This window comes from Syzygium oleosum, unplaced genomic scaffold, assembly GCF_021117445.2.
Source record: "Syzygium oleosum isolate NSW1041296 unplaced genomic scaffold, Sole_v2.1 Sole_v2.50, whole genome shotgun sequence".
Lineage (NCBI taxonomy): Eukaryota > Viridiplantae > Streptophyta > Magnoliopsida > Myrtales > Myrtaceae > Syzygium > Syzygium oleosum.
Window position 1 is genome coordinate 929419 of NW_026607534.1, and position 72089 is coordinate 1001507.

Consider the following 72089-nt stretch of genomic DNA (forward strand, 5'->3'; position numbering starts at 1 on the left):
ATATGGGGCATTGATATGATTGGTCCAATCAAACCCAAGGCCTCAAATGGACACCGATTTATCCTGATCGCTATTGACTATTTCACTAAATGAATTGACGCAAACTCCTACACGAATGTTACTGCCAAGAATGTTGCAAGATTCATTAGGCGAGACATCATTGCTAGGTATGGAGTTCCAGAAGCAATAATTACGGACAATGGCTCAAATCTAAACAACAAGATTGTAGATGACTTACTTGAACACTTTCACGTCCGACATTTGAACTTATCTCCATATCGTCCACAAATGAATGGAGCAGTTGAAGCGGCAAATAAGAATATCAAGAAGATACTGGCCAAGACAGCCGAAAATTATCATGATTGGCATGAAAGGTTACCGTATGCTCTGATGGCATACCGAACATCAATTCGAACATCAACTGGAGCAACCCCATTTTCCTTGGTTTATGGAATGGAAGCAGTGCTACCTGTTGAGGCAGAAATTCCTTCATTAAGGATACTATCCCAATTGAAGCTTTCAAAAACTGAGTGGATTCAACAAAGATATGAACAACTCAACATGATCGATGAAAAGAGATTAAGAGCTATATGCCATGGACAAGCCTATCAAAGACGAGTGGCTAAATCCTTTAACCGAAAAGTGAAACCAAGGCATTTCAAAACAAAGAATTTAGTAGTGAAGCAAGTCATCTTCAACAATTTAGATCCTCGTGGCAAATTCACTTCGAATTATAAGGGTCAATACATTGTCAAAAAAAGTTCTTCCTAGAGGAGCATTGATTCTTGTAGATATGGCAGGAACAGAACTGGCCTATTTTGTAAATGCAGATACTGTCAAGATTTTCTATCCATGAAATGAAGACGAACATTCAAGAAAAGATTCGGGTCACTTAAGAACATGTGCATATCACGCATATCATGCATACCATGCATTTCATGAACATGTTTATCTATTTTGCAGAAGAAAGCAAAAAGAATCCGAACCAGTCGGTGGTTTCAGAATTCCCAAAGAAGTCAGATAACAGAGGGAAGTATCACTTCCAATTCTATTTTCCAATTGATATTCCCTAATATGCTTTTCTTTTTATCATCCTTAGGGAGATAAAGAAAAAGGAGCAACAAAAGAAAAATCCCCAGTGGAATCAAAGAAAAACGTGCAAACAAGAGGGATCTTGATAAGATTGATCAAACAAGTATCCCTAAGTCATGAGTGCATGTGTTAAAGAAGTTGCCTTTCTAAGAGAAAATTGAACTTTTTCTTCCCTAAGCGGAATGACACTAAAATTGAACAAAACAAAACACATTGTTTTGAAAAGAAAATATCTCAGAAATGTTTCAAATCAAAAGTTTTGAAACACACTTTCTTTGAAAATGCACTAAGCATCAAAATTTCCTAAAAGGGATAATTTGACAAAAGGCGTTGAAAAATTTCGTAGAAAAAGTTTGGATCAAATCGAATGGAAAGACCTTCAAATGATGAAAGGTAAACCATATCCACACACATCCCCTATACACTCAAAGTCAAAATGGAGAAGTGAGTGAGAAAAACTCATCCGAAGGAAATAGGGGATGTTCGCAATGATTACATGGATTGAAATGATGAAAGGCAGTCATTTCATTATCCCAAACACATGCTTACCCCTTGCAAACCAAATTGGAGCCGAAACACTGGAGAAGTTTTTTTCCAAGATAACCCTATTAAGAACCACCCCACATTGGGGCAAATCAGGAGGTTTGTGATTGACAACTATGGAGAATAGGATCAAGAAAGATTCTATTGCATACTCTCGCATCAATCTTTCCGTGATAACTTCAGATAAAGTCATATGGAAGCTCAAGACATCCCAAAAGGAAAAAGAGCACTTCATTTCTTATACCCAAATACATTACCTTTGGCAAAACCCAATTGAGTCTAAATATTCATTTCAGAATCCTAAATTGGTGATCATCTCTTCACACTGGAGCATGAGCATACGATCCACTTTAATAGATAAGAAACAAAAGGGCATGACATAGAGTCCTTAGAATTCAAAAAGATAAAAGGCAAAAGGATCTGGGGCATGAAAAAGCAGTGTGCCTGGTGAAAGCAAGGCCAAATGCCCAAGGAAAATGAGAAAGAAAAAGAGAGTTCAAAAGAAAGCTCAAAATGACAAAAAAGTCATGACAAAGCAAAGTAAAGACCAAGAGAGATAATAGATCACAACAAGTGAGAATGAGCAAAAGAGAAGAAATTGTAATGAATGTTTAGGGGACTCTGATGTTCATAAAAGAAAGACCCCTAATGAGCAAAAAAAGAAAAAGGTGGTGATGCCAAGAAGATCACCAATTTAATAAAAACCCTGAATTCAAACAAATGAGCCTTTTGAGCCTACCTAATACCAACAATACAACCTCTCCCCAAAGACTCTTCAGATTGAGATGTTGAGAGTAGAAACATGACTTTATGACAAGAAGTCATCACTCAAAGAAGTGTATGCAATAATATCTTGTCTTGTTCTCGAGGTTCTTAACTTGAAGACCCGAAGTCAGATATAATGAAATCCTTTTTCTTGGCCTCAGAATGCCTATCCTTTGAATAGCCATTAACCAAACTAACATTACAACCTTTTTAAAGACCTTATCGGATCAATTGGATTGTATACATTGCGAACATCTCCGAACACCTAAGGATTGGTTAAGAGAGATAAAATTGAGGGATATCAGACCAGTCCCCTTTCAATCAAATAAAGAAAAGACCAAATTCATAGATTGAAACAAATTCTTTCTAATGAAGGTCTTCCAAACGATCATCTCAAGCATTTCTTGAAAGATTGCAAGCATTTTGTTCAAATAATTCCTTGAAAAAGAAATTTGATTGTCTGAAATGCGTTAATGCAAAGAATGCATATTTCAAAATTACTTTTCAAAAGTTTTTGGTCCACTTAAAACCAAGTTTTCAAACAGTTTGTGGTAAGCTAAGAAAAAAAACCACGCTTCAAACAGTTTTGATTAATTTCAAAACTACTTTTCAAAATAGTTTTTGGTCAACTAAAAAACCATACAAAGGTTAGTGAAACCTCAAAATCATGTAACTCACGGTCAAGACGTTCATTGTTTGAAGTCTTTCCAAAGTCCTACAGGCGAGGAGCCCCTAGGCAAATTCAAGTTCTACTGGTGAGGAACCACTAGGCAAATTCAAGTCCTACAGGCGAGGAGCCCCTAGGCAAATCCAAAGTCCTACGGGCGAGGAGCCCCTAGGCAAATTCAAATCCTACTGGTGAAGAACCACTACGAAAATTCAAGTCCTACAGGCGAGGAACCCCTAGGCAAATTCAAAGTCCTACTGGTGATGAACCACTAGGCAAATTCAAGTCTTACAGGCGAGGAGCCCCTAGGCAAATCCAAAATCCTACAGGCGAGGAGCCCCTGGCCAAATTCCAAGTCCTACAGACAAGGAGCCCCTAGGCAAATTCAAGTTCTCTTGGTGAGGAACCACTAGGCAAATTCAAAGTCCTACGGGCGAGAGCCCTTGAGCAAATTCAAGTCTCCGGGCGGAGAGCCCTTAGGCAAATTCAAGTCCTACGTGCGAGGAGCCCCTAGGCAAATTCAAAGTCCTACATGCGAGCCCCTAGGCAAATTCAAGTCCTACGGTGAGGAGCCCTTAGGCAAATTCAAAGTCCTACGTGCGAGCAAATTCAAGTCCTACTGCAATGAGCCCCTAGGCAAATCCAAGTCCTGCGATGAGGAACCACTAGGCAAATCCAAAGTCACTACAGGCGAGAGCCCTAGGCAAATCAAAGTCCTTGGTGAGGAACCACTAGGCAAATTTCCAAATCCTCGGGCGAGGAGCCTCAGGTGTTCATAGTTTGTGGATTCGTCCTTAAACCACGAAATCAGAATAACTATCATAATCATCACCACCATCAATTCATGCCCTTGGATAAGCAATAAAGAGACGCTCACAAACAGGTAAGTTTCTCTCCCTCAATTATTAAGAACCTTTCAAAATACATCTTGAAAAGAAAACCTTTGGATTAGATCATGAATTTCAAAAGCAAGATCCCTAATCAGTTGTTGTGAAATTTCCATCTTATCCTGTTCATTGAGTCGACTGAAAACTCAGGTGTCACATTGTCTTTGAGATCAACCTCTAACGAGCTCAATCTCAAAGAGGGGCAGCTGTTGATACTTGATTTTTAGCTCAATTTTTTTTTTTCATATTTTCAAAAATCTCAAAATTAGGACTAGGAATCTTGGCCAAGCCTAGAAACCTACTTCTAAACCAAAAAATAATTTTTTTGGCATTTGTCTACATTTTTCCTTAATTTCTTTTAGTCAAAATAAGTGAGAAAATCAAGAAAAATAGCAAATGGAATTAGAAAATTCCATAAAAATAGTCATTAGTCTTATTTTAAATCCAATTTCATGAATATATCATCAATTTTGAAAAATCTCAATCGGGTATATGTTTTTCCCAAAATTGGGCCAAATTAAACCCGAATTGAATAAAAAATGCAATTAAATTTTTTCTAGTCATTTTTAAGTCATAGTGTCTTTACAACAAATGATTCTGGGACCTTGAATTACATAATGGTCGGTCCAATTGCACAATTTGACATAAAAATAAAAAATTCCCAAAATTTAATTGAAAATTAAGAATTTTGAGCCCAAATTGGGAATCGTGCCCAATATGAAATTGTCGAACCATGGGACCATCATTTCTAGGGTTAATCAGATGTGGGTAATTCAATTTTAGCATCAATTTTGCCTAATCAGGTCATTAGGACATCAAATTGAATAAAAACCTATTAACCCGAATACAAAAATGTGAAAATCTTGGACACAATTATAACAAAAATTGGGGAAAATCATATATTTGGGTTCGGAATATGATGGGGAATTCAATTTTGGGGTTTAATTTTGAAAATTGGGTCAAAATTGAGTTTAATTTGCGAATTTAGATCAACTCGGGTCTGCCGGGTCGACCGGGTCAACCCTACCCAACCCGGGTTGTTCATCTCCCTTACCCGACTCACCTGAGTCACAATAAAACCCAGAAAAAACTTAATTAAACCCAAGACTTCGTGAGCTTCTTTCGGTCAATCTAGCACGTTTAAATTGGCTTGGCCAGCTGGAGAATCTCCAGGTGGCACCAGTGAATCAATCCCAACCGATTATAAGTCGGTTCTAACTGAATTTGGGCAGGAATCGAGCTACAAAAAATGGAAAAAAACTGAACATTGTGAGGAGGAAGTGTTCGGTGAAATGCCAAAGAGAGAGAGGAGAGAGAAACAGGCGAAAACAAAGAGGAAAAGTTAGAGAGAGAGGGTTTGAAGTTCCCACCCGAGTGTCCGGCGCCGCCCTAGACGGCGGAGCACCGGCAAATCGGAGTTTGGCCAAAACCTCCCCTTCACTGTTCCAGTCGGATCGGCTGGTCTTGAAGGTCTGAAATCAAGGCTTTTCCGGTCAATCCAGAGCTCTTCCGGCGAGGCCAAGACCACCAGGTGGAAGTGCAAGTGTCAGGGAACAACCCTATAGGCACGGATCAGTTCGAAAATTTCTTCTGATCATCGAACGAAGAAGGTAAAAATTGATCACAATCACGATTTCACTAAATTTCCAGAAAATGAGTTGTTTTTCAAGATTACCACTTATTTAATTTCCTTTATGATTATGAGTTCTTTGATGTCTGAAACAAGTTTTCTAATCATTTTTTTGTTGATTGATTGCATTTTGGTGGATAAACTTGCATAAACCGAACCGGTTGTCCATGAACCATCTCGCCGGAGTTCATCCAACCATCACCGGAGCATTGCCGTGGCCGTAGGGCCATTCAAGTTAGCCTCCTTGACTTTGTTTGATGTTTTGTTAGTCATTAGAAGCGATCTAGACGGCTAGGGCGGGCATGATAATGGTTTGAAATCTGGTAATGTTATTTTAGGTCAGTGTTAGGTTAGGTTGTTCTAATCGATTTTTCGCCAGCCGGCGAAGGTCCGACGGCAAGGTGATTAGGTTAGTTTGATAGGGGGTGACGTGGTCTTCACATTGGATCAACCAGAATGGTAATGAACCCGTCGGAAGGTCGCCGAAAATCAATTCAAACCGGCGGCCTCGGAAACACTAAACTTGAAATTGTGCACACCAGGTGTTCGGGGAAATGCCCCAATGAAAAAAGTCTAAAACGGTGCCGTTTTAGGCACCGTATCCGCTGGAGAAGACAACCGGCGACCGGCACCGGTGATGCCTGGTTCGGCCAAGCCGAATTGGGTTGAACCGGGGCAGTCCGGTGCATTTCCCGTCGGGAAATTTAAAAATATATAATAAATAAAAAAAAATCTAAAAAAAATCTTAAAAAATTCATAAAAATCCATAAAAACATAAAAAAATTCAGAAAAAATAGAAAATTCACAGAAAAATAAAAAAATTTAGAAAATTCATAAAAATTCAAAAAATTTCAGAAAATTCATAAAAAAAATAAGAAAATTCAGAAAATACAAATAAAAAATGTGAAAAATTTAGAAAATCAATAAAAAATTGAAAAATTCATAAAAACTTTCGGAAAATCATAAAAATCAATTCTCGGTTAATGAAATTTCCGAAAAAAAAATTTAAAATTTTTTAAAATTCACAGAATGGTCTAGAAACACCGTGGCCAACCATAAAAAGTGAGATTTGAAGTTTTGGAAGTGCCCAAGTGGCATTTGTAGAAAATCCCAAATTCAAGGGTTATAACCCCTAAAAAACCCTAAAACCCAAAAAAATGTGAATCATGAATTGAATAAGCTTCTAGAGCTTCATTAGGGTTTGGATGTTTTGATTGATTTTCATTTTTAGAGACCATTTAGGATTGATTGATCTGATTGACATTGATTGTACATTTAATACCTGATTGTTTCTTCCTACGATTAGAATGGATAGAATTAGTGGGTAAGCCTCGGAAATTTGCATGACACGTTAGACATCGTATCGTTGTTAGGTACCGAAAGGGCGTTAGGGATCTTGATTCGGGATCAGTAATGTAACCAAGTCCTCGTACTCAGAATCTCTAGTTTGTAGAATCGTGGTATTTCTCCCGTACCTCGATTAGGTTTCTAGTATACCTACCAATAATGACTAGTGGTGACTCCAAAATCACAAACTTAGATTAAATAGGAAATTACCATCCGTTATCACGTGAGGTATGATCTAGGAGAGACCGTTATACGGAAATACCTCTTTAGCGCGCAAATCCCGAAAGTCCCAAAAAAAGCGCGGCGCGGCAGGTTATAACCCTTCTTGATGTGTTTTACGCGAGACGATGCCCGATTTATCGGATGCCTAGAGGGGCTGGATGCCAATCGCGGTGGAGGTCGGATTAATGCTCCTCATGGAATGCCGTCTTGATGCATGTGGCGCGGGACGATGCCGTCGCCGACGTAGCGGGACGATGCCCGGTTACGCCGGAAGCCCGACAACCTGATGCATTTTACGCGGGTTCGGGGGAGCCCGACAACCTGATGCGTCTTTACGCGGGTTCGGCCGTTAATAATCTGGACTTCGTGAGTATGATCCGCATTATGGAATGTCATGTTTGAGATAATGTTGGGCATGTCTGGACTATTAAGTGTGCTATGCATGTGCTTGTCTCGATTCGGGCTATTATGTTTCGATGAATGGTTGCCATGATGTGGCAGTTTGCTAACGTGCAGGGTGTGTGCATGTGCCAAGGCTAGGTAAGGACGTCTATGTTTGATGTGGCATGTTGATTGATTGAATTGTATGCTCCGAATTGTCCTGCTGTACGCGTTAGCCTAAGCGAGGCTTAGGTAGTGACTTAACCTTTCAGAACCTTTCAAAACCTTTCAAAACCCCGACCATGATGTGGCTTAGGTATTGAGATTTATTCTCATTGTTGTATCCCAAAACCTTTCAGAACCCCGACCATGAACCTGAATGATCCTCCTAGACATTTTGGGATATCCATGGATGTGGACCAGTGGATCCGGAGACGCCGCCATGGTACCACGGAGACTTGTGATAGGCCTAGTTACCCCGTCTTTTGAGTACTTCTTTTGGTAGAGAAGCTAGGCTAACCAACCACCGATTCTTTTTGTGATACGTGGTTCTTGTATAGTAACCTCTAGTAAGGCTTGTAATTATGCATTTGTATTTGACGATGTGTTTATAAAAGTGCTTTGTTGATGTGTTTCCGTTGTCTCCTTACTACCCATTTAATTGTTTGTTGTATAGAGAGTTCGATATTGCTTCCGCGTGTGCTGCTCTTTAGTTTGTTAGTTTGGGTTGGCGACAAATCCTGGGATGTCGCATTCTTAACGACCGTGATGGGATGACGCGTGCCCATGGGGATCGGGGCGTGACATTCTTTGTATATAGCAGTTGAAGAATTTCAGTTTATAATTGGAAACGAAAGGACAATCCACCCTAACTTAAGTTCTGAAGGCGAGTCAGGAATCAAACTTTATCAAGACTTTATCGCTTACTCAGAATGAATGCAATGGCTAGTAATCTGGCTCGAATTTCACAAATAGAAAGTATTGATTGATTCCATCTTAAAAGGCTATTTTGCAAGGAATATAAATATTGCGAGATATCCTTAATTGATCGACAATCAACCCCACGACAAGTTTATTTCTAATGGAAAAGCTCTGCTTATGGAAACCAAAATTATGGTTGTATGGGCGACCAGAATCAGCAGGATTCAGACTTTGTTACTCAACGGCTACTCAATCTCAAGGAGCTAATTGTGGAATAATATGAGCTTTTTCATAAGAAGAATAATTTCATATTCTCTCTATGCATATGACAAATTTGCTTCCAGTGATAAAACTAAAGTATGAGTTGCTCCCTGTTTGCGCATGTATTCTTTTAACCTTTTCCACGATGCCTCATCGACTTCTGCATCTATTGAGGTTTTGAGATTGCAATAGGAAAAGTCGTACTTTTCATTCCGTAAAATTTCATGATTATTTCTAATCAGATCCTCATAATTTTAACTTATCTGATTAAGTCCTATTTTCACAAATTTCATAATCAAGTCTCCTTGATACCAAATCTAGCCAAATCCAGCTAGCTTGGCTATCGGGCAAAATCGTACTGTGATGTCGAAATTTTTTTCCCCAATGTGTACGTCCATAAATGGATAAAATGTCCACATTGGCTAGAATTTATTAATTTATTCTGACGTTGCTTAGAATGGCTAAATTTCTCCAAACACGTCCATGTGGGCATTAGTATATTTTATCCGCATCATACTTTGGCATCATCCGATGGTTATGTCAATTGAATTTGGTTGACTTCAATGTTGGATAGACTTGATTATAAAATTTGTGGAAATAGAAGGTTTTAATTGGATAAATTTATAGTACATTAGTTAGAAAAAGCATGAGGATAAAAAGTACCACATTTCTTACGTGAAGTATCAGTATACTTCAGTCGAAAGTCTCTTCCATTAAAGGAGTCGAAAAATGATTTTGCAATGGAAAACTACACATGAATGGCATCTGTTGTTTAATACAAAGTTCGTATCCATCTTCATCATCATTACTCTCTACGGAGCTCACTCCCTCTGCCAATTCTCCATCTCAGTTCAGTCTCCTCCTCTCCCGCAAAGAAAACGTAATGTAACTCCACAAGAATGGTTGAAGCCCTCCTGATCACTATCTCGCAAAGAGTTCCACAGTGGAAGCCGAAAAGCAGATTATGGGAAAGTCGAAAAGGTCTTACTTTTATGCAATCTCGAACGAAAGATTGCAGATACACAATGAATTAGGGTGCGGAAATGGATTTCATTGTTGCTTGGCATGTAAGCCTGTAAATCCAATCTGGACCTTTATTTTTCCCGACCCGACTTGGACCCGAAATTTTTCGGGAGATTGGACTGTCCTGGCTTGACCACAACATGTCAAGAAGTGCTTTGGACTAATGAAGAATAAGCAACCTTTAAGTCTTGTTAATTGAGATGTGGGTAAGATCCCAAATTATATTGAAATAAGCAAATCGATGTGGATTATGTATTACTGAAAATAACAGAATTTTTTAAAAACATGTTAGATGTGAAAAAGATGAGCTACATGATTTAACCATGGCATTAACAATTTCAGAATACCATGCTTCCTGTATCTCATGGAAAAGATTAATCTTTTTGCCATCGTTTTTTGATGAAATTTCAAAAAGAAAATTCAAAGAAATTTAAGATATTAACAATCGTATCTATCGGATTATACAAATATATTATTACTAACCAATTGAAAAATAGAGGTGAAAAATTTAACAGTTTTGCATCACTGGTGAGGTAAAGATAGAGGTTTTCGATTATTATTTCCAAATTTATTAAATATATATTATTTGAGGAGTATAAAAAATGTAAAATTGTTAAGGATAAAGGCACAAATCAAGGAATCAAGATCAAATCAAATCACACAAGTACTAAAGTCAAGGAAAAATCTCACATGAGAAGCAAGTGCTAAGATCAAGGGATTGTAAATTCAATTTGATTGACTCTAACGGCTTGTAATCTCTTGTATAAATACATATACTCAGCACATGGAAAATGTATCAGTTGTATAAAATCTTTTTCTCAGAATTCTCTCTATTCTTTAAACTTTATATGGTATCAGAGCTTTTTCGCTCAACCGAACCTTCGATCCCACTATGTCAAGTTCAACCAGTGACAACACCAACTCTTCCACAACCGGTGTCATCACCATCGACGACACTGGTCTCATCACCATCGGCAACACTGTTCAGCTTCCCGTGAAGCTCACAGTCGGCAACTTTCCTTCTTGGCGAGCACAACTTCGAGCCATTTTAATCAGGCATGATCTGCTCTGATTTGTTATCGGCACACACCCTTGTCCGTCATTTGATTCGTCTGGATCAGCTAGTCCAACATGCACATTGTGGATCTGCCAGGACCAGTTGTTGTTATCCGCCATTTTCGGCTCAGTTTCTGAATCTATTTTGCCGCTGATTGCATTCAGCGAAACCTCTCAAGAGGCACTAAAAAAGCTCACTAACCTTTAAGCCAACAAATCTCGTTCTCGGGTAATGTTTCTTAAGGACCAGTTGTCCACAATCTGGCGTCAATCGAGGTCAGTTACCGAATATCTTCAAGAATTAAAGGGTATTGCCGATGAACTCTCCATTATTGATACACCCCTTCAAGATGGTGATATTGTTATTCATGCCTTATGTGGAATTGGTCCTGAATTTAAAGAATTAGCTGCTGCAATTCACGCTAGAGAAAATCCTATTTCATTTGAGGAATTACACGACAAACTTGTCGCTTATGAAACTTACCTTAAGCATGAAGAAAAAGCTGCAGAATTCATTCCTGTCACAGCTCAGTATACTACCAAATCACGTTCTAGTTTGTCCGTTGCTTGCTGGAACGGTGTCCAAACGGATGCGGTGCTTCTCATGGTGCCCACAACAACTCTGGCAGTCAACAATCATGTAGAAACCTCACCCAGTGGGGCAGCCCATCTCAGTTTCATGACTCTCGGCCTCTATGTCAATTTTGCGATAAATACAGCCACACGGCCAAGACTTGCTACTGTATCCGAGGCTGTCCAAATACCGAACCTGTTGTGCACCACACAACCGCCACACACTCAGCCCCGCAATGGCTTGTTGATTCATGAGCGTCCCACCACGTCACCAACGACTTAGCAAACCTATCTCTCCACTCGGAGTATGAAGGACCAGAGGACATTGTGATTGGCGACGAAATAGGTTTGAGTATTTCACATGTTGGGACGACAAAACTTGTGTCTCCTGAAGACACCTTTGTTTTACCTAACACACTTTGTGCACCATCCCTTACTCAAAATTTAATTTCCGTTTCTAAATTTTGTGCCCAAAATAATACCTCTATTGAATTTTTTGCCATGTTCTTTTTGGTGAAGGATCTTCGAATGGGAGCGACGCTGTTGCGCAGCAAGCATAGGCACGGAGTTTATCGGATGCCACTCTCCCTACGGCCACACAAAGACCAACCCGTGCCGTTCATAGGAGAGAAAGCGGCTCATTGCGATTGGCATCGACATTTGGGATATCCTTATCTCTCTATTCAAAATTATGTAGTTAGGACATTTTCATTACCCATAAGTCCTACGTCCAAATCCATTTCCAAATCATATTGTGATTCGTGCCAATGCAATAAAAGTTATCGTTTGCCATTCAATGTTTCTACTCTCTCGAGTTAAATCCACTAGAACTCCTATACACCGACGTTTGGGGTCTTGCTCTGGACACCTTGGTTGATGGTTTCAAATATTACATTTCATTTGTCGACCATTTTACAAAATACATATGGCTTTATCCTATGCAAAAAAAATCAGACGTGTATGCCCTTTTTAGTGCTTTTAAACCAATTGTCGAAAAACAATTTTAACGTCCCATTATCTCTGTCTACTCCGATGGCGGAGGTGAGTATCTAAAACTCAAAACTTTTTTCACCACACACGATATTTCTCACTTCACCACTTCTCCTTACACCCCGCAACACAACGGTAGTGCTGAACGGCGACATCGCCATGTTGTAGAAACAGGCTTAACTTTACTCCACAACGCATCTCTTCTAACCTCATTTTGGTCCTATGCTTTTTAAACCACTGCATATCTCATCAATCGACTACCCACCCCAATCCTTCAGTATCAATCTCCATATAAAAAACTCTTTAATCAAAAGCCAAACTATCTCAAACTTCGAATTTTCGGATGCTTATACTATCCGTGGCTCCGCCCATATGCCCAAAACAAGCTTGATAACCGTTCCCGTCCGTGTATATTCCTTGGCTACTCACTCTCTCAAAGCGCATACAAATGTTTTGAACCCCAAACCAAACGCGTTTACACTTCTTGTCACGTTGTGTTCCACGAACGCATTTTTCCATATGTCATAACAAACTCCTCACCTCCAAACCCATTTCCACCTATAAATCCGACATGGATCCAACTCCCAATCACTGCCCAACAAACGAGTCCAGCCTCGCCTCCTGTCCCAACGCCGATCCAGTTGCAAGCTCCTATAATTGCTGTTGACCCGCTGCCTGCTCCCCACGCAACAGTTGCTTCTCCAATTCGCAGCACCGACGCCACCAACAACCATCCTCAAACCAAATCACAACCTCAGCCACCACTCAACCCACCTACAAGTGACCCCTTACCTAAAACCTAGACCAACTCAAACCAAAATAACACACCACTGTCTACCACAAACCCCACCCCATCGGATCCACCTCCCTCATCCTCTAATCCACCACCACAACCGGCCTTACCACCATCTCCACCAACAGTAACCCGCAGCCATCCAATGATTACACGATCCAGGAATAACATCTTCAAACCCAAACAAATTATCACACCACTAAACATCCTCTACCCGACACCATTGAACCAACATGCGTTACTCAAGCCTTGCAGGATGCCAAATGGCGACATGCCATGTCCGAGGAGTTTAATGCGCTGCTGCGCAATGGAACATGAGAACTCACCCCTCACACAAATTTCAGTAATGTTGTTGGTTGTAGGTAGATCTTCCAGATTAAACGCCGACCTGACAGCAGTATTGAGCGCTATAAAGCGCGTCTCATTGCCAAAGGCTTCCACTAACGCCCCGGGATTGACTACAAGGATACCTTTAGTGCCATTGTCAAACCGACCACCATTCGTGTTGTGCTTTCTATTGCATTGAACAGATGATGGTCACTTCGGCAACTTGATGTCAACAATGCGTTCCTACAAGGGGATCTCACGAATGAAGTATACATGACTCAACCTCCGGGACTTATAGATCCGACTCGACCAAACCATGTATGCAAATTGAGGAAAGCTATTTACGGATTAAAACAAACGCCAAAGGCATGGTATACTGCATTGAGTAAATTCCTACACAATCATGGCTTTCGCAGCTCCCGCTCCGATCCATCCTTGTTCATTTACACCATGGGTCCAATTACAATATTCTTTTTTGTCTACGTTGACGATCTCATCATCACATGCAATGACACCCCTTTCATCGCCAAATTTATTGAAGCACTGTCTACGCATGTCTCTGTGAAATTTTTGGGAACACTTCATTACTTCCTTGGCATTGAAGTGATCCCAACCAAGACGGGTATACTTTTCTCTCAACATAAGTATATCCGTGAGATTCTACAAAAACACAAAATGGATAAAGCCAAGGAGGTAGGCACTCCATTGGCAGTGGGAATCAACTTAGCTGCCAATGATTCAGCCGAGGCAACCAATGCAAGTGAGTATCGATGTCTTATTGGGGCCCATCAATATCTCACTATCACAAGACTCGACATCGCATTCTTCCTCAACAAATTATCTCAATTCATGCAACGTCCCACTATCACACATTGGGCTGCTGCTAAGCGACTTCTCTAGTACTTAAAAGAAAGCATATTTCATGGGTTACATCTAACACGCTCCACGACATAGGACGTCACCTTGTAATTTTTACGAATTGGCCCTCGAAAATTCCAATTTCGAAAAAGAATCGAAGAATCAGAAATTTGACGTAAGAAACGGAAGTGAGCCGAGTCGAGCCCGTTGGGCCTCGCGTCCGAGGAGATCAACCATTAAGGCCCGATAAGGTTAAGTCGGTCCATAATTCGGTACTCAGGCCAAGGACAAAATGGTAAATTGGGGGACAAAATTTTAGAAAATTTTCAAAAAGGAAATTGAAAGATTTTTGGGGGGTAATGATTAAACCCATCTCTCTCTCTCTCTCTCTTCCCTTCCCCCCCGGCTAACTTCCCGCTGATCCTCACTGACTCCACCAACTCCTCATCTTCTTTTTCTTCTTTTCTTCTTTTCCTTGTTGGCTTCTGCCCCTCGCTACTTCACTGCAGCTGCTTCTGCTTCTGCTTCACTGCTGTTGCTTCTGCTCCTACTTCGCTGCTGTTGCTTTTGCTCCTGCTTCACCGCTGCTGCTTCTACTCCTGCTTCGCCGCTGCTGCTTTTGCTCCTGCTTCGCTGCTGCTGCTTTCTGCTGCTTCTTTGTTCTGCTTCTTGTTGCTGCCGCCACCAGCCACTATTCATGCCCAAAACAGCCCCCAAACAGCCACCGAATAGCCCCGGCAGCCGCTCCCTTTTGTCGTGCTCGTTCGCCACCTTCCGCCGAGCCCAAACCGGAAACCATCGCGGACAGCCGCGCCGCCGCCGTCATTCTTGCGTCATCGCTGTAGTTAGACGAATAAGTTAACCCCTTATCTCATGTTTAGGGTGTTAAACTTGCTTAGGTTAGTTTAGATTAATTTATTAACGGCAAAGGACACTATAAGTGCCATAACTTGTGTACGAGCGCTCACTTTGGTGCCATAACTTTTTTCGGATCACTTTGGTGCCAAGTCGGAGGAAAAACGATCACTTAAGTGTCATAACTTTTTTTGGATCACTTTAGTGCTAAAATTTTTGAAAAACGATCACTTAAGTGCTAAAATTTTTGAAAAACGAACATTTAAGTGCTAAAATTTTTGAAAAACGATCACTTAAGTGTCAATCTCCGGCCAGACTCCGGCGAGCCACGTCGGCTTGAAATTAAAAAAAAATGCCACGTCAGATTTCCGGCGAAAAATTGTGTACGGCACCGGAGTTGGCACTTAAGTGATCGTTTTCAAAATTTTTAGCACTTAAGTGATCGTTTTTCAAAAATTTTAGCACTAAAGTGATCCAAAAAAAAGTTATGGCACTAAAGTGAGCGCCGTACACAAGTTATGACACTTATAGTGTTCTTTTGCCATTTATTAACTAGTTAAGTGGGATTAGGTGATAAGTTATCGTTAGATTATTAGATGATTGTTGATGATAAGTTATCGGCGGATAATAAGTTATCTTTGGATGTGGTGATACGTTATCGGTGTTTAATTGATAAGTTATCGATGAATTTTAGCGATATGTTATCGGTATGTTCAATAGGTTATGATTATTTGCGCAATAGGCTATTTTTGGGTTTTTGATAAGCTATCGCGTATTCAATGATAAGTTATCAATTATTTTTATTATTATTATTTATTTTATTAATTAAATTAATTTTCGGAATTAAATAATAATATTTTATTCTTAAAAAATAAAAATAAAATATTTATTAATAAAATATTCAAATTCCAAAAATTAAATATTAATATTTTCGAATGATTTTTTATATCGAATTGTGATTCTTTTATGCACAAATTGTGATGCCAATGTTGGATTTCGCCATATAAGTTGGCATATATGGCCAAATGATTTGAATGATTATGTTTCGAGAAAAGATTTTGAATCTTTAAAAATAAATTATTTTATAATTATGTTTGAGAAAGGAATTTGAGGCTTTGAGAACGAAAAGCGTGTTTCGAACTGATGATTTACAAATTGAGCGACGGTTTGCATATCTAATCACGTGAAAATGGTTATGTGGCATTGATTCGAACATAGTTCATGTTTGCATTGGCTAATTGAAAAGATAAGAATTGGCCTGAATGATTGAGTGTTCGTGTGGTCACATGTCGAAGCCGTCTTGCTGTAGATCGTTTGACGATACCCGATATATTGAGGTCTGCTGCAGATCGCGCTCGATTTTATCGAATGCCTGGAGATTATCTGGATAGCCGATACTTCGGATGCCGAATCGCGGCCCGATGGCGGATTCAATGCTCCTTACGGGATACCATCTTACTGTAGATCATTTCATGTTGCCGTATTGGAATGCCGTCATCCTGTAGATCGTTTGACATTGCCGTGCCCGACGGGGCGGGATGATGCCCAGTCATGTTGGAAGACTACCATCTCACTGTGTATCGCTTGATGTGTAGTGGCCCAGAGGGGTCGTGATAAATGGAACATGCATGTTGCATAGTGTTTGATTATGGGGTGAATACTGCTAGGCATGATATGGGACGTGCGTGAGTGGTTTTACCTTATAATTGAGACACGCGCGAGTATGGATGCATGATATATGGGAATTCTCTTTATGTGTTCCGAGTACGAGTTGTCCTGGATGCATTGTTGTGATATTGGTTGACTGAGGTCATGCATGACACGTGTGCCAAGGTGAGGTAAGGATGCTTGTAATTGCTATCGGCATGTGATTGATCTATATACTATGTATGGTTGCCTGACTAGGAACCCCGAGGCGAGTTGGCCTCCTAAGCGGGGCTTAAGCCGTTAACTTATTGAGACTTTCGTCTCATTTGTTGTTGTTAACTTTTTTTCGGGCCCTTAGCATGTCGATGCACCCGGTACGGTTTGGGGTAGCTTAGGACATGGAGACTGTTGTTTCCACGCACGTGTTCCCGGACCAGCTGTACGTTTTTAAGCCCCATCGGACAATAGTTTGGGTGGATGAGGGACTGACTCATTGGGTTCCCCACCGGTTCTAGGCTTGGTTTGTTTAGGATGGTGAAGATCTGTTTAGGCCTATCAGGGGGTTCGACGGTCCTCCGGAAGAGGGTCCTGGGTACGAGATATGGGATCCTATGGAGATCAACCTACCTGACAAGTCAGTAGAGGATCTTGAGCCCGAGCCCGACCCCGTTGCCGAGGACCTATCAAATTTTGAGCCGTCGGAGCACAACCCTGACTCACCCTACTTTGACTCACCGACCCTCTATATGGATAGTCCATGAGAGACCTGTCCGGAAGCTGACTTTTTGACTGACCCACTGATGGCGAAGTAGATTGACCCCAGCCTGGTATTTTTTTGTAGGTTTTTTGTGGAAGTGCCTAAAGTGGGCTTGTAAACATGTTCCCAAGGGTTAATCAAGTAATTAACTAATGTGATGTTTCGTTGTGATTTCTGTTAATGGTTTTCCTACCAATCTCTATTTGTTATTGTTGTCTAGGTGGTTGTGGTTGTCGCTTCCGCACTTGTAATAAAAAGAAAGATGAAATAAAGGGTCGGCGACGAATTCTGGGACGTCGCATCATAATGACCATAGCGGGATATCGCGGTCTTGTAGGGTTCGGGGCGTGACAACCGACCATCCACCTTTACATTTGTCATCTATCTTGGCCCTAATCCAGTGTCTTGGAGTGCGAGAACAACGCACAATTGCCCGATCTTCGACCGAAGCCGAGTACCGAGCCATTGCTACCGCCACAGCAAAACTACAATGGGTTCGAAATCTGCTATTCGAACTTGGCATCCAACCGATCACTACTCCAACTCTATACTGTGACAACATTGGTGCCACGTATGTATATGCAAATCCGGTATTTCACTCTTGAATGAAGCACATTGCCATAGATTACCATTTCGTTCGTGATCTAGCTGCAAGTGGAGCTCTCCGTGTCTCCCACATCTCAACCACAGATCAACTTGCAGATGCCCTCACAAAACCATTATCCAAACCTCGGTTAAGTTATTTGCGACCCAAGATTGGCGTCTTCGATGGAAGCGCCATCTTGCAGGGGCGTGTTAAGGATAATGGCACAAATCAAGGAATCAAGATCAAATCAAATCACACAAGTACTAAAGTCAAGGAAGAATCTCACATAACAAGCAAGTGCTAAGATCAAGGAATTGTAAATTCAATTTGATTGATTTTGTAAACTTAATTTGATTAACTCTAACGGCTTGTAATCTCTTGTATAAATACATGTACTCAGCGCATGGAAAATGTATTAGTTGTATAAAATATTTTTCTCAGAATTCTCTTGATTCTTTTAAACTTTATAAAAATGAGGTAGATAGACAATCAAAGATATGAAGAAGATGTATTTATTACGTTATTGAAAGTTAAATGTATCGCCAGAAAACAAAATAAGAGCACCAAATCTAAATGTAATTAAAAGCATCGGCCGACCGCCAAACGAGAAACTATGTTTGAGGAATTAAGAAGTCTCAACAAAACATCCCGGCACAAGAATGAGGCCAAGGTACTCTTGATTTGACGTGCTCCATGAGTATAGATTTGCAAAGACAAGAACGTCCAAAAACCAGATGATTCCTATCTTCATCAGAGAAATTACAGAGGCAGCAGAGAGAGGAGGCCTGCTTGTTCCGCTTAAGCAACCTGTCTTGTTGGTGGCCAATCGATCATGCATAGTAAGCCAAGCAAGAATGGAAGATTTCTCATTTGCGAGACATAGAGAAAGACGTTGAAATCACATTTGTATATGATACTAATTATAACGACTATTGGGTAATTAGATGACAAAAATATCAAAATAAGATTGATGACGCTTTATTACAACAAAAAGGAAGATTGATAACCCTCACTAAGATCGAATCATGACCGAATCACCTTCTTTGGAGACCAAAATCCAATGGACTTCCCTTATTGCTTTTGCTTATTATGAAAGTGAGACTCGGTTATACTTCATGAACGAGAGCACATCTAAGTGGAAGATAAAGCACAATACAAGATCTCTAATAAGGTAAAAGAAGAAGATGTATCCTTCATGGAACTACAGTACACTTTTTATTCGATTATAAGTACATTGAGCTCTTATACAATTTCTACAAGATCTCTTCCTATATGATTCTTCGTCGCAACAGGAGCACGGGTTGGCTTTATACATGATAAAGAATTTCCCTCGACCAATAATCCATTAAAGGATTTTTTTCGAACTGCGCGGGTTCAAATTCCGCCTCCCTCTGGAGTTCGATTGTGATGGGGTGTTGGACTCCAAGAACTTCGTTCCACATGGTGCAAGAATTTCTATCGTCCGCAGGCTTGAAAGTTATTTTGAAACCAGCAAGTTCAGGTTGGCGGAATGACGTCCTTTCTTATTGCAACTTATCTGAGAATGATATGCGAAGTGATGCTTTTGAAGTCACTTTTTATGGTTTACCTGGATTAGAAAAGGTACGTACAAACAAAGCAATCTGATCACATTTTATTGATTCGTGATTATAATGGATTCCAATATGGTGTCCATAGGGCACAACAAATTCGTCAAAGAAAAACATGGCGCGATAAAAACTCCTTGGTCATTTCATTAATCTTTCCTTCATGGGAAAGAGTAGTATCGAACTCCACTGCCTCTTCTTTTCATGAGAACAATAATTCAGGCGACCGATGGTTTTCCTATGCTGGAAACTCTTTTTTCGAAGTAGTCCTGGCATGCTTTTAACCGGTGGGAGAAAGAGTGAGGTTATCCTTTCGTCCTCACATTTTCCTTCTGCCCAGGGCAAAAGAAAATAGCAAATGAGAGGAGAGCCGCCATTCGGTACTTGTGTGTGTGTGAGAGATAGAGATGCTTATCGGGGATGAGGGCCTGTTCTGGTAGATCATTGATCCGATCTTTTGTGTGCATTGGGGATTCATGTGAGAGATGTGTCGAAAGTCGTTCTCCAAAATGGTTTGGGATGACATGAAATGCCTGATCCTTGGCTTCATTTTCATCACTAGGTCTCACATCCGAGAAAAAGACTCATAAAAAGGTGAAGGGAAACAATTTATTCATTTGAGGGAGGAGAGCCAATTAGTGTGACCATAAGGAGAGAGTAGAATTTGACATAGGTGAAGGTGTAAAGCACCAAAAGTTTAAGGGTGTATAAATATTCAAAATGCTGGTCATCCTCATTATTGCTGCGGATACACTTACATATTTTGCATCTATGGCAGGTTTTGTTGGGATTGGTTTACCCTACAAACTTGACTATGCATACCTTGGTTTAGTACTTACCTATTCAAGAAAACTAGAAATCTAGGCCGTTAGAATATTTTATCATGCTGATAAATGAGATCACGGACAACAATTTCGCAGCGTTGAACATGGTTACTAGATGCATCCAATTAGCACTTAAAGCACATAAACCTAACGGTTTACTATACATGAATGAAAGTTATAGATCGGTTTAAGGTGGGGTTACATTTCTTGGTTTTTGTTGTGTTTTAATGGGTAAGGTGTGAATCTCTTTCCTTTTCATTTTTTTATCATAGTAGAATTATTATAACTTGTTGCACCTTAATTAATAAAAAAAAAAAGAGTACGACCATGGTGTTGTACATAGGAGTGAGCGGTTTCAGATTCCCTACAAGTTCTATCTAGAATCTAGAACTTACCCATTGAAATAGGTTTCTAATTTTTTTGGAATCTGAAACCGACTCTGCATACCTTGGAACGGGAAACAGATTCCTACCAATCTGATTCTCAGGTTTCAAGTTTTACTCTAGAACCATGCTCACCCCTAGTTGTACATGCTAAAGCAAATTAGAAAATGGACATTCTCATTATTGTTGTGGATTCACTTGCATATTTTGCCTCTAATCGGTTCTCATACCTGAGATAGAATTAATGGTAGGTTCGTTCGGATTGATTTACTCTACAAATTTGACCATGTACATCCTTGGTTTAGTACTTACCTATTTAAGAAACTAAAATCTAGACTGTTAGATTTCCTTTATCATTTTGATAATTGAGATCGAACCGACAATTTCACTATTTTTGAACATGGTTACTAGATGTATTTGATATGTACTTGAAGCACACAAACCAAATAGTTTAATATATTCAAATGAAAACTATAGATCAGCTTACGGTAGGTTCGTTGTGTTTTAATGAACTTTACTCACTTTTCAAGGAAAAAAAGTTTTTTTTGAATTGATATATCAGACTTACATCTCTTCCCTTTTTATTTATCATAGTAGGATTATCGTATCTTATTTTACATGAATAAATCAAAAACTAATGAGTTGGACCATTTCATGCCAAACTTAATTAACATAACTTCAGTCACCAAGATTCAAGGAGCTAATTGTGAAATAATATGAGCTTCTCATCAGAACAATAATTTCATATTCCCTCTATGCATTTGATAAATTTTCTTCAAGTACCGAAATATGAGTCACTCCCTGTTTGCATATGTATTCTTTTAGCCTTTTCAATGATGCCTCATCGACTTCTGTGTCCATTGAGGTTTTGAGATTGCAATAGGAAAGTTGAACTTTTCATTCTTTACAATTTCACGTTTTTTCGAATCCAATCCTTAGAATCCTATCTTTATATTTTTAATTTGTCTGATCAAGCCCTTCTACCTTTGAAAATGTTTGTGATCAAGTCCCCCGACATCAAATCCAGCCAAATCCAGTTGACTTGGCCATCGAACAATATCGTACCATTACGTTCACAAAATCTTCCTGACGTGGACAGCCACGTTGACTAGATTTATCCATCTACTTCGACATTGCTAACTCTAATTATGTCGAGGCTAGTGAGGGCCGCAATGCCCTCGCCTAGACCAAGCAAGGGTCGTTGGCCCTTGCCTATGGCTGGCGATGGTTAGTGGCCAGCTAGAGGTGTAAAAAAAAAAGCAAATAAAAGAAAAAAAGGAAAATAAAAGAAAAAATAAATAAATAATTTGAAAAAAATTAAGATATTACTAAAAATGTTCACGTCAGCGCTAACCGTACCATGTAGGACAGCCAGCGTTTACGTCATCAATATCTAGCTAAAATTGGTCGGATGGACCCAATTGGCAAAACTTTAAAAATTTATGACTCAATTAGTAAAATTAAAAGGTTTAGGGCTGAATTAACAAAAGTTTAATTGGTTTATGACTTTTTTGACAATTTTGCCACTTTGCCTCTATAGAAAGAGAACACCACAGAAATAGAACAAGCTATTCCACAGGAAATGTATCCAAGTTTGGAAGGACCTTTATAGAAGGTAAATAAGCTGTAGGACGATGGGTCGTTAAAGTTTGGACCGATCAAAAGATGGTGAACAACTTGTAGATCATGAGGACATCAATTGAAGGAGTGGAAGCTTTTTCGTTGGTCTTTTGGCTGAAAAGAAAAAATCAAATTTGTTTGCCTTTGCTCAAAATCACATGACCCTCTTTGGCATCTCTTTCCAACGTATGCGTTTCACTTTGATGCCAAGGTCTCAACGTACAGTTTCCTTTTTTTTTTTTCCCCAATATGGTTTATTGAATTTCTTGCATAGATTTTTTACTTTATTTCAAATACAGCTTCCACGATTGTACACTGAAGAATAACTTGCCCTATAGATATTTTACGCGCTTAAGAAAAACGACATTTTAGGGTCTTTTATGTATCATTTTTAGGCCTCCTTGAATTATAATATCCTTCTAGATAACAATGATACTCAAGTCAAATTCCTTTTTCATCAAAGAAAAATTATAGAGGTGAATAATGATAATTAAGGGTTTAAAGCTAGACACAACAGTACATTTATTTCATTGACGAAGGCTGCCCAAATTACACATGAACCATGTCTCCAAATGGTACAAACAGAGACTCTTCCTTAATTCGTGAATTGCCATTGGAATCAACAGAGTGGAGGGCAACAAAAACGGCAGGGTCTGTTACTTGTAGTCGCAACTTCCTCGACTTGGATTGCCATCTTCATGCCTTTTTCGCAAAGGCCAGAGGACGGACACGTGAAGTAGATCAAGCCCGGCGTGCTCAGCGTAATGTTTGTCTTGCCTCCATCGTAGGATTTTAGCGCATTGCGTTTCCTGCAGCTCTCGTAATCTTCTCTGTTCACCATGTTCCACCTTGTGGCCTACCTCGTATTCGAACACTAAAACAATGATCATAGTCAGGTTTTTGTTTCCATTAGTGTTTAATACAAGGTTGACCCAGAAAGTCTTTCGGCATATATTCTTTGTTTCTTTTCAAATTCATCTTTATATTGATTCAAACCCTAGTCTAAACCCGAGTCTACAATGGAATAGGCGGTGCACGGATAGTTTATCAAAAATAATCGCTAGACAAAAAGAGTATCGTTCTTTTATCGACAGAAACGTGATATTAGCTTTCAATTGGTTGTTTTTGCATTAAAAATAATTGATTGAACTGACAGTAAAAAGTTTGAGAGCAGACTAATATGTCGTTTCAAGGTGACGTGTATAAGCTATTCTAGATTTCTAGCAAATGGCTGCTACATCCATATATACCATTCACAAGATGACATGGTATCATGAACAATCAATCCAATAACATGATCTCATTTAGAGACATCAGTGTGTCAGATTGTACACGTATTACGTGCACAACTCTTTCGATTGACGAGGATTATTCTGGTCACAAAATATAAAAACTTTCTTGGCAAGAATTAGATTAGGCATGAAGTTGGATGGGCGAATATATAAGTCATTACCGAGGATATCGTTGACGAGGAACTTTTCACCATCAGCCCAAACCTGATGGTCTCCCTGAGTGCACCAATCTGTGATGGTGTGTACCACACCATAGGCCACCGGAGTGACCACAAGCAGAAGAACAAGTAGAACACTTGTGGCCATCTTCATGTTTGAAGCAACTTCTTTACTATAGTAAAGAGAGAGCAGAATTAGGGAGAGATGTGCATGAGTTGCAACTAGTTCCCATTTATATAGAGATGCCATGGCCGGGGGGTAGTTTAGGAAATCTCCACTTCCGAAGGAGCAATGACTGGATCTTCATATCCCGACTTTTCAGTTTTATCAAGCGACATAAAAAAAAGGGTGAAAAAAATTTTAAGTACTCCTAGTGTAAAGGAGTTCTTCAGCTCGAGTAATAAAAACACTAGTTGTAAAGGGGAAAATGGGAAAACTTGTTGAATTGCGATTGGTGATGTGCTTGTGGAGAGAGAGAGAGAGAGAGAGAGAGAGAGAGAGAGAGAGAGAGAGAGAGAGAAAGAGAGAGTTTTGAGAGGTGCAAAATGAGAAAACATGAATAGGGGAAAAAGAAGAGAAAAGATACTGAAAAAGAAAAGAAAATTGTGGAGTTCATACGAGGTATCGAATGAGTCCAATGATGAGGTAAAGAGGGTAACTTAAGATGTACAATTATTCCCAAATTAAATGAACCTAATCCAATAATTAAACATGTCCGAATCGGACTTTGGCACTAGGTTAGAGGATTTATCTAACCTAGCCAAAAGCATTAGGTAATATGTGGTAAGGATATACAAGATCATTCATATGTGGTAAGGTGTGAAAATCATATAGTGTCGTGGCTAACCTTTCACCGGATAATTTAGGTCTAACTTTTTAATTCGAACAAGACAAATCATGCATCCACGTCAGGATACAGGATTTGCAAGAATATTTTTGGTGGCCGAACCTAAAGTAATGGAGCAAAGTAGGAATCAAACCCAAATAATTACCACTTTTGGAAGCAAAATCCTAATCGTTGTACTGCTTGGCCATCCCTTATGGGGTTGGATCAACACATAATAGTTTCAGATATAAGCAATTTATTGTACTAAGGGTTTTTCCAGTTGACCAAATAAATCAAGGTTTACCAATGAAGATTTGCATATCAACAACAAAGAAAACTCATGTTGTGGGATTAAGATTTTATGTTCTCATTTGTGTATAATTTAGTTAAATTATATTTAAAAGTTAAAATAGGCCAACGACCGATTGTCACATCATTTTGATAATCATATTTTGACCGAATAAGGAATTGCATCTCCCTATTTTTATTAAGAAAAATACATTTTATGCCTATACTTGTTGGTATTCAAGTCTCTATCCAACGTCATCATCGATATAAGTTCTCTACGGATTGATGTGGGATTAATAAAAAATTCTCTATGAAAATCCGTGTGCAGACAATTTTTATATTTGTTGGGGAAAGGACAATAGAGTTACTGACGAATGAAACCATACGATGTCGACGTGTTAAAAATTAGAATATAAAGCAGTAGTGTCGGCATATGTATACGACAGTAACTACATGCATGGATAATCGAACAAGCATAAATCCTTCGACGGTTAAGAGTATAATTCTAATTATTGCAAAGCCTCGTTTTGTTTCATATGCACACGCCAGCAATTGTTCCCACGCAAGCTTCCACTGATGGATGGCTTTGTTTGCTCAAATGGCTATACGGTGATCCCTCGGGAAAAGTGTCAAAAAAGTCCTAAATCTTTTGTATTGGTGCCAATTTAGTCATAAACTTTTTTTTGGTACCAATTCAATCTTTATGCCAATTCAGTCCTTCCAGCTAATTTTGGTCGGATTTTGCTGATGTGGACGCCAGCCGGCCTACATGGCAGCGTTGGCGATGACGTGGACAATTTTTAATAATATTTTAATATTTGGCTAATATTTTTTTTTAATTATTTTTTTCTTCCCTTTCTTCTTCCTCCAGCCAATCGCCAGTCCGGCAACCAACTGAAGGCCAAGGCCGGCGAGCCCCACCGGCCAATGGCGAGGCTTGTCCTTGTCTGCGATGGCGAAGGCGAGCCTCGCCAGCGGCTGGGTGAGGCACGACCTCACCAGATCTGACAAGGTTGGGCCTCACCCATGGCCGGCAAGGCTCGACCCTCACCAGATGGCTTAAGGGCGGCCTCGAGCTAGGCTGGGCGATGCGCAACCTCGCCGGATTTGGAGAGATTGAGCCTCCCCCATGGTTGGCGAGGCTCGACCCTCGCCAGATCTGGCGAGAGCGAGCCTTGTCCAGCCCAGCGCGAGGCTCAAGCCCTCGCCGGATGGCCGCGAGGGCGGCCTTGAGCTGGGTTGGGCAAGGTGCGACCGTACCGGATCTGACTACGTTCGGCGAGGCTCGACCCTCCCCCACGGCCGGCGAGACTCGACCCTCGTCGGATCCGGCGAGGGCAAGCGTTGCCCAACCCAATGCGAGGCTTGATCCCTCACCGGATAGCCGCAAGGGTGGCCTCGAGTTGGGCTGGGCGAGGCACGACTTCGCCGGATCTGGCGAGGTCGGGCCTCTCCCATGGCCGGCGAGGCTCAACCCTCACCAGTTCCGGCGAGGGCGAGCCTCACCCAATCCATCGCGAGGCCGCCCTCGCAGCCATCCGGCGAGGTCGGGCCTCCCCCATGGCCGGCGAGGCTCAACCCTCACTAGATCCGGCGAGGGCGAGCCTCACCCAATCCATCGCGAGGCCGCCCTCGCAGCCATCCGGCGAGGTCAGGCCTCCCTCATGGCCGGCGAGGGCGAGCCTCACCCAGCCCATCGTGAGGCTACCCTCGCGGCCATTCGACGAGGGTCGAGCCTCGCTTGTGGCCGGCAGGGCCTCCAGCCGATTGCCAGACCGACGACCGGCTGGAGGAAGAAGAAAGGGAATGAAAAAAAAAAGAAAGAAAAGAGAAAAAAATTCGAAAAATATTAAAATATTATTAAAAATTGTCTACGTCATCGCTGGCGGTGCCACGTAGGCCGGTCGGTGTTCGCATAAGCAAAATTGAGCCAAAATTAGCCGGAAGGACTGAATTGGCACAAAGACAAAAGGTTTAGAATTGAATTGGCACCAAAAAAAGATTTAGGACTAAATTGGCACTAATATAAAAGGTTTAGAACTTTTCTGACACTTTTTTTTAGATCCCTCAGTCAATTTCTTTTTTTTTTACAAAGTGTTTGCACCTAAAAATAAGCAAAATAGATATTGACTATTTTGATAAAGAAATTGGTTTTGTGAGGCATCGATCATATCAAGCAGGATATCATACCAATTGAGAGATTTCCTGATCATGCCATGATTGGGATAGATTTGACATGCAGGAGGTTTAACACATGCAAAATTGACGTGGCCATTTATGATGATGCCAACCAACCTTGAATCTCGAGTTGGAGGGATTATGGCCTCGCACGTGGCATTAAAGACTGGCGTACACGTGGTTAAAGCGGTTAGCTCACACTAAGCAGAAGTGACTGGAATGAAGCCAAACCAGTTAATGTCCGAGAAAAGTGTGAAAATAGTCATCCCTACAATACAAGAGTGGTGGAGATCATGGTTGGATGTGTGACAGAAGCGGATTGGCATACGTGAAAAAGTGATTATCATAAAAATCAAACCTATTGATAGAAACTGTGGGACCTATATTTAAAATTTACGGAACACATTCAACACTTGGGAAACAAGTTTTAGAACGTGGAAGCAAAATCCTTGAGGGTCATGGACGTCTTGGGAGAGGAGGAAGACACCGCACACCCAACCGAATCGCAAGATTTCACTTATTTGTTATTTTTTTACTTCATTTTACCAGGCTCGTGCTCTTGTGAGTTTGATGTGAGCTTTTGCTATCAGTTTTTAACTCTATTGCACTTTTGGCGAGTCTTGTGGGAAACACATATTTTACCAGGCTCGTGCTCTTATAGTGGAATCCAGTGAGGAAATACATTTTCGCACTTCTGGCTGCATGGGCCGAACCTTTAAGAATTCCAATTACTGGATCGTTGCCCTAAGTAGAACCGACACGCGACATGCGACACGGCACGACACGACACGCAACACGTTATTTCTCAAAAATACAGAATTCCGACACGTTGCAACACGTATATAAAAAGTAAATTTTTATATATACATGATAAATTAATTTGATTCAAATCCACAAATAAATAAATAATAAGAAAAAAGGAGCCTAAAATGAATTTACAGTAAAAACAAGCCACCATTTGTTAATATCTATTCAAAACCGGATAATAGAGGCAGCATGTCTTGTATTCTAGACTTCTCAGACTTGCAATCCTCCCTCTGGGGGATCACAACCAGAGGAGGCAGAGGTCTCTTTGAAAAGAAGCATACTGAAGGTACAAAAAGAAAAGGGGCAAAATGACTGAAACTACACAAAGAGAGTGATCATTACCGGCACTGCAAAAGGGGAATGACGTCGGCTGCGACGGTGGTGGTGGGGTAACGAGGAGGCGACGTCGGCGGCGGAGGATACCCTCTGGCAAAATATCGTTGGTACCCCTCGAAGGGAGGTTGAGGCGGCGGCGACACAGGCCCTGGGTAGGCCTCGAGCGGTGGCGCCGAAGGGTAATTTGGTGGCGGGTGGGGAGCAGACGGTACCCAGCGAAAAGCGAGATGCAAGAAAACGTTCAAGAAAAGCAATCACAGCGGAGAAAAGGGTCTTGAGGAGCTATGCGGAGGAAAGAAGCTTAGGGCAGACAGAAGTAATCGAGCTTTCTCTGCTTTTCTTTTTACTTTTTTTACTTTTTTTTATAAATTTACATTTTGACTCCTAAATTTTTGGAAATTTGTAAAATTAACCCCGTGCGTGTCGAAAATCGCGTGTCGGATTCCCGACTCGCGTGTCGCCGGTGTGTCCGGCGCGTTGACCTCGTGTCGGATCTCCGACACGCGTTGTCCGCGTGTCCGAGCGTGTCGGCCGCGTGTCCGAGCGTGTCGGAGCGTGTCGGACACGCGACACGTGTCGGACATCGCTTCCGACGCTCAAATAGCGTGTCGGTGCATCTTAGTCGTTGCCACATCCATATATGTGCTAATGACACGATGACATGGTATCATGCATTGTTGAAAATGTCCTAAATCTATCACTTTTTTGCCAATTTTTTTGTCAAATTTCAATTTTTTCAATTGAATCATAAACATTTTCATATTTTGCCAATTGAGTCTTTCCGGTTAATTTTGGCTGAATTTCACTGTTGTGGACGCTAGTCGTCTTACGTGACACGGCCGGTACCGACGTGGATAATTTTCAATAATATTTTAATATCTTTTGAATTTTTTGATTTTCTTTCTTTCTTTTTTTCTATTTTCCTTCTTTACTTTTTTTTTTATCAATGGCCGGTGAGGGTCGTCGAGCCCTTGCTGGCCACTGGCAGAAGGCTACCGGACCCTCACCCAGCCTCGCTTAGATCTGGATGAGGCCATTGCGGCCGCGAGCCAGGTAGCCTCGCGGGCCACGGGCAAAAGCGGTCTCGCCTGAGGTCAGAGAGGCTGGCCTCGCCCGTGGCTATAACCATTGACCTCAAGCTCGAATTTGGGCAAGTACTGTGGGTCATCGCATGTATAGACACTTTGCTCGAAGCCCTAGTGGCCATAGCCGCTTGAGCTCGAAGGTTATGGCCGCGGGTGAGGCCGCTTCGCTTTGGCCTCAGGCGAGGCCACCTTCGCCCGTGGCCACAATTGCCTCGCTCGAATTTAGGCAAGGGCTGTGACCCTCACTTGCGATTGACAAGGGCATTACAGCCATTGCCAGCGGTCGGCGAGGGTTTCGGCAGCCCTCGCCTAGTGGCCGGCAAGGGCCCAACAACCCTAGCCGGCCACCGGTAAGAAAAAATAAAAGTAAAGAAGGAAAACGAAAAGGAAAGAAAGAAAGAAAAAATAAAAAATTTGAAAATAATATCAAAATATTATTAAAAATTGTTCACGTTAGCCCAGGCCGTGTATGTAAGATAACCGGCATCCACATCAGCGAATTCTTCTCAAAATTGATAAGATGGACTCAGTTGGCAAAAAGTGTCACGCCCCGAACCCCCGTCGAGCCCGCGACATCCCGCCTCCGGTCGAACAGAGTGCGACGTCCCAGGAATAACGTCGCCGACCCAACGATCCATCAGAGTTAACTCGCGGCGGAAGCAATAAAAATTCCCGGACATTAAAATTGGAGAACACCAGGAAAGAACAAATCGTCAAACCACCAAGCATATATTACACTTCCAAATATTTACATCATCCGCCAATACAAACCACAAAATAATTTATAAGCACACCGAACTATAAACTCCAAACCACCAAAATATCAAGATCAGCTCTCTAGGTCAGCACTATCCAAAAATGAGGCGCATCCTCCTCCCCAGAACTATCCCCTACGCCCTCTCGAAGGCGTCCACTCTGACTCACTGTCCTCGGCATCACCACCTCAATCCTCCGCAGCTGTCTGCTCACCTGACGACTCCGAGTCGACCTCAATCTCGACATTCAGGCAGGGGCTCTAAAATGGTTTGGTTGAAACAACCATGAGATCACATCTCAATAAGTCACAACCTAAGCCCCACCTAGGCTATCACGTAATTCCAGACACATTCAAACGCGCAACCGAACAACCACACAACCAGCAATCGAACATTCACACATACCTGGACTCTCTGCATACGCACCATGCACATTAGCCCACAATCCCAACATACAATTCTTGCACACATGCCATCACACACTTTCCACATATCAATACACACGCCAATCATACCACAGCGGTACATCACGGCGCGCTGCCTCGATTATAAAGCAAAACCTACTTGGGCACGTCCCATACCATGCCTAGCAGATATACCCCATAATCGCGCACTGCATCACGCGATACAAACACACTCGCACACTAACTCACACCATGCATCACTTTCACAATCCTCACATGTCAAGCCAAATCCCGCTCATTCTCAACCTTTCCACCACTACCGCGCCCGCGTAAAACGCATCAGGCCAACGGTCTTCTGACCTCGTCAGGCATCGTCATCCCGTCGGGCCGGGCATCGTCACCTCGTCAGGGACGGCATCGTCCCGCGTAAACGAACACGCCTCAGGACGGAATCCTACACACACTTTCCTTCTACCGCGCCCGCGTAAAACGCATCAGGCCAACGGTCTTCGACCCACGTCGGGCATCGTCACCCCGTCGGGCCGGGCATCGTCACCTCGTCGGGACGGCATCGTCCCGCGTAAACGTACACGCCTCAGGACGGATCCTTTCCAACCAATTCCACATTTCCGTATCCTCGTTCCACTCAAACCGCACTTACACACGGTCAACAGTCGCACTACCAAACATACACACCTCACACGCATTCATAGCCACACACCAATTCACATCTCATGTACACTTCACAAACACACGTTCTCGTCATACAAATACACCACACGACCATACACATTTAACACGCGAATTCAATGCGCATTCACACTACCACACCGCCACACCTCACGGCTACATACACACGGCACACAGCCACGCCATATTCAGCCCACGACAACCAAATACCAGCCTTCATCTCAGCCCCCAAAACAGCCACATAAACCCCTAAACCGAACCCTAAACAGTGACCGAAATCCCATCTAAGTAAATAGTAAACGAACTCCAAAAATTCTAAAATTTGGACACGTTGCGTAAAACATCTTGCTGAACATTTTCCGTGCAGAACTCGAAACTTAGTTCCAACTAGAAACACCTCTTTTGGTCACTTGAAGTCAGACGAAAATCAACTCGCTCCAACAGACCATTTTGTCCTCAAAATATATTTATTTCAACACCCAAATCACCTTGAAAAGCTTTGAAATTTTTATATGTTATAGCCACGAATGTCTCCAACAACGTTTGTGAAGGAAGTATTTTGAAAATAGGCCTGGAAAAATTTATAAAAATCCGAACAGACCCGAAGGTCGGATGAACAGTAAATCGGGCAGTTTTATTTCGGTCCAAAGATGGACTTCCGAATGGCATCAAATGATTTCCAAAAATTCCCAAATTAAAATATGTTATACCTCAAGATGTTGGAAACAACTTTCATGAAGAAACTTTCCTCAAATTCGGCCTACAAAATTTTCTAAAAAAATAGCAAACCGAGCGGGTACAGTAACCGTGAATCCGCGATTCACCCCGAACCTCACGGATTCAAACCCGAACCGATTTCTACCGAATTCCAACCGCCTAAACTCATTTCCCGACGTCTAATCCAACCCGCAACAACCGCTAATAGTCATGATCAGCCACCAATAACCACGATCAACCACCAAAAACCATTATCGACACCTTAATCAACCTCTAAATCCTCTAAACCATACCCGACGAGTCCGAAAATACCCGACGTCCTAAATAGGGATTAGATCGCGACTTACCCGAACTCTAGACTAACTCGGCTAGAGCGGCAAGGGGGAACGGCTGGCCGGCGGCGATCGGCGGTGGCGGCTTGCTCCGGCGATGCTCCGGCGATGATCGGCGGTCCAAGGCCGAGAGAGAGATGAGAGGATTTTTTGTGAGGGAGAGAGGGAGAGAGTTCTCTGTTGGGGGGGGGGGGGGCTGCCGAGAGAAGAGAGGGAATGAGGAGAGAGAGAGAGGAGAGAAAAAATTAAATATTTGGTCCAAGGTTTGACCAATTTTTTTCTTAATTCCAATTTTGCCCCTAAAACACTTGGTCCACATTCTTCCAAACCAAAATATCTAAGGGCGTTTTTGTCCAATATTTTGGGGCTGATATTTATCCACACTTAATCCCCAAATTCAATTTCCAAAATCTCCAAAATTCGGAATACCCAAAAATAGGCCTAGGGGCAAAATCGTAATTTTCCGATCCCGAACCGAAATTCCAATTTTCACACATACGTGTTCCATATGTGCATGGCCAACATAATATGGCGTCGGAATCGCGAAATTCATCGCGCAAGCCCTCGAAAATCCACGTCAAAGTCTCGGGAATAAAATAATATTATTTTTCCAATTTTTGTCGAAATTCCAATTTTTGGCCAAAACGACTATGAATGTGCGTGGCCACCCCAAAATGACCTTGGCCGCGAAAAATAACCTCAAACGGCCTCCGAATCCGGCCTCGGTGCCCACAGGGGCAAAGCAGTAATTTTAGGCCCCAGGCACCGAAATCCATTTTTTGCGAGAAATGGATGGCCCCAAGGTTGGCCAAGCCAAAAAAGTCATCGGCCGTCCAAAATTGTCACTTTCAAAATTCTCGATTCCCAGGCCCGAATTCCAAGAAATGACTAAAATCGAACAATCGCGACTTTAGCTTATCTCTGGCTAACGGGTGGCCCATTGGGATTACGCGCTCTCGACCCGTACTGACACTAAGTCAAATCACGTTTAAGTTTACTCTACCTGGGACGACCTCGGTTGTCATATAATTGTGAGGGTCTGTCGCTAGTTCCCTTCGGACACAATCAATCAAGTAGACCGGTCTCGGTTGGCTCAAAACATTCCCTCGTCAATCCATATGGTCGAAGATCGAACCCAGGTCGAGTTCTTTGGTCGTGCGAACTCAATCCTGTAACGACCCTACCCCTAAGGTTAGCATCCCGAGAATGCGCGGGTCCCGAGTGAGATCTCACTATAAGTGCATTGGCCGAAATATTCATTTCTTAAATCCCGGGAAAAGGATCGAAAATTCAGACTGTTACAAAAAGTAAAAAAAATTAGGACTCAATTGGCAAAACTGAAAGGTTAAGGATTGAATTGACATAAGTGTAATAGGTTTAGGATTTTTTAAATAATTTTTCCCAATTAGTCCAATAAAATGCTCTGGTTGTTGATTGTCAAGGGTAATTATGCTCACAAGCCAAAATAACGTTGGGGGACCACTCATTGACGAGGAACTTTTCACGTCATCCCAAATCTCATGGTCTCCCTGAGTGCACCAACTTATGATCGTGTGTTCCAAAACATAGGCCGCCCGAGTGGCCACAAGCAGAAGAACAAGGAGAGCACTTGGGGTAATTTAGGAAATCTCCGCTTCCAAATGACATAAAAAAGGGAAAGCAGATTTTAGTACTCTAAGGCTCCGTTCGTTTGGCGGAAAATATTTTTCCGGAAAATATTTTCCGGATTTTCCGGTGTTCGGGGGGCGAAAAACGTTTTCCGTGGGAAAATATTTTCCTTCCCCTCCTCACAAAATAGCCTAAGTTTATGGAAAATGACTTCCGCTTCTTCAAAAGCGGAAATCATTTTCCGGAGCTTCTTCTTCTTCTTCTTCACTAAGGTCGCCGGCCGCCGCATAGGTTGCCGCCGCCGCCCGCCGCCGCTTGCCGCGCCGGTCGCGCCGCCGCCGCCCGCCGCCCGCCGCCGGTCGCCGCCGCCGCCCGGTCGCGGCCTTGCCGAAAAATATTTTCGAAACTTTTTCATATTGATCACCGAACACCGGAAAATTATGTTCCGGGAAAACATTTTCCAGGAAAATGACTTCCGGAAAAATATTTTCCAAAAGGAGAATATTTTCCGCCAAACGAACGGAGCCTTAGTGTCAAAGGAGTTTCATAGTTTGCTTGTTTCAGAGAAAATAAATTCTCTTGACAATTGTTCTCTGTAAAATTACTTAAAAAAAAAACTAGTCTGATTTTGTGTATTTGATTGGTATTTGGAAAAAATTTTGTGGTCATTTTCTTATCTATGTTCTCAGAAAACTCTAAAGTCCACTTTTGAGACAAAAAGTCTCGAGTACCAAGGACTAAGGTTTGACCCTCGGGGACTCCAGTTCGGACGCAGAGGTCCAAATGTCGTGGATTCGAGCCTGATCCATGGGGCCCGAGTCTGTATAGTTTGAAATATGGACCCATGCCCAACTAGCTGGGACTTGGGTCTGAGTTGCAGAGGTCCAGGGTGGAGATGTCAAGGTGTCGAGTCCATCGACAAGGCATTTGGATTTGACACTTGAGAAGGCCTCGTGATAGTGGAGTTCAAGGTGTATTCTGCAAGATGAATTATGATTTTTAAAACACGAAATTGTATTCCTAAATTCCAGTATAGTTTTTCATTAATTGAAAAAAATATTTTGCATCGACTCTATTTCCTAAGTGACCGAAAGTGCTGAAAAATAAGAAAAATATTTTTGAAAGTGCATTTTTCCGCCAAAAAGGAGCGTAAAGGTTATCAATGTGTCATGGGAGTATGCTTCACGTATTAATGCTCTCTTCACGACTCTATATATTTGAAATAATGTAAATTTTAATTCTAGTAAAAAAGTAAGGTAGGATTCTTACAAACCAGACAAGAATTTCTTGAGTCTTGCAAATGATTGCGTGAGGTTATTGAATGTGTTGTGGAAACAAGTGATTGAACAATAAAATAGACAGAAAAAATAAATAAATCGGACACTAGATTTACGTGGTTCTGTCGTAGTGACCTACGTCCATGGGGAGAGCAGTAACGAATTCCACTATAGATCAAGCGAAACAATGGAGATTACAATCACACTCGAGTCACTCAAACACTCTTAGTGTTTCCTAAGCCCTAATTACTTCCAATAACTCACGTAGTGTTTAACCTCAATTACTCACGAAATAATATCTTAATCTCACAAATGAATTATACACAAATCTTACTACAAGATTTAATCGCTATAAATACTCAGATATCTTTAGAGTGTAATTCACTATCAGAAGCTTTTCTTTAATGATCTTCACCAATAACATCCCCTTATTATTTATAGGCAAGAATTGGATCCAAATTAGGAAACCTCTTTTTAGGAAACCTTCTCCAATTAGGAAACCTTTTCCAACTTGAAAACCATTCAATTAGGAAATCTATTCAAAATAGAAAACCTACTTGAATTAGGAAACTTTCCTTTACGGGCTCAAAATCGAGACATATTTTTAACAATCTCCATATTGGCTCGATGTTTGAGCCAAGTCACGATCGATTCGTCAGAATTTCACTACTACTCTCCCACAGCCCTAATGGGCTCAATTGCCATAGACATCATCTAAGTCCAAGTCGCGCTTAAACTTCGTCATAACCATGGATCTCATCAGAAGACCAACTTCACCTGCACCTTTAACTGCTCCACAAGAATTTTCCGACACAACCTCCTCAACTGCAAATAAAGAAAAACCATCATTACATTCATATATGTCAGGAGATCAAATACACATCTTGTCAAATTTAGCGGTTACAACAATTGTTGGCTCTGTTGACTCCATCTCACTATAAGCATCATCTGTGTCGATTACTCCGCTAGTACCTGCTATCTCAGGAGTTTTTGGTTGCAACTCCACCTCAAGGTGAACAACATTGGATCCGTATGAATTTCTTGCTTAAATCACTCCTAGCTAAATCTTGGAGACTCGTCAAATGTAACTTCTCTACATTGACAATATGTGAATTTAATTCCGGGCACTACAACCGATAGCCCCGCTCACCTTGTGCATAACCTAGAAATATGCACTTTCTTGCCCTTCCATCGAACTAACCATCACTAACTCGAACATAACATGAACAATCAAATATTCTAATAACAGAATAATCAGTAACGTTACTTGATCACACTTTTTCGGGAGTCCAACATCCAATTGCAGTCAATGGGGATCTATTCTTCAGATAGCTTGCCGTATCAAACGCATCTGCTAGAAACCTTCTAGTCATACCAACACTAGAGAACATTTTATAAGCCATCTCTAGTAACGTTCTGCTCATCAACTCTGCAACATGTTGTGGTTTAATAGCACTAGTGCGGTGTTTCACTATGCCTTCCTTCATGCATAATTCATTTAACAGTACCGAGCAAAACTCCATACTATTGTCAATCCGCTTTGCTTGATCGTCTTATCGAGTCTCCTTTTCGATCAAAGCTTTTAATTGCACTGATCGACAAAGCATCAAACTTGTGCCTTAGCACAAACACCCACGTCTTTCTCGAGTAGTCATTTACAACTATTAGCATAAATCTAGCACTCTTCCTCGAAGGAAATCGTGACAACACTTTGTGAACTTCTAAGTGAATTAATTACTGCAATATCCGTGGTTTCTCTAACAATCGCCGAGGCTGCACTTTCCGCTGTTGATTTAAATCACAACACCTACATACATTCAATTAATTAGCAACATAACCACATAACAAATTCTTTTCACTTAGAACCTTCAGACTTTTTTCGTTAATATGCCCCAAACGCATATGCCACAATTCAGACTATCGACCAGATGCATCTGATGTCTCCGCAGCGAATTCCATCGCTATCTCACCTTGAAGCATCAAACTTGTGGCATATGCGTGATCCTGACAACAGCATCAAACTTGTGCCTTAGCACAAACACCCACGTCTTTCTCGAGTAGTCATTTACAACTATTAGCATAAATCTAGCACTCTTCCTCGAAGGAAATCGTGACAACCTGTGAACTTCTAAGTGAATTAATTCTGCAATATCCGTGGTTTCTCTAACAATCGCACTGAGCTGCACTTTCCGCTGTTGATTTAAATCACAGCACCTACATACATTCAATTAATTAGCAACATAACCACATAACAAATTCCTTTCACTTAGAACCTTCAGACTTTTTTCGTTAATATGCCCTAAACGCATATGCCACAATTCAGACTATCGAACAGATGCATCTGATGTCTCCGCAGCGAATTCCATTGCTATCTCACCTTGAAGCTCATATAGGCCACTGTGCTTGATTCCTTTCATTATCACCAATGCACCTCGAACAATTTTCAGAACTCTACATTCTTAAAAATACCGACACCCAGTTGAATCCAAGGCACTTAAGGAAATTAGATTTTTCTTCAACTCTGAAACATGCCTCACTCTAGTCAATGTCTTCACGGTACCATCATGCATTCTGATTCTAACTTCACCAACACCTATAATATTGTACTCAGCGTTGTTCCCCAACTGCACTTTACTATTATCCGTGCACTGATAAGTAGTAAACCAGTTCCTGTTTGGTGTAGCATGAAAAGAACAACTAGAATCCATAATCCATCCGCCAAACAATGAATCATCAGTGACAGATAAGACAAAATCAGCACTATCCGAATTACCATCAGCTACAACTGCAACATCATCCGTAGACTCAACTCTAATTCCCTTATCCTTGTTGTTTTTCAACTTAAAGCAGTCCTTTCTAAGATGCCCCCCTTGCCACAACTTCAACATACAATACTACCAGTCCTAGACTGACTACGTTTATTCGAGTTTATACCACTTCTGCTAATACATGTACTGGTTTTTCCTCTATTTTCACCTACTAAAACATCAGATATATGTTCACCAGATTCTCTTCTACGGATGTTCTCACTCAGAATTAAATTTCGAACACCATCAAATGTCAAATTTGTTAACCCAGAGGAATTACTAACAACAATAACTGTAGTATTCCAACTATTAGGCAATGGGGATAATCAAAGCACATACCTCATCTTCAAAGTCAATGTCAACCGAACTTAATTGACTAACGATCACATTAAATTCATTGATATGTTCAGCAGCTGATGCATCTTTGCTCATCTACAAGTTAAACAGACGTCGTATGAAATAGACCTTGTTGATTCCAGAAGGCTTCTCGTACATGTCCGACAAGGCTTCCATCAAACCCGTAGTAGTCTTATCTTTCACGATGTTAAACGTGACGTTACTAGCCAATGTCAGCCGAATAACACCCAAAGCTTGTCTATCCAGCAATTCCCAGTCAGCTTACTTCATCTTCTCAGGCTTCTCCCTAGATAGGGGCAAGTACAGTTTCTTCTTATATAGATTATCCTCAATCTGCATCTTCCAGAAACCAAAATCATTCCCATCAAATCTGTTGATTCTCACTTTTCCTTCTTCTGTCGCCATCGATTCGCTTCAACTTAAGCAAGCCTTGCTCTGATACCAATTGTTGCGGAAGCAAGCAATCGACAATAAAATAGATAGAAAAAGAAAATAAATCGGACACCAAATTTACGTGGTTCGATTGTAGTGACCTACATCCACGGGGAGATCAGTAACGAATTCCACTATAAATTAAGCGATACAACGGAGATTACAACGACACTCGAGTCACTCCAACACTCTCAGTGTTTCTCAAGCCCCAATTACACCCAATAACTCATGCAGTGTTTAGCCCCAATTACTCACGAAATAATCTCTCAATCTCATGAAAGAATTATACACAAATCTTACCGTAAGATTTAATCGCTATAAACACTCGGATATCTTTAGAGTGTAATTCACTATCAAAAGCTTTTCTTTGATGATCTTCACCAATAACATCCCCTTCTTATTTATAGGCAAGAATTGAATCCAAATTAGGAAACCTCTTTTTAGGAAACCTTCTCCAATCTCCAACTTAGAAACCATTCAATTAGGAAACCTATTCAAAATAGGAGACCCACTTGAATTAGGAAACTTTTTTTTTCGGGTTCAAAATCGAGACATATTTTTAACAAAATGTATGAAAATCGATGAGTGATAATTAAGCATTAGGACCCTCTAAAATTAGGGGAGAAGTTTGGAACTGTCCTCATTCGGTGATAAATTTACACACAAAAATCTAGAACCCGAAAACCCTATATATCTCCCCATCCTCACGGCTTGTGATCGTGTGATCTGTTCGTGGGTCAAGAAGAGACGGATAGTTAAGAGGGGTAAAATGGGAAAATTTGGAAAGGGGAAAGGGTAGAAAAGATAATAAAAAAGAAGAGTAAAGTTGTGAATTTTTATGGGGTATTGAATGGACCCAATAATGAGGTATTGGCTTCTCAAGGGGGTAACTTAGAATGTAAAGTTAGTCCTAAAATTTAGAGGATCCCAATCTAATTACTGAATATATTTTGAATTGCACTTTGGCACCATGTTAAAGGATTTCTTTAACCAAGCCACAAGCGTTGGGTTTTTTTTTTTTTTTTGGGTCGGTAGAAGGGTTGGGTTTTGGGTTTTAAGTATATACATGTCTATTCACACATATACACAAAACGTGCAAAGGTCAAGTAGTGTCATGGCAAACTTTTCGCCTGATGAACTAAGTCTAACTTCCTAATTCTGTTGAAGGCAAATCATGCATCCACAATAGGACTAGAGGATTGCAAGAAAATTTATAGAGCCAGAACCACAAGAAAAACAATATTTTGGGCGCAAAATCCTTATCGCCGTACTGCTTGACCAACCCTTTTGGGGTAGGATCAACACAAATTACTTGCACGTATAAACATATAAACAATTTAGGGTTGGTTGACAAAAAACCTCTATTGTACTAAAGGTTTTACAATTGGCCAAACAAATAAAAGGTTAACAAACGAAGACTTTCATATCGACAACGAAGGATACTCATGTTGAGTCATTGAGATTTTATGTTCTCAATTGTATCAACTGTAGTTAAAGTATAATTAAACGTTAAAACATGCCTACGACCGGTTGTCACGTCATTTGACAATTACAATTTGACAAAATGGTTCATCACATTTGCCATATTCCACTCTCCATTCAACGTCATCATAAATGTAAGTTTCTCTGTGGCTTGTTCTCGGATTAATAACAAGTTTCTCTACCAAAAAGTTTGTGTGGAATTTTTTATTCATCAGGGAAATGACTAGAGCTTTGGCTTAATATCACAAAAAATCTTAAATTATGCCCACCGTGACACAAATACACTGAACCTTTTTTTAAATCACTAAAAACCCTAAATTTGTCCATTGAGATACAAATACCCCAAACTTTTATAAGTCACATAAAAAACCCCGAACTTATGCTAGTGTGACAGATATACCCTAGATGGAACTAAAATAAAGGGTACATATGTCACGCGAGTATAAATTTGGTTTTTTCATGACACAAAAAAAGTTGGCAATATTTATGTCACAATGGGAAAGTTTAGAGTTTTTGATGACACAAAAAAGTTTGGAGTATTTGTGTCGTAGTGGGTATAGCAAAGGGTTTTTTGTGGTACTTGCCCTAGAGTTTTTGACAAATGAAACCATCTGATGCGGACGTGTTAATTAGCGTGGGCATGTATATACAATAATGGGATCCGTTTGTCTCTCAAAAAATCAATGATTTGTAAAATATTTTCCTAAGAATGATTGATTGTATAACTTAATATAATTAGTCAATAAAAGACGTTCTCATTATCAACAACAATCGATATCTAAATATTTTTGTGTGCGATGAAAAATATTCTCGTTCATTAGTTTTGTAAAAGATACTAGCGATTATATTTTGAAAAATATATTTTGAATCATTTATTTTTCACGAAACAAACACACCTTACTTATATAGATGATAAAAACATCGTAGAGCGCACATCCTTTAACATTTAAGAGTATAACTCTAATTATGTCCACGTCTCTTTTTGTTTGATATGCACATGCAAGCATTTTATCCCATGCCAGTCTCCTTTTGGCTTTATCTTCTCAAACGGCTCTATGCAGATCCCTTCATCGTACCCAAGAACTTTTATCTTTATATGATAGCGATTTAATTTTTTTTAAGCGTGTTGACACCTAAAAATTATGAAATTATATATTAATAATTTTGAGAAAGACATTGGCTTTGTTAAATTGACGTGGGATTTGTTTAGTGAATTCCATGTCAACAATGTATAAGTGCCAGCTCTACCCCGACAACAAGCCAAATTCGACAACGATGAGACACAACAACTTGCCAATTGGGAGAAACTGTAAGGGCAAACGCTAGAAGCCACTCCTCGCCAAGATGCTTCCTTTTACGATACCCCTGCCCCCGAAGAAAACCCCCAAACAACTACGGTTTCAGCCAAGTGAAGAAGAACATCCGGTGTCTGGAATATATTCCGGCTCGAGATCAATAATGGTGTCAAGAAGGCCATTTGAACGATGTGTGGTGGTGTATTAAAAGGCGAATGGTCAAGTGGGGTGTGCCATTTGAGGAGGCACATGTGTCGACTCGAGGAAGAGAAGTCTAGGGCAGGGTTTGAGTTCTTCAAGTACAATGGCACATACAAGATGCCCGTTCAAGCACAACCAGACATGAAATCAGCAGGATGTTGCATATTATTATCTTGCCACGAAGCAACCCTTCAGCTTTACCAGAGATTCCCGCTTTGTCCACTACAGGCACACAACTCTATAGTCTCAGTTCAAACCCATTTCGTGAGGGACAAACACTAGAAGCTGCAAATCACTATATAAGAGAAAAGGGCATTGTTAACTCTCTTTTACTTTAGTTTTACAAACTAGCCCCACAAATTACGCGTACTGAGTCTTCCCTGGCCATTTGGTCAATGAGAAACATAAATTATGTAACTCAGTTCATAAATTTTAAAAAGTCAATAGCCTCGCATGATTCCCAACATGTGGCTGTCAAAGAAATGAGAGTTGTCATTGAGTTTGATATTTCTGATATAATCTTCATCATTACACTAAATAATGTCAACGTTTGAACACCTCCCTAATCCGGAGTCCGGTACAACAAGTACAATTGGATTTTCTTTCATATGCAAGCATGTGCCATTGCATTAACTTGTATGTGCAAGATAGTATATACCAGTTTTGCGGATTCTTTGGCCAACATACATGGGTGAGTCCAATATGTTGGCCACGAAAATGGCACACCCAGGAACACCATAATCAGAAACTGAAACTCGTATATGAAGAAGTTATCGATTAGCGTACCTGATTTGGAATCCATCGAACTTGATGCGAAATTTGCGACGGTTTCCGAACACGAACTCAAGTGCTTCTTCCCTATACCCTTCGTTAGAACATTGGCCTAATAAGATTGCCACTCATGAGAAGAAAGTTTTCTCTAGATTCGTATGTGAGTCAAATTATGTATCATCAGGTTAGGGGAGGGACTTGAGCGCTATTTATAGAGTCTTCGACCACGGGCCCTCTCATTACGGGTCGGGCCGTACTCGGTCCACACTAGCCAGCCCCATATTAGACTTATTAAGAACCCACATATCTCAACTTTATTAGACCAAACTAATTCAATTAATTTCAATTAATGAAGCCTACATTAGGAAATTCTTACATTCTCCCACTTGGGCGATATTAATTGAAACAGAATTGTGTGCGCACCCTTATATTGGTCTAGAGATTAGTCTTAATAGTCCATCCGATCCCATAAAGTCTCGTACACCGAATCATGGCGATAACTGCATGTACTCACGCAGAGCCTTCCATGATCACGAGTGCTTTCAACTTTACTGATATGGATTCAATATGGTAGTGTGGCAAATGGACAATACCTCATAATGAGTGATACTTCATGTGTTGTCCATTTTGTTAGTCCAAATTCTCTCTCCTTAAGTGTCACAAAACCTAGTGTGTCACCAGAGAATATCCTTCATGGTTCCAACGAACCTGCATATGTCTTACCTTTATAGTTAACTGTACCTTATGTGTAACAAGATATATCATTAAGGCTAATACCAAGAATGCCCCATAGCCTGTACTCGAGGTTTACACAATGCCTTGAGATTTTCATGAAATATGTGTACTCAACTTAATAAATCTACATTCATAAATACCTCATTGAATGCAAAAGAGTTGATACATATTCAAATATTACAAAATGTAATAAAATCAGATACAAACTTCATAAGAGCAACATAAAACTAAACAGCTCCCACTAATTAACAATATCCCATGATACTCCTAAGCCCATGTTAATGACATGTCGATCAAATACACAAAGGCGAAGGCCTTTAGTTAGTGGATCTGCAATCATATTATCTGTCGAAATGTGCTCTACTGCAATGTCACCATTCTGAACTGTTTCCTTTATGGTCAGGAACTTTACCTATATATGCTTAGACCCCTTGAGACCTCTGTTGTTGTTAACAAACAACACTGCAGAGTTATTGTCACAATACAACTGTATGGGCCTATCCACAAAATCAAATACGGTCAACTCCTTAATGAGGTTCCGGAGCCAAATTGCCTGAGTAGCGACCGAAAAGCATATTACAAACTCTGCTTACATTGTAGAGGATGTCATTGATTTCTGTTTCTCACTTTTCCATGATACTGTACCTCCTGCTAACTTAAAGATGTAACCCGTTGTCAACTTCTTTTCATCCTGACAGCCAGCAAAGTCTGAATCTGAATACCCGACTAGCTGTAGGTCCTGAACATGTCTGTAAATCAGCATATAGTCTTTTGTCCTCTTTAAGTACCTCAAAACCTTCTTGGCAGCAACCCAATGATCATGTCCTGGATTTGACTGATATCTGCCTAGAAGTCCTATTGCAAATGCAATGTCTAGTCTAGTGCAAACTTGAGCATACATGATACTTCCAAGTGCACTAGCATAAGGTACATTCTTCATTTGGGCTTTCTCAAAATCTGAGTGAGGATACTGTAACAGACTCAACTTATCACCCTTAATGATAAGAGCAATTCCTGGCTTGCATTGCTGCATGTTGAATCTTTCTAAGATACGATTAACATATTCCCTCTGAGATAAACCCAATGTACAATGAGAACGATCCGTATGGATCTCAATGCCAAGGACAAAAGACACCTCACCAAGGTCCTTCATATCAAAGTTCTTTGACAACATCCGCTTTGTCTCATGCAGTAAACCAAGGTCACTGTTCGCAAGCAGGATATCATCCACATAGAGTACAAAGAAAATGAATTTCCTCCCACAGACCTTGCAATATATACACTGATCTACTTTGTTCTCAACAAAACCAAATGAAGTGACAACACTATGAAACTTCAAGTACCATTGTCTAGAAGCTTGCTTGAGATCATAAATAGACTTTTACAGTCTACATACAAGCGTACCTGAATAATCTGCCGCAAAGCCTTCGGGTTGCACTATATAGACTTCTTCATTAAGGTTTCCATTGAGAAAGCCAGTTTTAACATCCATCTGGTGTTAAGTCCATATCGAAATGAGCTATTAACGCCATGATTACTCTAAAAGAATCTTTAGAAGAGACTGGAGAAAAAGTTGCTTTATAGTCTACTCCTTCTCTTTGAGTGAAACTTTTGGCTACTAGTCTGGCTTTAAACTTCTCAATCTTTCCTTTTGAGTCCCTTTTAGTCTTATACACCCATTTGCAGCCAATGGGTGTGTGACCTTCAGGTAATTCAACAAGTTCCAAAACACCATTATGCTTCATAGACTGCATTTCATCTCTCATAGCATCCAACCACAGTTCCGACTGAGGACAAGAAACAGCTTCCGCATAAGTCACTAGATCGTAGGTATAAAGTAGTCTTGCTCTCCTATATAAACTAAATAGTTCGGTGGTATAGCTGATCGTCTCTCCCTAATGGATCTCCCCTTGGGAGCCAATGCTAACCCCATCCCGCACCTGAGAGAGCCTTGAGGAACTTCATTAAGAACTGTCTCGACAACAGGATCCTGAGCCTCAACAGGTTCAGTCTGTGGTGTGGGAGTCTCCACAATTATTTGTATGGGAGGAGAAAAAGATAGAACATTACCCACTGTACTATTATCCTCAATAGTCTGTGAGCAGCTACTTTCTTCGGCCATATCAAACTCTAGAAATTTCGCTGTCTGTGATTCCACAATTCTTGTGCCTCCATTGGGATTATAGAGCCGATATCCCTTCGAATGATCCGGGTAAGATATAAAGTAACACCGAGTGGTTCTGAAGTCTAACTTACTTAATGTTGGATTATATAACTTCACTTCTACATGACATCCCCAAACCTTAAGATGGTTTAAGCTAGGCTTACGTCCAGTCCATAACTCAAAAGGAGTCAATGAAACAGCTTTAGTAGGTACACGATTCAGAATGTACAAAGCTATTTTCAAAGCTTTACTCCACAGAAAATTAGGTAAATTTGTCCTACTAATCATACTCCTCACCATTTCCATAAGGGTGTGGTTGCTCCTTTCGGCTACACCATTTTGCTCAGGACTCCCAGGCATAGTAAACTAAGCCACTATCCCAGAATCCTCTAAGTATTTGGTAAATGGCCCTTTAAGCTGTCCGGCATCGCCATGCTTGCCATATTACTCTCCACCTTCGTCAGATCTAACAACCTTTATGACCTTTCGCAACTATTTCTCGACTTCAGTCCAAAAAATCTTGAACTTGTCAAGAGACTCAGACATTTCTTTAATCAAGTACATATAGCCATATCGAGAATAGTCATCAATAAATGTGATGAAATAAAAATTTCTATACAAGGTTGCCGTATAGGGTCCACTTATGTCAGTGTGAATGACCTCCAATAGGTCAGAACTTCAGACTGCAGTTTTCTTCCTTATCTTGATTATTTTACCTCTACAACAGTCTACGCATGTCTCTAGGTCATCTTTAAGAACATGTAGGATGTTAGTCTTTATTAGCCTTTCTACTCTATCCTTAGAGATATGACCAAGCCGTTTATGTCACAATGCATAAGACTGTTCCGTAGGTAGTGGTCTCTTGAAAACAACATTTTCAGCCGTATAAGCGACATATATGTCATTAGGAGACAAACACAATTTGTACAATCTGTTGGACATATTACAGCACCCAACCTTATTTGAATGAAGAAACAAAGCAATAACATTGTTCTTGATTTCAAAAGAGTAGCCATACATGTCCAAACACAATACGGAAACTAAGTTCCGTCTAAAAGAAGGTACATAAAAAGTGTCTTTCAACATTAATCTAAAACTAGAGTCTAGAATCAAGATAACATCTCCCACAAACACAACATCGGCTTTCTCGTTGTTTCCCACAATGAGTCTTAACTCATTCTGATTTGGCTTCCTTCGGTTTATGAATCCTTGTATGGTAAACGCAACATGATTAGTTGCACCGCTATCGAGCCACCAAGAACTGGATAATGCTTCTGATAGGTTGGATTCACAAACAAGTGCCAAAGAATCATTACCTGTAGGCTCACGTTTGGACAACCAAGCTTTGAACTTTTCACAGTCTTTCTTTATGTGACCTTTCTTCTTACAAAAGAAGCAGGGGTCACTATCCCTTTTGAAGGATGTTTTCTTTGGACCCATATTGTCAGATTGACCGGTAGTGTCATGAGTATCTTTATGAATACGATTTCTGGATTTCTTATCCTTCCTTTTGTAGGAACCAGAAACATATAAGGCTAGATGCCCTTTTTCCTTCTTAAGTTTCTCTTCCTCTGCCACCACCCTTGCTATCAAGTCATTAACTGACCAAGTCTTATCTTGGGAATTGTAATTTGTCTTTATAATCCCAAAATCAAGTGGAAGAGTGTTCAGGGCTTGATGCACAATGCAAGCATCAAGAATGGAAACATTAAGAGCTTAAAGCTTCGTCTTTAGGTCTACCATCCTAAGGACATAATCTCTAAAGCAGTACCATCATACTTCATATTGAAGAGCTTTTAAAGAAGTGTACCAACCTCAGCATTAGATGAAATGTGGTTTCTAGCCTCTAAGGTTACCATCATTTCATTAGCAGTACAGTCAGCTGGCAAACCACTTTTAAAGTGTTCTTGAATGGATTTCTTCATTGTCAATAAGCAAATCCGATTGCTCTTTTCCCAGGCTACATAGTATGCTTTCTCAGCTTTAGTACTAGTGGTCGTGATATTTGCCGGCTTATCCTTTGTAAGAGCAATGTGAACATCCGCCAGCTCCATTCCAAACAGAAAATCCTCTTTCCATTTCTTAAAATTCAACCCAGTAAGGACCTCAATGGAAATGGAATTGCCGTTTACAGAAAAGGTGACTGAAAAATAAACAGACAATACAATCAGTATCATGTGAGTACTTATCCAAAGAGTTACATATATCATCACATAATCACCTTTGGGTAGAAAATATGATATGCAGTTGTACACTCTCCACATGATAGCGGCTATGAGAACATATTCTAATCTTTCGTGAAATCACCACCTTTGGGTGTATGAACCACTAAGATCAGTCATTTCTCAAGCACATGCTATACATGTACCCCTCCATGAACCAATACAAGATCACCTCCTTTGGGAGTATGATCACGCAATAGAACAGGAGACATCCCACCATAATATGAGACTGATATTTCTCAAACCCAGTCAAGTGTGCCACTTTGGCTGTCACTGCCCAACTGAATCCTTGAAAATCTCTCATACTAGGGATATGAGCATTATGTATCACATTGACTGTATATATGTAATTCTAGATTTAAAGATAGGGGCGTTTGTCTCTAAAATTACATGTCATGCTAATTATATCGTTCAATTCATTGATAGACAATGAATTACACTCTACACATTCCTTATGTGGTGATATACATGTGAGCTAGCATATGTATTTCCAAATCCATAGAGAAATACAAGAAAATACACAAAAATACCTTAAAAATACACATATATAGGGTTCTATATGTATTTTTGCCTCCTTAAAAACCTCAAACATGTAAAATAAATTTGCCACAGTGTAGATAATTTCAATACGAGCACGTCGTTACCAAGAACATCCCAAACGGACGTTGGACGCGCTCTCACACGCCTCTGGAAGGAGCGGCACGTGCACTTGTGTTCTGCCGGTCAAACCGGACTGAATCGCCGGTCCGACCGGTTGACCGGTCCACCTAGTCAACGGTCAACGGACCGGTCCGATCGGTTGACCAACCGAGTTAAGGGTCGGGTCGAGTCAACATCCGGGTCGGGTCAAGGTCCGGGTCAATCCGGATCCGCGCCCCTATTGACATCATGCTGACGTCATCCAGCAGTTACCGGTAGAAAACGCGCCGGTTCGGGACGGCCGCCCGTCAATCTTCTTGTCTCAATGAGTAGATTCCGAATATGTAATAAAATTTTACATTCATTCGACAAAAGATTCCGAAAATGGGTAAAAACCTCTCGGACATAACGAAAAACGGTCCTAATCTGCATGTTTCAGTTCTAATCTATGGCAGGCTTTGATACCACATGTTGGCCACGAAAATGGCACATCCAGGAACACCATAATCAGAAACTGAAACTCGTATATGAAGAAGTAATTGATTCGCGTACCTGGTTTGGAATCCATCGAACTTGACGTGGAATTTGCGACGGTTTCCGAACACGAACTCAAGTACTTCTCCCCTATACCCTTCGTTAGAACACTGACCTAATGAGATTGCCACTCACGAGAAGAAAGTTCTCTCTAGATCCGTATGTGAGTCAAATTGTGTATCATCAGGTTAGAGGAGGGACTTGAGCGCTATTTATAGAGTCTTCGACCACGGGCCCTCTCATTACGTGCCGGGCCGTACTCAGCCCACACTATTTGGAGTCCATTTTAGTCTTATACACCCATTTGCAGCCAATGGGTCTGTGACCTTCAGGTAATTCAACAAGTTCCCAAACACCATTATGCTTCAAAGACTGCATTTTATCTCTCATTGCATCCAACCACAGTTCTTATTGAAGACAAGAAACAACTTCCGTATAAGTCACTGGATCAGCCACGAAACCGATATCGTAGTCTTGCTCTCCTATATAGATTAAATAGTCCGGTGGTATAGCTGATCGTCTCTCCCTAATGGATCTCCTTACTGGAGTAGCAACAGCTTCATCCTGCACCTGAGAGCCTTGAGGAACTTCATTAGGAGCTGTCTCGACAACAGGATTCTAAGCCTCAACAGGTTCAGTCTGTGGTGTGGGAGTCTCCACAATTATCTGTATGGGAGGAGAAAAAGATACAACATTACCCACCGTACTATTATCCTCAATAGTTTATGAGCAACTACTTTCTTCGACCACATCAAACTCCAAAAATTTCACTGTCTGTGATTCCACAATTCTTGTGCCTCTATTGAGATTATAGAACTGATATCCCTTCTAATGATCCGGGTAAGATACAAAGTAACACCGAGTGGTTCTGGAGTCCAACTTACTTAATGTTCGATTATATAACTTCACAATACACTAGGACCACTACACTTAGGCTTCAACGGTTGAAGAACCTATACATGGCATAGGGAATGCAAGCTGAAAAATTTCCTTTTGATATTAGAACGAGGTGGAATTCAAAGTACAATATGTTGAAGAACGTATGCAAGGAGATGGGTGTGTTGATGCTCTATTCCATCACTCATAACAAAAGTGCCAATTCCGCCATTGACATAACAAGATTGGACGGTTTTTGAAGTCTTTAGGGACTTCTTTACCTTTTCAACAATGTGATGGATGCTTTGAGCACCGGAAATTATCATTGAAATAATTGAGCCTTTTTAATTTCTATACATGATGTTCATTGAATTGGAAAAAAAAAAAAGAGGGTGGTCCTTTCATTAGGGAAGCATCATTGGCCATGAAGGGGGAATTTCTCAAATAACACAATGACATTTCGCCTATTTTTTCGTGCATGCCATCTTGGATTTGAGGTTTAAGTTCGAGGGGCAAGTGAGAAGGTCTGTATGGAGTAGATATTGGTGATGGTGATGAATTGGCTCCGAGATATGTATGTTGCATACGCTAGTCAAGCCAATATAACAAACTGGAGTGTTAAATTGGCAATTCCGTAAAATGACATCCAAACCATGAATACTGTAACTGTTGGAAGTCTTTTGCACAAACTTTTCATAATCGAACTCCACCTTCTTAATTTTCTTAACTGGAAGGAAATATCGGCTGACTACGCTTGTGACATTCCGAATTTCGACCCATTTTTGGGATTTATAAAATGTGTATTTCGTCGGTGCGCTTATAGTTAAATCTCGCCCAGAACTGATCACTCTCGGGTTATTTTTAAATTAGAGATTTCGCTATAATCGCCCTCGATCGAATTTGGCCGCTAATTAGAGCCCGAACTTTGGTGTCGAATTTCTCGGAGTTTCGTGATGAATTTAATTGGACTGTGTCGATATTATTGTAGCCAGCGTCGATATTACCTAGGATTGGTGAAAAGTGAAATTTGGACAGGGTGCGAATTTTGACCAGTATACCTCCCTCTGGGTTATTTTATTTAGCATCTATTTAGTCTTTTCTTTTATTTTGAAATTCGAAATTTTCGTGGCCCTTGGATCTAGCTTGCCCAACAAGACCAATTGTGAGCCCTTGGATTGCACATGAGTGGTGTAGGTGTATAGCTTGTACCTTTCTCTCTCTCTCTCTCTCTCTCTCTCTCTCTCTCTCTCTCTCTCCCGCTCATTTTTCCCCCTCTGTCACGATCGTCCTTTCTCCCCCTCCCCTTTCTATCTTTCTGCCGAGCTCCCCCCTCTCCGTGCATGCTCCCTCCGGCCCGACGCCCACCATCGGCCGCCATCTTCGCCAGCCGCCGTACTCCATCGCCGACGATGGCCACCTCCGCCACTAGCCCACCTCCCCCGTCGCCCCCAGTCGCCATCCGCCACCGACCGCCGTGCTCCTCCCTCCCACCGCCGGCCGCCATCTCCGACCGCGACCACCGTCCTCCGCCCCCCACCGCCTTCCTCCCTCCCTCTTTGTCCATGGAATAGAAATGGATCATTCGCGCCTAAATTTATTTTATTAATAAAATTTTGCATTTTGTATGTCAAAAAAAAAAAAATATTGATAAAAATTGCTAAACGTTGCTACGCCTAGTCTTTATTTTATTTTGAATTAAATTTTCTGGCCCTGGATCTAACTTATCCAACAAGCCATTTCCAGCCACCCGAATCCCCTTAGTGTATAGCTTGACCATTCTCTCCCTCTCTCTCTCTCTCTCCGGCCTCATTTTTCTCGTCACGATCGGCCCTTTCCCCTCTCCCTTCTATCTTTCTCGTCAGCTCCTCTCCGATCGCCTCCGTCCACCGCCCAATCGCTGCATCGCCTCCGCCTTCCTAGCCGCCGTCCGCCGCTTGTCCTACGCCGAGCTCATCGGCTCGCCACCACTACTCTTCTTCCTCCCCTCCTCGGCCGCCGTCGCCATTCGCTGGGCAAATGCAAGAACTAATCGCTCACCGGCCCGAGACCTGCTACAATGCTTTCTCCAACCATTGCTCCATCCTGTTTCCACCACTCGACTCCCTTTCCCCTATTCCGTCGACCATTCCCCTTCCTCTGTTGTCCCTCGCCAACCCGTCACCGCTGGCCCGACCGATCGTGGCCGCCGCCGCTGCTGGCCACCGCCGCCTTCTTCGCCATCGCCACCTGCCTCTCCTCCCTCCCGCCGCCGCTCAGCTCATCGTTGCCGTCTCTTTGCCCTGTTCCAGCTCGCCATCTTGTTCGCGCCCGCGTCCCTCCGGCGCCGAGACGGCCGGCACTTCTCGGCCACGAGCCGCCGGCTTTGCCCGACGCAGCTCGCCACAGACGCCACTTACACGAGCCGCCGCCGTGGTCGTGACCCCCTTGCTGCCCCTTGCCCTATTTTCTTGCTTTGGTTTGACGTAAGCGACACCCTAAACCTTGTCTAGGACTTTGGGTATTAATAGACTTGTTTAGAGGTCGTTGGGAGTGGAAATGGTGGCTGTTATGGGCTGTTTGGTGCGGATTGGGTGACTGATTTGGTGCGGTTTGGTGAACGAAATGGTGTTGAGTTCGGGATGGGTGATTGGGTTGGAACGTAGGCTGAATCGAGGTGGTTTATTGCTGATTTTATGGCTGGTTTAGATGTTGTATAATGCTGAAAATTTATGTCAAGTTTATTGATTATTTGTGTGTGATTCAATGTCCGATTTGGCGATTGTTTGTGTTGTTTATATGTGACTGATTTAGAGGTTGATTTGGGGCCGTCATTGGGCGAGTTGTTAGCTGGTTTTAAGGCCGAGTTAGGGGTTTTCACGAGCCGGGACATTAGCTAGTCCGGTGGACTAATATTGGACAAGTTTTGCAGTAAAATGTGGGCCTTATTGTATCGGTATGGCGAGCTAAGTGTGGCTGGTGGTTATTCGAATTATGGGCTAATTCAATGCTTGATATTGTGTGCTCAAGTGATGATTTGATGACGAGTAAAGGATGACCTTGAATGACCATTTGTGAGTGTGCGAGTGTGACTTTAATTGGTGAAATTGTGGTTATCTTGGTGCGCATGAGTGGCGAATGGTATTGTGGTTGATCGGATATCCTTGGGCGTTGTTTGAATATGTGAAAGATGTGGTAATTGAATGCATAATGTGGCACATGCGCTTGTCTGAATGGCCTGAGGTGTGTTTACGCGGGTCGTGGAAGGCAGGTTAGATCTGAGACATGTTTACACGGGTCATTGGAGAAAGTTTGGCCTGAGGCGTGTTAACGCGGGCTGTGAGAATGGGCCTGAGGCGTGTTGACGCGAGCTATGAGAATGGGCCTGAGGCGAGTTGACGCGGACTGTGAGAAAGGACCTGAGGCGTGTTTACGCGGGTCGTGAATAGTTGGATGGACATGCATGTGGAATGTGCTTGATTGAATTGGGTGAATGCACGTGTATACGGCGCTCAAACGATTGTGATATGTTCTTGGGATATTATTGTATTTTAGCACTTTGACTAATATGCAGAGTTGGTGCATGATTGAGGCGAGGTAAGTATGTTTGAGTATATTCTAGTTCGTCGAATGTTAGATTGCATGTGGAGACTTGTCTGGGTATGCATTGGCCTATGTGGGGTTTAGGAGTCTGCTTATTGAGATTTGTCTTATCCCCCGTTGTTAAACATTTTCAGGCTTGGAGTGACGAATAGTCGTCATGCGCGGTTCAGAGACAGAGAGTGGTTTTGGACATTGATGCTTCACCTCTTTTTGGATGCCCCTTTTTAATAGTGAAGTTAGGCTACTCAACTACCGCCCTTTTGATGAACGTGGCTCGATATTAGTAGCCTGGTTTAAGGTGATGTAAATGTGAAGGTTGTAAGTTATATTAAATATAGTCTTGTTTTGAGTACGTGTCTTTCGGCTACCCCTCCTTGAATGTTTATTGTCTGGGTTGTTTAAATTTCGCTTCCGCTTGCGTACGACTTTGGGTGTTTCGTTTGGATCGGCGACGCGTCTTGGGACGTCGCGTTCAATACAACCGCCGAAGGGGTGTCGCGAGCCCGTTGGGGTTTGGGGCGTGACAACGCTTCTAGTGTCGCGATTTTGTACGAGCATTTGAACACTACTTGATTGAAGAAGGCGCGGAAGATATTCAGATAAGCTTCCAACATACCATTTTATTAGACCTAGTAAAAACAAACTTGGACCCGATAATCCACCCAAACCCGCTCTGAAAAACAAGGTATGGGTGCATTTTTTTTTAACATGCAAAACTCCCAAGTCAACCTGCCATGACCTGTAAATTTCCAGGTTTGGTCGGGTCAACCTGTTCTAACCTTGTTTGACCTAGCATGAGAGTAAGCTTCTTTATCTTTGTTTTGTTTGAAATTTTGAAATGGTCAAATTTACACAATATGCAATCTTGTTAGTCATGATTTGACCACAAAAAAAAATCTTGATTGTCATAAGTCCTTTCTCACTTTCTCACGACCCGCGTAAACACGCCTCAGGTCATCCCTCCGATCAATCCGGGCTTTATCTCGCGTTAACACGCCTCAAGACCTTTCTCACGACCCGGGTCAACACCCCACAGGTCCTTTCTCACTTTCTCACGACCCGTGTAAACACGCCTCAGGTCAGCCCTCCGATCAATCCGGGCTTTGTCCCGCGTCAACACGCTTCAGGACCATTCTCACGACCCGGGTCAACACCCCACAGGTCCTTTCTCACTTTCTCATGACCTGCGTAAACATGCCTCAGGTCAGCCCTCCGATCAATCCGAGCTTTGTCCCGCGTCAACACGCCTCAGGACCTTTCTCACGACCCGGGTCAACACCCCACAGGTCCTTTCTCACAATCCGGGTCAACACCCTACAGGTTGGCAGCCCTCCGATCGATCCAGGCTTGTTCAAGCAAACACACACGCCACTTAATTCAATCAATTCCCACGTCATTCACATAATCAAACCACGCCATAATATACTCAATTGCCACTCATTCCAATCAATCCATGCAAGTATCAAGTTCGTTCATTAAGGCACCACAAGTTCGCCACATTGCACAACTATCATTCTAACACATTTCAAGTGCTCAATTCCAAGTCATGAACTCACCACAATAGCCCACGATCCCGGGATTCAAGCCGAACATTACTGGCCCACAACCCAACACGAATTTGGCTACCCTCGAGTACCGATATTCACTCACAAACTTCACAATAAATCAACCACGAACAGCCACCAAATTACCTCAAACATCATCACAATTTAGTCTAAAACCTAGCCACAAACAATCCTCAAACCGGCCCCTAACTTATCCAACAAACCGGCACTAAACAAACCCTAAACAGGTCTATATAATACCCAAAGTACTAAGTAGGGTTTAGGGAGTCACTTACCTAGGTTTGGCCAGGGGAAAACCGGCTAGGGGCCAAAAATGGCCCTATCGGGGTAGCGGCGGCTCGGCGTGGGCACGGGCACAGTGGGCAAGCTGGCTGGCAAGGCTCGGCACAGCCCTTAGCCATGGCCCGGGGCTCTCGGCCACGGCCGGGTGAGCGGCCTAGGCCGACGGCCGACGGCTAGGCATGATGGCAAGCAGCTGGGCAACGACAGGCGAGCGGCTGGGCTGCTTGGCCACGGCCGGGAAGGAGGCTAGGCACGCGGGCAACGGGCTCGGCCACGGCTGGGACAATCTGACCACGGCAGGGACGGCCAGGTGTGCTCGGCTATGGCCCGGGCAGGCGGCCGACGAGCGGCCAGGTGAGTTAGGCGAGTGGCCGGGCTGGCTGGTGACGGCGACGGCGTGCGGCTGCTGGGCAGCGACGAGCTCGGCAACGGCGACGGCGGCGTCGACGGGCTCGGCTAGGTGAGCTGGAGAGCAGCCGGCGATGGCAACAGGCGGCAGGACGGGGCAGCTGGCGGCTCGGCAGCTCCGGGCCACGGCGGACGTGGCGGCGAGCTTGCTGCTCGCGCGTGAAAGGGAGGGGAAAGAGGGAGAAAGGAAATCGGCCCAAGGGTGAACGGCGGGACGGACGGCGGCCCTGGCGGCTGGGCATGCGGCGGCACCAGGCGGACGGCCGGTGACGGTCGAGCATTGACGAGCGGCGGTCAGCAGAGGGGAGTAGGAGCAGCGGCGAGGGAAGGGAGAAGAAAAAGAAGGAAGAAGAAAGAAGAAGAAGAAGAAAAAGAAAAGGAGGAGAGAGAGTGTGTCTGCTCGAGGCAGGGGGAGCGGACGTGCGTGCAGGAGGGGACGTGACCGGGGAGAGAGAGAGAGCGAGAGAGAGAGAGAGAGAAGTCAAAGAAATCGAGTGCGATCCGACGGTCCACGTTCAAACTCGGAGTCGATTCGACGGCCCACGAAAAATCCTAATTATAAATTAGGATCAGGCAAAAAGACACTAAATAAAATACACTAAGAGGGAGGTCTACTAGTCCAAATCCGCACCCGGTCTAAATTTCACTTTTCACCAATTCCGGGCAATATTGACGCTGGCACAATAATATCGACACCGTCCAATTAAATTCGTCACGACACTCCGAGAAATTCGACACCAAAGTTCAGGCTCTAAATAACGGCCAAATTCGATCGAGTGCAATTCTAGTGAAATCTCAAATTTAAAAATAACCCTAGAGTGATCAGTTCCGGGTGAGATTTTACTATAAGCACACTGATGAAATACACGCTTTATAAATTCTAAAAATGGGTCGAAATTAAGAATGTCAGAGTAACTGTGTCAAAGTGAGCATAGTTTGAGTTTTTTTTTTGTGGCTTTTTCCCTCCAAATTATCTATCATTTTATTAATTTTCAATATATTCATTCCTTTTTATGGTGCAAACTTCTTTAGTCAGAGCACAAATCCACTCTGCACACCAATTTTTAACCATGTTCGGGCTTGTTTGGTAACCGGCCAAACAATGTTTGATTATATTCTTTTATTTTCGGGAACAGAAAAAGAATAGAAATGTGTTTGGTAAATTTTTTGTTCATAGGAACAAATTTATTCTCAGGAATAGTTTTGGAACAAAATCAAGAATAAAAAAAAATGTTGATTCTTGATTTTGGGAATAAAAATCAGAAACAGAAGAGAATTTTTTTTTCTTCTTCTTCTTTCTTGGCCTGGGTTGCCAATGGCCGACGAGGGCTGGACCCTCGCGGCCTAGGCGAGGGCCGCCCTCGCCCAATCTGGCGAGCCGGCTGGATCCTCATGGCCTAGGCAAGGGTCGCCCTCGTTGGACCCTCGCTGGCTCGCCAAATTCGGCGAGGGCGGCCCTCGCCCAGGCCGCGAGGGTCCGACCCTCACCAACGCCGGCGAGGGCCGGAGAAGCAGAAAAAAAGAAAAGAAATAAAAGGGAAAAAAAGAGAAAGAAATTTTAAAAAAATCAAAATATTATTAAAAAAAAATTTGTGCAGTTACTAAACGCATTTTTATCTTTTTCTATTTTAGGATTATAAATTTTGAGCAGTTATCAAAAGCCTTCAAATGCTTAGAAATTGGTTCCGGGGACAGAATTAAAAAAATCATTTCTGAGCAAAAATTATTTTCGGGAACAGAATGGTTACCAAACGCACTCGTATTCACCTATAATTCTAGGGATGAATGCAATTTGACTAGAACATCAGAGAGGTGAAGAGACAAGTGTTTGAATCAAGCCAGCAACTGATAGTGCCGATTATACTAAAATAGTTTTAAGAATATCTGATTAGCGGCTTCATTTTGGAACGTTCATGTAAAAGCAAAGTGATTGGCTAACTGTCACTATAAGATACTGCAGTATAGAGATTTTATGCGATTGGACTATATTCTGCAATGAAAAATTTCTTATTTCAATAATAGCATGACGAATTTAAGTAAGTTCATCGTCAAAACAATACTCCAATGACTGAATTATCCCAATTGGATGACTTAGTATGGCTTTCATGTCTAGATATATGAAATTTAAAGAATTGAAGAGTTTGATATTAAATAAATGAAATCTCAAAAATTAAAATAAAAGATATCGCATTTTTTTAATACAAATGGTAATTGAAGCAACAAGGTAATGTTTTTAGCTATGGAAATGCTGTTATTTTGTTAAGCACACAAGTGTGTACAGCCCCATCAATGTGATGCATAAATTCTTGCCAAATTGAGATAGCAAAAGAAAACCTTATCAGTCCATTTAACTAATGCCAAGCAATGTAGATAGCTACGCAATATACTCGTGAAGCAACTCAAACTGCAATTTTTTTGTGATATGCATTCCTTCCTCAACAAACAGTAAGCACTCAGCATAACACTTCTTTTTCTTCACAGAAGAACGGTACTTTCAATAACAAAAACAACTGACCTTAACAAGGTCAACAGATGCCTCAGTTCGATCAGGACAAAGGGGATGGGCAAGAAGAGTCTCTAATGCAATGAAGTCTCATATATGTCAAAGGACACTAATGGATCTCATGAAACAAGAAAGTTACTCTGCTAATTATTTGAGACAGTATATCAATCCTTTATACAGTCATCAAATCACGCTTTTGTTATTTTGCCAAAAAAGTAAATGATTACAAAGAGATTGTGGACGATCAAGGTACCGCTCTTTTGGATAATCAAAACGAGCTATTTTTGAGATGAGTACAGCCAATCTCACAGCTATGCATTCATGTAAAGACAATATTCCGTTAATTAAACTAATAACTCACTACAAAAAAACTGGATTTTTGCCACGACAATTTGCGACGAAAAAATTTTCGTTGCAAATTTGCGACAAATTTTCCAACGAAAAGTAAAATTCATTGGAAATTTTCAACAAAAAAATTTTCATCGTAAAATTCGTTGGAAATTTCCAACGAACTATATTTCGTTGCAAAATTCTTTGGAAATTTCCAACGAAACAATTTTCATTGGAAAATTAGTTGGAAATTTCAACGAAACAAAATTCGTTGGAAAATTCGTTGTAAATTTCCAACGAATTTTTTCCGTTGGAAATTTCAACGAATTACAAAAAACCCGGCCTTGTTCGGCATTTTTATATTCGTTGGAAAATTTGTTGGAAATTTCCAACGAATTTTCCAACAATTTCAATTTTCCGGGCAATTATTTCCGTGTGTGCAATTTTCGTTGGAAAATTCGTTGGAAATTTCAACGAATTTTCCAACGAATTTCAATTTTCGGGCAATTATTTCATTGTATACAATTTTCGTTGGAAAATTCGTTGGTAATTTCAACGAATTTTTTTCGTTGGAAATTTCCAACAAATTTTCCAACGAACTCCAAAAAACCGTGTACCGTTCAGCATTTTCATATTCGTTGGAAAATTTGTTGGAAATTTCAACGAATTTTCCAACAATTTCAATTTTCGGGCAATTATTTCATTGTATACAATTTTCGTTGGAAAATTCGTTGGAAATTTCCAACGAAAAAAAATTCGTTGGAAATTTCCAATGAATTTTCCAACGAATTACAAAAAAAATCGGTACCGTTCGGCATTTTTAAAATTCGTTGGAAAATTCGCTGGAAATTTCCAACGAATTTTCCAACGAATTTCAATTTTCGGGCAATTATTTCATTGTATACAATTTTCGTTGGAAAATTCGTTGGAAATTTCCAACGAAAAAAAATTTGTTGGAAATTTCCAACGAATTTTCCAACGAATTACAAAAAAAACCGGTACCGTTCGGCATTTTTAAAATTCGTTGGAAATTTCCAACGAATTTCAATTTTCCGGGCAATTATTTCAGTATATACAATTTTCGTTGGAAAATTCGTTGGAAATTTCCAACGAATTTTAATTTTTCGGGCAATTATTTTAGTGTGTACAATTTTCGTTGCAAAATTCTTGGGAAATTTCCCACGAATTTTGCAATGAAAACCCTACTTCTTCCTTATTACATTTTCCACGTTCATTTCTCTCTCTCTCTCTCTCTCTCTCTCGGTCTCTCCTTCGCCTTCCACCTTCTCCCCCTTGCCTCCCCCGCCGCCCCCTTCCTCCTCCGACTCGGCCCGGTGCTCTCTCTCTCTCTGTCTCTCCTTCGCCTTCCACCTTCTCCCCCTGCCTCCCCGCCACCCACCCTCCTCCTCCGACTCGGCTCCCGGTGCCATGGACACCAAGATCGGCATCCGGGTCATCCGCGACGTCGGCTCCGTCCCGAAGGCGTCGCTGCGGCCATCCGGCCAGGCCCCGCGGCGGTCGGCGCTCCCGACGCCACCATGGGCCGCCCGACGCCTCGTCGCCGGCGAGGCCGAGCTCGCCCAGATCCGGGCGAGCTCGAGCTCGAGCTCGTCGCCCGAGGCCGAGCTCACCGGCCATGGCGAGCTCGGCCCTCGCCATGGCCGGCGAGGCCGCCACCCATCCCGCCTCACCGCCACCGTCCAACCGGCCGATCTCTCTCTTCCTTTCTCGGCCGCGTGTGCTTGGAACCGCCGCTCGCCGGTCCCGAGCCTCGCCGGCCATGGCGAGGGCCGACCTCGCCATGGCCGGCGAGCTCGAGCTCGCCCAGATCTGGGTGAGCTCGGCCATCGCCGGCGACGCGGCGGCGAGGGCCATTTTTCGGCCAAAAAAAATTTTGAAATTGAAATTTTTCGACCAAAAAAAAATTCGATGGAAAAAAACTTTCCACGATTTTTCGATCAAAAAAAAATTTGTAATTTCCAACGAAAAAATATTCGTCGGAAAAAAAAATTCGTTTCCAACGAATTTAGCCACGAGTTTTCTAACGAAATTTCCAACGAAAAATTTTCGTCGCAAATTTCCAACGAAAATTGAAATTTTTCGTCGGAAAATTTTCAACGACCTATTACCAACGAATTTTTTTCATTGGAAAATTTGTTGGAAATTCGTTTTCCAACGAATTTTCCAGAATTTTTCGTTGGAAATTTCGTCGGAAAAAATCAGTTTTTTTGTAGTGACTTACAGCAGATATTTTGGAAAAAAAATTCGTAAGAAAAGAGAGATGCTGCAAGATGACTTATTGCAATAAGCAAGAGGATAAACTTGGCATCTCCTGTTGTTGACCTAAAACTTGGTGTTTTGACTTAAGATCTATTAGGGGTTCATCCCATGGATGGTACTGACATTCTATTCTCCAATGATTCCTTTAATGGTAGTTTTTACTCTAGTTGATTTTGGCTCATTTGGAAAAGTTCTACTATATAAGGCACCTGGAAGATTGGCTAGAACTTCTATCCTGCATGGTAATTACCTTTCTCAAAGACTTTGCAGCCAAAGATGTATCTTGTTCTCCATCTTTCTTGATGAGCCTGAATTTGAGAAAACCTTTCCCATATCCTTGTAGCATTTTCTAAGAGGATATTCTAGCTTATCCTGGAAGAGAATTTATCTCATTGTATTAGCAGAGTTTTTGGGTTGAAAAAAGAAAAGAGAAAAACAGGAAAGAACTCGTTATCTAATTTCAGTTGTGGAGTAGAATTAGTTTTTAGGGCATGCACCTATGTTAGGATGTACGAGAATATTGGTTTGTATATGTTTCTCATGCCTTTTTTTCTTTTTTTGGTTTGGAAATTGGAAGTAGCAAATCTCTAGCATGCTCTGCCAATAGCCAATACGTGCATTATGCACTTCTTGAGGAAATTACTTGCCGCTCAATATTGGGATCTGTATCACAACTATTAGCGAAACAATGTGACCCTTAAAGTCATCTTAATATTGTGTGATTCAGATAAGATATATAGACATCTCTCTAGTGAGAGCAGATGCTTTACTGCTAAGCCTCTTGATTTTGGGATACTACATTCAAGAAACAGAAGCGAGGAATCATCTCATCATGGCGCAAATATATAGAGCTAAACATGTTGAGCAGATTGCTTGGAAAGGTGACTCTTACATGCTTATGTACGGCTAACCAATAGGGACAGGAATATTCTGCAGATGCTAAAATATCCATTAAGTCATGCAATTTAAATTTTTTTGTAGAGAAAAAATCTGAAGAGTGCAGTGCTGGCACTCGAAAAAGCACAATGTATATTGCAGAATTTGACTATTGTATTAGTTGGAACATTATCTCTCCATCTCAATGAAGATCAGACTCAAGTAGCAATTTATTAGCATCTGAAATTTGGACTGTAAACTGATAGTGCAAAGCCAGGTATATACAAGGTGCTCGTATATTTGGTGGCTCAGAGATCAATGTTGTGTCCTCAATTCCAGTTGATGGAGATCAATTGATTTCTGAGGTTGCTATTGCCGATGATGCAGAAAGTGCAACATTAAACACCTCCACTTGGCGTGCCCGTTTTGATGGGCAGGGGTACAAGCAGGTAAAACTAATTTTGGCGCCTTGAGCATTCATCTCTGGAATGACTTGTGGAGGAATCCATTAGAATTTTTATTCAAGTTCTTCTTCACGGCTTTTTCTGAAACTTGGCACGACGGATAGACATAGTGGAGCTATATGTTGCTAAGGAGTGGTTGGAATTATTGCATTTGATCAGGTATGCGGGCAAGCAGATGTATGGGGAGATGGAGTCGTGCCAGAAGTATCGGCTCATTTAGATGGGGTTTATCATTCGCCTGTTGGGTCCGACGACGTATCCAGACCATGGTATAATTCTCCAGCTATTGTTGAAAAATAGATAGAGCACCTCCTCAATTGAATTTTATCCAATCAATTGAGCAAACTAGGCAAAGAAAGCCTCCACATTAATTTAGGACAAAACTTCTCTAAGATATGATTTATTATTGAAGTCGATTGACCGCTTGGATCAGATAATTTCTGCGATAACTGCAGGTGTGTTATATATCTCATATTTCCATCATTTGTATATCACAGTGTAGAATAGGGTGTTTTTCTTGTTGAATTGGGGCAACTCCCATATGCTCAGTTGTCGTCTCAATGATTCTGTTGTCGACCTATTTGTTGTCGGTTAGAATCCTAATCAAGCCGAAACTGGCATTCCGAGGAAGCAGTTCCTGTTTCCAGGAAATCGCTATCAAAGATGCGTGAAATGCTGCCTTCACGAAGCTTGGTTTCGTGGCTTGTCTTACCAGGTCTTTTGGAGTTGATATGATAGGTTTGTCGTTGCCTATTGTGTGATTATGTTTACTTCATAAATAACCAAAAAGTAAGAAGAAAAACAAAGAGGAGCGAAAATTAAAAAAACACTTGTCGAGAAAACCTTTGGGTATCAAGTTTGAGTTGGGAGTCGATTGCATTTGCATTGATTTTAGTTTCGGTTTCTATCAAAATGCAGAAAAAATAAACATTCGTGATCTCGCTATGACAATGGCGACCTGCATTCTTTAGGATTCAAGACGCTTACACATCTTCATTTCCAAGCTTCAGTGGTGTTACTGTAACCATCCTCAGATTAAGGGGGGGATGTTCGCTGATATTAGAGTTGAATGTTGCCATCTTGAGGATTCACATGATTTACCGAGTCAGACAGATATTCAGAATATTGTGTAGGTCTTTTATATAGCCCATTATGTTAAGGCTCATGATGTTGCATAGCTTTCGCTATTATCTTAAGGGTCTGTATAGGATCATCCTTGTGTATTATGAACTACATGATACAACGGATCTTCATATTACTTCTCATATGCTATCGGGGCAAATTGCATGGTTTGTGTGATGAATCTAGAAAGAGAGAATAATGTCGGCTCGATTCTGGTCGGTACTGCCTAATTCCAGTTACAAAGAACTTATAGAGTTAATGATTAAGTGGTTATCCGACTGCATTTCTTGCTGGAAGCAAAGCCGCTGTTGATACTTTTGGTGTAATATGAAACTTTTCGAAAACTTGAGGAGCCATTTCGGGATGGGACATTTTCTCGGGGGCGAAATTAAAATATTTTCACAATGACTACTCCATCAATTGGGTACGGCTGCGATATACTCTTTTCACTCTTGATTGCTTACTCTTTTTTTCTCACCATTGTGGTCTGATGTATCGAAAGATTAGTCTGGAAATGGGACTTCACTACTCACACTATACCTACATATTTCGTCTCGTCTTCAGTTGGACAATTGGATCAAATTAACAGGAAGTAACCGGTGCATAAAACAAAGAAAGGAGAACATGAACTAACAGAGAAAAGCAGTGCATAATGTTCATTATATTCACAATTTATTTTTCTCTAAGAACATGAAGATTGACTGAATTTGGGCATGTACAATAATCCAAAGTTTCAACAAGAAATCAACGAGTTTCTTCATATCTAACAAAGTCAAAGTAGTCACAAAACTCATGGGGAGCAAAACTATGAAATGAAGCTCATTTATCTAAGTATCTAACTGCCAGCGGCACAGTGGGCAGGAGTTACTACTCTCCAAGCACTGAATGATGCACAGGCGGTGGAATACATGGGGACAAGGGAGTTCCGTGACCTTTTCCGCCTTATGAAATTCTTCCAGACAAATCGAACGACACTCCGTCTTCGGCAGCATCAACCTTCTCCTTCAGCCCATGAATGGCTGACTTTGCCGCACCCCTCGTGACACGACCCAATTCCGAGTCAAGTCGGTCCATCACCTCACGCATAACCAAATCCTCCACTTCCAAGTTTTCTAAGATCGTCAAGTCTAGAATCGCCATCATATGGACTGTACAAACCACGGGCAGCTCTAAAATCTACGTCGCGAAGTAGGACCGGCTCCGGCGATCAACACCGAGACAAGCGAGCACATATTCAATGTAGACGTGGCTATCCACCGGCAATTGGAGAAAAGCTGGTGGAAGGACAATCGAGGTTCTTGCTTCTTCGATGGGGTACCCATATGTCGTCATGCCGCTCTCGATTTTGCAGAACACTAATTTCCGTCTAACTATCATATTCAGGACACCCAAGAATTGGGGGTCGTGGCTGGTCTGAGTTGTCCCGCTCAGGCCTAAACTCCAAAAACCATGCACGGAAGGCATGATTGTCAAACCAAAGGATGAAATTCTCTAATCAGATAAGAGGAAGAAACAAGGACATGCAAAACTTCAGTTTCGGCGGGGGGCGAGAATCAGAATGCTGTGCGCTTAAAAGTAGCCGTTGAGTTTGTTTTAGTACTGTCGGTCTTTGTTTCCTGTTTGGTACAGCCGAATTTACGAAATAACCAAAAAATAATAATAACAATTGTAAATGAGGAAACAAATCTTCTTTTTTTTTAAAAAAAATTGGAGAGCAGAAGCGAGGTTTCCTTTTTTGCGTCGCCAAATTCGCGTGTTTTCTAGAACCTTCTCGATTCGCATGGCCACGCTTTTACGAGGGAATTTTTTATAGTTGCCCTAGCTTCTGGTTTTTCATGGGTTTAATTGAGGAAAATTGGGTTTCGTAAATTGGTACAAATAGATAAATTGCTGAATTGGGCTGTCTCGATTCGCACGCAAGGAGACCCTCGCCGGCAGAGAGAATAAAAGAAAAAAAAAGAAAAAAGAAAAAGACGAAAATACCCATGGCCAAAGTATTGTGGGGTAAATATATCACAAGTGACATAGTTTGGGGATTTTCGTGTCACAAAAAAAAGTTGAGGGTAAATTTGTCACAAGTGACATAATTTAGGGTTTTTTATGGTATTTTCCCTACTTTTTTTACCCTTCAATATATTCATTCCTTTTTACGGTGCAAAACTTCTTTAGTCAGAGTGCAAATACACTCTGCACTCAAACCATATATTCGCCTATAATTCTAGTAATGAATGCATCCTACAAAAGGAATTGGCGCTGTCATCGATCAATGCGTTGAAATCTGTATTATCTCTACTTTGTAAGAAGAAGAAGAACCTACAGCCTTCAGCTAAGTTTCATCTACCGATGAGTTGAAGATGTACTTGAGAACAACTTACTCTATATACATTGATAGAGTTCGCGAATGCAACGACGATGTTTGGAAACGGTCGAAGAGGAGAGCCACTAGTATTTTGATTCTTTCCACCATGGCCCGCGAGTTATTGAGCCAAGCGGCGTCTACCGTACCATCAGAGACCACTTTTAGTATTAGCCAAGGGTCTCCGAAGACAATAGATATAGCCTGTCAGAGAAAAAATCAAAAATAGTTATTGCAGCGCATGATTTGTTTTTATAATAATCGACTCCAAACAAACATGTCCAATAGGATGAAGGGCAAAACGACAACACTGTATCTTCAGAATCACGGTCACCGAAGATACCAAATTTGTTACGCAGTTTTTATGGTGTAATTTCTATTGAATCATTATATGTAAATTTTCTTTTCAAATTATTTTACGCTGTACCTGTGTCAATTTTCTATAATTGAATGAGTGCTTTTCTTATCATTAATTCTCCTAAATTAATCATTTTATTATTTTTTATATTTGAATTTGAATTTCTTATTAAAAAATTAAATTAATTAGAAACAGGGTACCATGCCCGGCAGATGTGCTGGCTCGGCCCGGTGGCTCCTCATGAATCATTTATGTGCAAATGAGTAAATAACAGATTATTTTTTGATGGAAAAAGTGAAAAGCAAGTTTTCAAAAGCATCTTTTTTTTTTGGTCGGATTCAAAAGCATCGTTTGGAAGCTCCGGGTTTCGACATTAAATAAATTTTAATGGATTAGCCACAAACCCTTTTTATAAAAGAAAACTAGATCGATTAGACATAGTGAGAATGGCGTTCATTTTCATGACAGAATCAAGATCAAATGCGAGGATAATAAGGTTTGGTTCTTTTTTTCATCGTTTTCATCCCCTTGATGCTATCATTAGGACACGAGTCTTACGAAGTTTTGCTTAAAATGATAGCATTTCCAAATCCAATATTTCATCAAAAAAACAATGAATTTTCAATTGAAGTCGTTTTCACGTTCAATATAATTAAGTTTTATACTACGAATAATAATTGAGTTCAAGCACAAGTTAAGCCCTTTCACTTTCATTTTATACATAAATAGTCTTTACAAAAAAATCAAATTAGAATTGGAAACTTTGATTGATAGACTTGTGTCAAGGGCTAGCAGTTCCTTGGTCAGGAAATAGCTCATGCGGCACCTGGCGAGTCAAAGAGAACCCAGGCCAGCCTTCACTCTATAGTTGTTCCAAATAACAGCATAGCAAATAGAATTATCGTATCGGATCATATCACGTCCATCTTGATGTAGCTAGCAAGGATCACCTAGAGGGGGGTGAATAGGTGATCTAAAACAAGTTTTAATAATTTATGCGGGAACAAAATAAATCGCAGAAGAGTCTGAATAAAATTCAGATTCAAGACAGATTATATAGACTGTGCTCTTGATGTGCAGAATGTAAAGTAAGAGATAAGGGATAGAGAATCTGCACACAAGTTTATAGTGGTTCGGCTTATAGTAAGCCTACGTCCACTCTCCCACGCTTACAGCCTACTGGCTGGATTCCACTATGTAATCAAGAGGAATTACAACTTCTGAATGTCAATACTCTTGTGTATGATAGGACTCTCTATCTCACACAATCACTCTTACAAAGTATCCCTCAAGATCTTAATGTTTTGCTCAGAACGACAAGAGAAATGATTGGAGTATGCTCAGACTTTGGACTTGTTGATTCTTGATTCTGTACTTCCTTCTGCTGCTCGTTGATCTCCTTAAATACTCCTCTACTTCCAAACTAGCCGTTGGACAGCTTTCAGAGGATCATCTTCCAATCTTCACATTGTACAGATTTGTATAGAAAGGATTGAGTAGCCGTTGGATAATGATTCGAATCCCGCTGATTACGGTCGCCCATACAATCGAGAATCTTGGTTTCCATAAGTAGAGATATGTCCGTTGTAATGCATTCTGTCGTGATGTTTGATTGTCAATCAATTTGATTAAGATTGAGACAATCGAACATTCCTTCGTGAAATCCATGCCAGATCACTAGCTGTTGTGTTATGTTCTGAATTCTGCGTCTGAAGAAATTCTGCGTCTGTATCAGAAGAACTTTTGCGTCTGCGTCTGAAGAATTTCTGCGTCTGAAGAATTTCTGCGTCTGAATAATTTCTTCGTCTGCATCTGCATCTGAATAACTTCTGCTTCTGCATTTGAATAACTTCTGCGTCTGAATCTCAGAACTTCGATTATGTGGGTCTTCATAACCATACTTGACAGATTGTAAAGTCTGAATAACTTTCTTCTTATCTTCCAGAATATACAGTCCTGGAATAAAATTGTTCAGAATAAGTATCAGATTTACAATAACATAGAAGGTTTTGTCATCTTCAAAATCAATAGGAGTTTTCCTCAACAATCTCCCCCTTTTTGATGGTGACAAAACTTTCTTGCGATTTGAATTATTTTGAAAATGAATAAACATATTAAGCTCATGAAACACAGATTGAAAGAGCAAACTACATTGATATCGTGTCTTTCTTTCCTTTTGAATATAACCCGCAAATCGCACATAATTTCTCCCCTTTTGTCATCAACAAAAAGAATAATAATAGACAGAATAATGCATTGAGATTAAGTGATCAACCAGTCTAACAAAAAGTATGAGAAATATTACAGACCAATTTTAAAAAAAAATGAGAGAAAAGTTGAAAAACAGGCTATTTCTTAGGAGTACGAATCAGTTGAAAATTTTCCAATATTGAGACAGCCTCCTCAATCTTTGAACTGCATTGACTTATGACCTTATCCATGTTGGATGAGCACATAGTAATGGCTTCCTCTAATGCTGCTTTATCTGCTGCTGCCTGAAGTTGTTGAGCCTTGGTGTTTTCCTCAACAATGTTCTGTAGATTCTGCAGATGTTGTTCTAGAGCAGCTTGCTTGTCTTTAATCTCAAGCAGAATAGAGAGGATGTTCTGATTTTCGGATGGCTGACCTTGGACATTATCTTCCTCGGACTGATTGTACTCTGTTGCTGTTTCTGGCGGATTCTCCCCCTGAATAGGTGATGGATCTTCAGAAACATGTTCTGTATGAATGGATTCTGAAACCTTGGGATCTGGTTCAGTAACATGTTCTGATCCTCCTCTTGCAAAGTGTTCAGCTTCTGCTTCATCATTTTCATCTTGCAGAAGAATTTTACGCTTTTTGCTATACACTTTTATTGGGATAGGAGAGTCAGGCTGCTTGTTGGCTGAACTTGTTCTTTTCCTTTCCTCCTTTTGTTTCTGAACTTTCTTGTCAAATGATTTTGCCTCGACTTTTCAGCCTCCTTTCCTTTTACTCTTTCCTCATATCTTCAAATTTTTCATTTTGGAGAGCATTCGTTCTCCAACAAACATACGAGGAAGCATAGTTTTTGCAACTCACCGGGAATAGATAGATTTAGAAACATGAAGATTCGAGAGATTAAAGCTCCATATGGCAAATGACCTTTATCATACGTAATGCTCGTACATATGAAATATGATGAGGTGAGGGAGAGAAAAGGATTGACCTGTCAAGATAGCCCAGATGAGCTTGATCTCTGATTTTGACAGATCAGTTTTTGAGGCATCCTTAGGCTTCAAGCAGTTTATTATGATCTTATGTAAGATCACAGATCTTCTGGATAAGTCAGAATAGGAGAGATGTCGTTTTGATCTTTGAGCAAAATTCGGATTTTCAGAAGCTACCTGAGAAGCCTCTTCAAGATTTACTGCCAATGGAGTAAAAGTGGAGTGTGTGGCTCCAAATTATCCTTGCCAACTCATGTGCCTTTAAATCAACCTTCTTGTCACCAATAGTAAACTGTAACCAATTTGGTGACAGAATTGAAAGATTGGAATAAAAGTAGGCAGTTAACTCAGCATAAGTATGGGCAGATTGAAGACAAAATTCATAAATCCCCAACTTTTCAAACAGGTGCTGTACAGAAATGCCAGCCTTATTCAGATATTCGAAATCGATAGTTCTATTGTTCATTACTCCTCTAGCAAGTAACAACTTGTAGTACATTTGATGCGCAGTGCTTCTGAACAAACTCCCTGTTTCAGGCAAGCCAGATGCTATTCCCACTTTTATCTCAAAAGTCTCAAAAAATCGTGCATCATCATCAGGAATAACAAATTTTGAAGCACTAGATGTCTTAGGGCTTACTTGAACCGATTTCTTTTCAGAAGGAGTTGAAGCTTCTCCAACTTTTTCTTTGCCCTTTCGTGAGGAAGTCTCTTGTGGGGTAGAACGGGTTGGAACTTGTCCAGAGTGAGTACAGTAATCAGTATAGGTTTTCACAAGGTGAGTTTCAGAGCGAAGATTGTTGTCTTTCAAAAAAGCACGAAGAGCCGACTCAGAGGCATTGAACCTTTTCAACCTTTGATAATGTTCCCACGCATGTTTAATGCTTGAACCGAAAATCGGTTTTACCAGGACGATTTTGGAGGAGACGATCGCGAGGTGTTGACGCTTGGAGGGTGCACGGGATGATCGGATTCAGTGCGAAACTTCCAAATATTCCGTCGATGCAGTAGACTTTGAGTCTTGATTGAGAATACGGGACGATCTTCTACGGGCCACCATCTTGACCGGCATTATGATCACCTTTGGAGGCGAAAGTTTCGATCTTTGGAGGAAGAAGAGGAGACTCTCGAATATCGGAAGGGTTTTGAGATAGAAGGTCGTGCGATAGGGTTTTGAAAAGAGAAGGACGGGTTTAAAAAGGAGGTGGATAATTTTTGGAAGGAAAAGTTACTTTTAGAAAATAAAAAGATATCCCAAGCAAGTAGAAAGAAAAATATAGTCTTTGAAGCTGAACCAAACAGGATGATATCAAAACAATATATTAAGCACAATTTATCAGATAAATTAGAATACATACCTGATTTGCTTCCATAAATAACGATTATAAAAATATCCTGTCAAACATGCCAAAAATATACCCGCCAAAATTTGAATAAGGAACGTACCTTTCTTTTGTGAGTCTGAAAAATGTTCAGACTGAGAATACTTGAGTCTGAAAAATTCCTGTCTATCAAACACTTCAAGAAAATGGATAAATAATGCATAGTTTGTCTCTTATGAATTCAAATGAAGATTTATCAAGAGGTTTTGTAAATATATCAGCTAATTGATTCTTAGAATCAATAAATTGAATATTTACATCACCATTTTGAACATGATCTCGAATAAAGTGATGCTTGATTTCAATATGCTTAGCTCGAGAATGAAGAATTGGGTTCTTTGTCAAATTGATTGCACTTGTGTTGTCACATTTGATTGCAACACTTGATTCTTCAATATCAAAGTCTTGTAATTGCTGCTTCATCCACAGAATCTGTGCACAGCAACTTCCCAATGCTACATATTCTGCTTCTGTTGTAGAAAGTGCAACTGTATTCTGCTTCTTTGAGTACCAGGATACCAACATTTTCCCAAGCAGTTGACATGTACCTAAAGTACTTTTCCTGTCCACTTTACATCCAGCTAAATCAGCATCAGAATATCTAGTAAGAGTAAAATCTGAATCTTTGGAATACCAAAGACCTAACATTGGATATGTTCCAATGTATTTGATTATTCTCTTTACTGCAGAAAAATGAGATTCCCTTGGGTCCGATTGAAATCTCGCACACATACGAGACACTAAAAAGAATGTCGGTCGAGATGCGATTAGATACAATAGTGAACCTATCATGCTTCTATATACCTTCGATCAACCTTTTTACCATTTTCATCTTTGTCCGAGTTTGGATGAATGAGACATGGGAATGTCTGTCTTCTTGCAATTCTGTAATCCAAACTTCTTGATAATTTCCTTTGCATACTTCTCTTGGCAAATGAATGTACCATTTTTGGTTTGTTTCACTTGAAGGCCAAGAAAGAATGATAATTCTCCCATCATACTCATCTCGAACTCGTTCTGCATATTCTTTGAGAATTCCTTGCAAAGCAATTCGTTAGAGGATCCAAAGATTATATCATCAACATAAATTTGAACAAGTAGGAAATCCTTACCCTTTTTCTTAACAAATAAAGTTGTATCAACCTTACCTTTGGTAAAACCATTTTGTAGAAGGAAGTTACTTAACCTTTCGTACCAAGCTCTGGGTGCTTGCTTCAGACCGTAAAGAGCCTTTTTGAGTCTGTAGACATAATCAGTCTTTCTAGGTTCTTCGAAACCTGGTGGTTGTTCCACATATACTTCTTCTTTGATATATCCATTCAGAAAAGCACTTTTCACGTCCATCTGAAACAATTTAAAGTTATGGAAACAAGCATAAGCTAATAGTAGCCGAATGGCTTCTAACCTTGCAACCGGTGCATATGTTTCATCATAATCTATGCCTTCTTCTTGAGAATAGCCTTTTGCAACCAGTCTTGCTTTGTTTCTTGTAACTTTCCCTTTGTCATCCGTTTATTTCTGAATACCCATTTT

The 72089-nt window shown here is 41.1% G+C and overlaps 1 protein-coding gene and 1 long non-coding RNA gene across 2 annotated transcripts; both read right to left on the reverse strand.

Moving 5' to 3' along the window:
• Positions 1 to 23137: 23137 nt before the first annotated feature.
• On the reverse strand, positions 23138 to 24231 carry LOC130136759 (uncharacterized). Its single transcript, XM_056307098.1, has 2 exons — positions 24048 to 24231; positions 23138 to 23468 (listed from the first exon to the last, which is right to left on the reverse strand). Exons 1-2 carry the CDS (start codon positions 24196 to 24198, stop codon positions 23251 to 23253), a joined length of 369 nt encoding a protein of 122 aa, XP_056163073.1. The 5' UTR covers positions 24199 to 24231; the 3' UTR covers positions 23138 to 23250.
• A 6037-nt stretch (positions 24232 to 30268) lies between these two features.
• LOC130136808 (uncharacterized) lies at positions 30269 to 32649 on the reverse strand. Its single transcript, XR_008815536.1, has 2 exons — positions 32479 to 32649; positions 30269 to 30580 (listed from the first exon to the last, which is right to left on the reverse strand). It is a non-coding gene; the product is annotated as an uncharacterized LOC130136808 (long non-coding RNA).
• Between the last annotated feature and the right edge of the window lie 39440 nt (positions 32650 to 72089).

Bases quoted from the DNA above. Each gene is read 5' to 3' on its own strand.
- LOC130136759 (XM_056307098.1), bottom strand. From the start codon at position 24,198: ATGAAGATGGCCACAAGTGTTCTACTTGTTCTTCTGCTTGTGGTCACT. The intron at 23,469-24,047 runs GTAATGACTTAT...TCATTGTTTTAG, and splicing joins CCTCGTCAACGATATCCTCG to TGTTCGAATACGAGGTAGGC.